The sequence below is a fragment of the Lygodium microphyllum genome, chromosome 24 (assembly GCF_053477565.2).
Source record: "Lygodium microphyllum isolate KBCC chromosome 24, Lygodium_microphyllum_v1.1.10, whole genome shotgun sequence".
Taxonomy (NCBI): domain Eukaryota; kingdom Viridiplantae; phylum Streptophyta; class Polypodiopsida; order Schizaeales; family Lygodiaceae; genus Lygodium; species Lygodium microphyllum.
Window position 1 is genome coordinate 104,027,157 of NC_141158.1, and position 72,089 is coordinate 104,099,245.

Sequence of the window (72,089 nt, forward strand, 5' to 3'; positions counted from 1 at the left end):
TGTATTGAAGGCTGTCTTTGGAATATCTTCTTCCTTGATCCTTATCTGATAATAACTTGACCTGAGATCAATCTTGGAGAAGATCTTTGCACCTTGAAGACGATCAAGAAGCTCATCAATTCTAGGAATAGGATACTTGTTCTTGACTGTTGATTAATTCAACCCTCGGTAATCAATACATAGTCGAAGTGTCCCATCTTTCTTTTTCTGGAATAATACTGGAGCTCCCCATGGTGAGTTGCTAGGTTGGATGTAACCCTGATTTAACAGTTGCTTGAGCTGTTCCTTCAACTCAATTTCTTCTGGTATGGACATTCTATAAGGTCGCTTTGCAATTGGTGCAGCTCCAGGCACTAGCCTAATCTCATGATCTACTTCTCTTGGAGGCGGAAGTTCAATCAATTCCTCAGGGAATACGTCAGCGTATTCCTTTACCCAAGAAGGTCCTTCATGAGACTCTTGCTTTTGATCTAACTTGTTGAGTTTGATCAGGTAAATGGGTAATCCTTTTCTGACTCCTTTTATGATTCGAGATACTTTGGCTAATTGGATTCTTGGCACTCCTGCCTCACCTTGAGTTGTGACAAATTCCCTTTCAGAGATTCAAAAGGAAACTTGACCCTTTCCACAATGAATGTGGGCGTCATTAGGCTTAAGCCAATCCATCCCGAGTAGACACTCATGGATACCTAAATTCATGACTCTGAATTTGACTGAGGTTTTCTTTCCTCCCAGAAAGAATTCCACCTTAGCAATTTGCCTGGTACAAGTTACCTCACGACCGTTTGCCAATTCCACAAGCAGGGTAGGTGCTTCTACTGTGGCTATTCCTAATCTTTTTGCACATGCTGGTGAGATAAAGGAATGTGTACTGCCACAATCAATCAAGGTTTTGAAACCTTTACCTTGATAGTCTGACGGTGTCTGAATCACCGAGAACTGGCGATTCGGCCCTCGTGTAAAGCGGCATGGACTATCGCTCTTTCAAATTCTGCTTCCATAGTCGGATCTTCCTCATCTTCTTCTTCGCATCTTTGCCTATTGGCAATGCAAGTAATTCTTCCTCTTCCACGGGTAACGGCTCCTTGACCGCGGCCTGCACCTTGGAAAGGCGTTTGACGATGTCCTCCGCTGAGCTTGGGGCATTGCCTCTTGAAGTGACCGGGTTCGTTGCAGTGGAAACATCGGAGGTTTCGGCCATTACTTTGAGTAGGAACAAAGTTGTTGACGTTATTTATCCTTGCTTTCTTCCTTTGTCCCTGATTGTGACCTTGAACTCTCTTCACTTGAGGTCTGAATGCTCCTCTGTTTGGGTCACTATAGGACCAAGTTTTGTTACCCCTTGGTCTAGCTTGCACCTTCTGAATTATAGGCGCCGCTCGAATGAGTGCATCCTGAAGATCTGATGGACGCATAGATTCGAGACGGGTATTTACGGGTGGATTTAAGCCCACGCAAAATTTGGACACCTGCTGCATCATGTCCATCTGTGGCGCATACTTTAAAAGTGAGACGAATTTAGAATAGTATGCGTCAAGAGTGAGTCCTATCTGTTTTAGCTCGTAGAACTCATTCATTTTCTGTGTACGATATGCAGGTGGCAAATATCTCCCCTGCACGGCTTTCTTTAACTTCTCCCAGGTAAGGGACCCCTCTGAAGTCCCTTGATCCCTGCACCATTGTTTCCACCAAAGTCTGGCTTCGCCGGTGAATTTTAACTTGGTGAGCATGGCCTGATTGGTAGGTGCAATACCAGCTGCTTCAAAGTAATCCTCCATAGATTCAATCCAAATTTTAGCATCAGGCTGGACGAATCTGCCTCTCCCGTCAAACTCGGGTGGCTTTATCTACTTGAGGAGGAACTTCTTCTCCTGGGTCACAGCAGTACTTGATGTAGGGGGCAAATTTGGAACCTGTACCTAGGGTTGTGCCTGGATAAAAGTTTTCTTAACGTTATTATATGATAATTGACGTTAGCTTATCTTTAGTTCAGCTATCTCGTAAATAATGAAGCTACTTAACTTTTTAACAACTCTGATGCACAGCCAGATATTGATAAAAGAAGTCTTTATTTATATTTACATGGGTGTAGCCTTATACAACATCTCGTGTGATGATAATCCAATCATTACATTCAGTTTGGGGAGAACAATGTTGTATTGCAATTGTCTACAGGAACTGTGTAATAGTAGGGTTTTGGGTCATGGATCTTTAGGAATCGATAATTCATTGGAAGTTCAGGATACCCTTTTCGTTGGAATCCATACTTCTCATGGCGGCCCAACACTTTAATCCTGTCGGCTGGGATTACACAGGTTACTTCCTCATATACATATGAGTTCATTTCAACCCTCCGACCTTGAATATGTAAAGTTGAATTTACGTGAGCTTCCACAAAAATGAACAGCTTCACGACTTTCAAGTCTTCCAACCACTTGATCCTCTTTAGGTTGGTCTGTAGATAAGCAAACCGGTGGGTGGCTATATAGTAGATTCCTGAAGACCCCCTCCATCTTCGTTCTATGTATGAAGGTGATGGATTATAAATCTGCTCCAGGATGTTCATCATCCCAATTCTTTGTCTATAAAGCGGAGAATGCATTGCAGTCATAAACATGACCCGAAACACCAAAAACTTGTTCCACGCTTCATAGTTCTGCAAGACAGCATTGAAGATGAGGAAATGTTTGGACAGCAACAATTTCTTTACTTCATTTTATTGAGATCTCATAAAAACAATTTCGTTGTTGGTCGGCTCTGATACCAATTGTAACGTGTCCCCTAGTATCATCCAAGACACGTCTTAGCAGTCTATCAGAAAGGATGTCTAGAAAGCTCCGCCCGGCACTCCCGTGGAATGTTACGGGTTTTGCGATCTAGGTCTTTCTGCGTCTGCCACGTAGCGGAAGTATCCTGGCCATTCCCACTTAGGATCGACCGGACTTAGGGTTTTCCTGATGGGTCATCAGCTAACAGCAACTAGCGTCAGACCCGAGCGAACTACTTTAAGCAGAAACGCCAGGTCCAAAGCGGATTCACGCTGCACTTGGTTCAAGGAGAATGGGAAACGAGAGGGATGCAAAGCTCAACCTCTCTGCCATAAGGCATAGTCCCATTCCGTTCCCCTAAAACAGCGTAAATCGGGTAAGACGCAACTTTAGGTCATCGTTCTCGTTATTCGTTTTGATGATGATGATCATTCCGCTGTTCTTCGAGATTTTGAGAAAAGTTCCTGGCTAACCGGGACCACCCAACCATAGGACGGACCCATGGCCCATCCTCCGCACTTTCCTCGGTTTGTTTTAGTTATGTAATTATCTAACACATTAATTTGACATATAACAATCAGCTTCTTTAATTAACCTTGTTAAGCACTGGTTCCTTCACGTAATCTTATCACGTGACATAGAAAAACAACATCAAGCAAGTTCTTTTAACATTTCATCATTTTATCTTTGAAATACAAGGAGTTCCGCCCGTAGGCTTGTCCATAATCTACCCGAAAGGTTTTCCAACCTTTAGGTAGTGCTAAGTTAGAATCCAATTCATAGCGTTTTAGGGGATCGGAACGGGACTATGCCCTACGAGCAAAGAGGTTGAGCAGCATATCCCTCTCGTTTCTCATTCTCCTTGAACCAAGTGGGGTATGGATTTGCTTCGGATTGGGTAATTCTGTGTAAAGCAGAATGTCTAGGACCTGATGCTAGAATGGCTGCCAGGAGACCATGATCATTAGGAACTAAAGTTTCACATCGATTCTAGTGGGTTCGGGCCACGAACGTTCCATTGCGGGGCAAACTCGGGAAACCCTAGGTGACAAACCCCATGGCATTCCATGGGAGTGCCAGGCGGGGATGCTTAGATTTGTTTCTCGATGGGCTGTCAAAAAGTGCTTGAACGGCCAATAGGCAGCACGTCACAATTGGTATGAGAGGCGGCCAACGACTAAAACATTTAGGGTAGATCGGGAAGAGTGAAGTGATGTTTTCATTAGAAAATGTTTTTCTTTTTACTCACTTGTGGATTACTGCCACTTCCAGACTTACGAGGCATGGAGCAGGTTCCTCGTATTTCATATCATGTTCAGGACAGCTATGAATTCTTCAAGCTATTGCAAACGGTTCGACATGATGGGGATCCTGGATCGGCTCTACAACCCCTCACCCCTAAATGTGGAAAGGCATTGGACTAGGAGTGCGGGGTACTACTACATAGATGCCAACCGACTTGCCTAACTTCAAAACAACTGGAAGAGGCTAAAGTGGTTGGAGAACTTGAAGATTATCAAGTTATTCATCTTCCATGAGGCTCGTATGAACTCAACCATACACATCAAATGCCGGAAAGTAGATCAGAACCGCTACATCCATTAAGAGGTGGTTAAAATATTACCATAAGACAGAATTAAAGTAATGGGGCAAAATAAATGTAATGGCTATCAAAAATAGTGATTTCCTGAACTTCCCATGACTTATTGCTTCCTAAGAATCCATTCGCCCAATCCATACTACTATTTTGTCCCTGTAACTAAGTCCAATAAGGAATTATTAACCTGGCGTTGATGTAACTCTTGAAAGAAAATCATCTTAGCTAAACTATATCTATTCCTGAATAACTGTACTTGAGGATTACGCTTCCCTATGGTTAAATAAGAATTTTATGTTCATTCGAATTGTTGCATAATAGCGATGGAAAATATGTGCGCATTGATTTCAGTTGTATAGGGATGTGTAAATGCAATCCTAACACAGGAAGTTTAAATTGGTAATGAGATACAACCCCAAGCACAGATCCAGAATCATGTTTTTGCACTAAGCCAGCAGAGGCCCAAGAGAAGAAGTTTCTTCTCAAACAAATTAAACCACCAGAATTTGACAGAAAAGGGATGACTGTTGAAGCTGATGCCAAAATATGGATGATTGAATCCATGGAGGATTATTTCAGTGCGGCCGAAATATCACCTGTGAACCAAGCCATGATTGCCAAGCTCAAGCTCACCGATGAAGCTAGGCTATGGTGGAAGAAATGGTGTAAAGACCAAGCAGTCACGGAAAGCACAATAACTTGGGAAAAACTAAAGGAAGTAGTGTAGGGAAGGCACATGCCCCCTGCATATAGAACTCAGAAGATGAATGAGTTCTTCAAGTTGAAACAGTTGGGCTTGTCTCTAGAGGCGTACTACTCGAAATTTATCTCCTTGTTGAGATACGCCCTGACAATGAGTATCCCCCAACAAGACTTGAAGTTCTATGATGGATTGAATCCACCAAAAAACACTCGGTTGGAATCAATGTGTCCTTTGGATTTGCAAGATGTATTGATAAGAGCATGACCTATTGCCTAAGAAGTCCACAATCAAAGTCCAGACCTTGGGCTTACAGAGACCAGAATCCAGGGATGTCAAAGCTCAAATTAAAAGGGCGCAAGGATAGATTCAAGGCCAATGGAAGAAGCCGAGAGAAAATGAAATTAGTGACTTTGTCCCCACTCAAAGAAGTGATCAAAGCCTGCATTGTTTTCACTGCAATGAACCCGAGCACTTCAAAAGGGAATGTCCCAAACTTGGCAGAGATCGTCATCAAGGAAAATTTGATGGCCAAGTCAGGGCTTCCCGTGGTCGCAGTTGTGTAGCAATGGGAAGGGAAAAAAATTCCAATATTACCACTAAAGGAATCGACAAAGAAGAAGATCCGTCCATGGAAGCTGAGATTGAGAGGGCAACGGCTCATGCCACTCTCTATAAAAAGGGGCCGAAGTGCCAATTCTTGGTGATTCAAACACCATTGAATCACTAGGGTAAGAAATTCAAAATCCTGATTGACTGTGGCAGTACTCATTCTTTCATTTCACCAACCTATGCAAGAAGGTTAGGGATAACCACTATAGTTGCACCCACTTTACTTGTCGAACTAGCAAATGGGTGAGAAATCACTTACACTAGACAAACTGCTAAGGTGGAATTCCTACTCAGAAATGAGCCCACAACTATTAAGTTTAGGGTAATGAATGTAGGAGTCCATGAATGCCTACTCGGGATGGACTGCCTAATCCCCAATGATGCTCACATTCATTGTGGAAAGGGTCAAGTCTCCTTTTGGAATCCTAAGGGTAAGCTAGTTACAACACAAGGTGAAGCAGGTAAACCAAAGATCCAGCTAGCTAAGGCAACATGAATAGCTCAAGATATAAGAAAAGGATTACCCCTATCTGATCAAGCTAAATAAAAAAGATTAGGTAGAGGATGCCAATGAAGAACCATCATGGTTAAAGGAATATGTGGATGTGTTTGTAGAGGAATTGACTGAACTACCTCCATCTAGGGAAGTGGATCATGAGATTAAGCTAATTCCAAGACCTGCACTGTTGGTAAAAGCCCCTACAAGATGTCCATTCTTGAAGCCATTGAGTTAAAGGAAGAACTCAAACAACTACTAGACCAAAGGTACATACGCCTTAGCAGTTCTCCTTGGGGGGCTCTAGACTCTTGTTCCAAAAGAAGAAGGATGGTACACTTTACCTTTGCATCGATTATAGAGGCTTGAACCAAGTAACCATCAAAAATAAATATCCCATTCCAAGGGTAGACGAGTTACTCGATCGATTGCAGGGAGAAAAAATCTTCTCCAAAATTGATTTGAGGTTAGGGTATTATCAGATTCGCATCAAGGATGAGGATATTCCAAAGACAACATTCAATACCAGATATGGTCATTTTGAATTCACTATAATGTCTTTCGGATTGACTAATGCCCTTGCCACCTTTAATATGCTAATGCAAGACATTTTTAGACCATACCTTGATGATTTCATACTCATCTTCTCCGATGTCACCTTGATTTATTCCAAGGAAGAGGGGGATCACGAATCCCAAGTTTGCATCGTCCTTGAGACCATGAGGACTCATAAGCTCTATGCTAAGAAGAAAAAGTGTGCCTTCCTCAAAAGGCAGATTGAATATCTTGGATTCATTATGTCAAATGAAGGAATCTCTGTAGACCCTACCGAGGTTAAGGATGTCCAAGAGTGGTCTCCACCGACTACTATTAAAGAAGTGCGTAGCTTTCTTGGATTAACATTTTGGTACAGGATCTTCATTAAGGACTATGCTTTAATCGCATCACCCCTCACAAATTTGCTGAAAAAGAAAGTTGCCATAATATGGACACCCTCTGAACAAGCAAGTTTTGATCAACTCAAGCATATCTTAACTTAAGCAAGGAATTTTAACTTTTCACAGATGCTAGCTGTTGAGATATCGAGTTCCACTCGTGATATGCCAGGGTGACCCTTGTGCATTTATGTCACTGACTTGTTAGTTTTGCAGATGCGGTTGGTACACCGCCCATGAATAATAGCTAGATGACAGCTATCCTTATCAACTCTAGTTCGTGGTTCAGTTAGTATGCCACCTTAGTTAGTTGAGTTTGGTTTGAGACCCATATATAGGGTTCTTCTATTTCTTTGTATGAGAGTTCTTTTGGCTTACACAACTAAGAAGAGGAAAACTGTTTTCAGCCTCTACCTGTGTGTGTATTCCCCCATTGTGCAAGCAAGAAAGCTACAAGTGAGACTCCTTCCTTCTCTCCCACAATCGTGACATGGTATCAGAGCCTTGTTCGTGGTAAGGAGCTCAAGAAAGCAAACCAAGTTCGCGGTGTTCTGGTAAGAGGACCAGTGTTGCTTTCATTTTTCTGTTTTGGGAGCAAGTCTCTGCAGGTAGCACAGCTGGAAAGTGCAAGAGTGCATTGTCTCAGATTGAGATGCCCTTCGCGGTGTAGCAAGAGGGTAGTATATGCTGCGGGATAGGGCTTTAGCCCTAGGTTGCTCTGTTTTTTTGATTTGAGGCCATTTTGGGGCCTGTTTTGGAGGCGGAAGTTTTCTGCACGCACTCGGGAAAATGCCCTATTTTATGCTATGCGACCACTGTTCAACAGTTTTGCAGATTTGCCCTTGTGAGGTTGAAGCTGTGTTTTTTACAGTGATAGAATTTTTTGCAGTGTTCTGTAATGGCGTCTGATTCTCTTTCATAGATTGTCACTGAAAAGCTTGACAAGAACAACTTCCAAGCATGGAAGTTTAGAATGACGAATTTCCTTATGGGAAAAGGATATTGGGAATTTGTTGCAGGAAATGAAGAAGAACCAGTTCTTCCTGATGTTCCCAATCAACAGCAAATGCAGGCATTTAAAGGATGGCATAAGAGAGGTAGGAAAGTTATGTACTGGCTGTCTATCAGCATTTCAGACTCTATGATTGTACATATTCAGGATGCAAGTACGCCAAAGGAGGCATGGGATACTTTGTCAAAAATGTATAGCACAAATACGCAAGCCAGGAAAATGCAGCTCAAGCAAGAGTTGCACAATGTGCAAAGAGAAAGTATGAGCATCAATGACTACCACATGAAGGTGAAGAAGATTACAGATGCACTTGCTTCCATTGGGTCGCCAGTGGAAGATGATGATTTAGTTTCTGTGACCTTGAATGGTCTAGGAAAGGATTATGCACAGTTCCGAACATCGATTTCCGTCCGTGAAAGATTTCCTGATTTTGAGGAGTTGATTGCTCTTCTAATTTTTGAGGAGCAAAGAAATGGTGGTGCATCTTCTTCAGGAGGAACTTCAAAAGAAGCTGTCTTCTACTCAAATGCTGGAATAGGTAGAGGCAGAGGTAGAGGAGGCCGATCTGGAGGCCATGGTAGAAATCAGAATATGCAGCAAACTCAAGAAAACCAGTCCTATGGAGGAGGACGTGGTAACTCTAGAGGCAGGGGGAGTCAAAGAGGTTGCAGTGGATGGCAAAGAGGGCAAAATGCAAATAGTAATGTTGAATGCTACTACTGTGGTAAAATGGGTCATATGGCTAAAGACTGCTATAAAAAGCAGAATGACATCATGAATGGAAAATTGCAACAAGGGAATTATGCATCTTCTAGTAGACAGGGTGATGAGATAGAAATGAGCATTTATTTATGGTGCAACACATGACCAATTCTGTGACAAGTGTAGAAGAAAGCAACAATGTGTGGTATGTTGACTTAGGTGCATCAAACCACATGACAGGTCATGCAGAATGGATGCAGGATGCAAGAAAAATGGAAAAACCAAGATTTGTGGAGACTGATGATGATACTGCACATCCTATTATGCAAATTGGAAAAATTCATTTGTCTATGCAGGATGGGAAAAGAAATACCTGTCGGATGTATTTCATGTCCCGAATATCACCAAGAACTTGGTTTCTGTTGGTCAAATGGTTGAGCAGGGCTTGCAGGTCAGATTTAATTCTCATGGATGCTTTGTTGAGGATATGAAAAATAAAGATCACTTGATAGCAAAAGGAAATAAGAAAGGCATAATGTTTATGTTGGATGCAGACATGCCTGAATTGAGTGCAGCAATGTTTGCACATGGGACTGGTGTAGTTGCAGATATTCATATCTGGCATAAACGCATTGGTCATGTTAATGTACAACGACTTAAATCAATGCAAGCCCAAAATATTGTTGCAGGATTGCCTAAATTCAAGGTTGCAGAAATGCATAAGGTATGTGAAGCCTGTCAATTTGGAAAACAGGCAAGGAAACCATTTCCTAGACATGTTCAAGAGAGTAAGAAGCCATTGGAATTAATCCACTCTGATGTGTGGACTACTAAAACTACATCTATTGGAGGCTATCATTATTTTGTCACTTTTATTGATGACTATAGCAGAAAATTTTGGGTGTATTTTATGAAAAAGAAAAGTGAAGTCTTTGGGCATTTCAAAACTCTTAAAGCTATGGTTGAAAAAGAAACAGGCCTGCAAATAAAATGCCTAAGGTCAGATGGAGGGGGAGAGTACCTCTCAAATGAGTTTGCAAGGTTCGTGCAGGAGCATGGCATAAAGCAGCAATATTCATGCAGTCATACCCCACAACAAAATGGAATTGTAGAAAGGAAAAATAGGCATATTGGAGAGGTATCTCATGCCATGCTTAAGGAAAAAGACTTGTCAGATAGCAGTCTACATAATGAACAGGACTCCCACAGCAGCAATACATGGGATGACTCCAGAGGAGAGGTATACTGGTAGGAAACCAGATATTTCTCATTTGAAAATTTTTGGTTGCATTGCCTACGTTCATGTGCCAGATGAGTTGAGATCCAAGTTGGATCCAAAAGCTGAGAAGTGCATCTTTATTGGTTACTCTCTGCAGAGCAGAAAGGGTATAGATGCTATAACCCTTCTACTCGTAAGTTTACAGTGAGCAGAGATGTTGTTTTTTATGAGATGAGTAGCTGGTATAAACTAGTAAATGTGATTGATAATGTAGATGCACAAAATGGTAATGCTGCACAGAATTCACAGCAGCAGTCACAAGATATTAGTGGACCTAGAGTGTCCTCTAGCAGTGGTTCACATTCTTCACCATGGACAGGCAGATTGAGATCAGGAGAATCTTCTCAAAGTAATGCAGATAGTGGTATGGAGGTATCACGAAAAGGAAAAGAGAAGGTAGATCAGCCCATGTTTTATGTGAATGCACGTCACTCTTATGTGGATGGTGAATCGAGTGGCTCAGAACAGAGCATTGATGATGAGTTGGGTATTCCTTCTATTGTTACACCTGGAGTAAGGAAGACCAGGGATGTTTTGAGAGCACCTGGGAGTGAACCTACTTTGCACAGGTCTACCAGAGCTAGGTATCCTGTGGATAGGCTGAAATATGATGGATTTACAGCCATTCACTATGCCTATATGGTAAAAGTGATACAGGAACCAGAACCCACTTCTTTTGAGCAAGCCATGGAAAAAGAAAAATGGGAGAAAGCCATGGATGAAGAAATGGATGCCTTGGAAGCAAATGCTACATGGGAATTGGTACCTTTTCCTAAAGATAAGAATACAATTGGTTGTAAGTGGGTTTATAAGGTGAAGCACAATGTAGATGGTTCTGTGAACAGATACAAGGCAAGATTAGTAGTCAAGGGGTATGCACAAACATATGGCATTGATTATGAAGAAACATTCAGTCCGGTTGCAAGGATGGCAACCGTAAGAGCAGTCATTGCTATGGCTGCATCAAAGGGATGGTCTTTACATCAGATGGATGTAAAGAATGCCTTCTTGCATGGTGATTTGCAGGAAGAGGTCTATATGGAGTAGCCACCAGGTTATGTGCATACTGTTCATCCTGAGTTTGTTTGTAGGTTGAAGAAAGCATTGTATGGCTTGAAACAAGCACCTAGAGCATGGTCTGACAAGATAGGACAGTATCTTGTCACTATTGGCTTTCAGATTTCCAAGGCAGATTTCTCACTTTATGTGAGAAAAACAGAGAAAGATATTATGCTGCTTGTCATTTATGTTGATGATTTGATTATCACAGGTGATAGTGATGAAGATATCCTTCATGTGAAAATGCTATTGAAGTAGAAGTTTGAGATGAAGGATTTGGGAGAGCTGCGTTATTTCTTGGGCATTGAGGTGATAAGATCACCAAGTGGGATATGGCTCTTGCAGAGGCAGTATGGATTGGACATGCTATCCAAATATGGGATGACAGACTGTAAGTCTATTTTAGTTCCTTTGGAGCAGAATGTGAAGCTGAGCGCAGATGCAGGTGAGCTTCTGGAAGACCCTACTATGTACAGGCGCATAGTAGGAAGTTTGATTTATATGACTATTACCAGGCCAGATTTGAGCTATGATGTTGGATTGGTAAGTCAGTTTATGCAGGCTCCAAGGAAACCGCATTTGGATGCGGCTAGACGCATACTCAGGTATGTGAAGTCCACATTGCAGTATGGACTATTTTATGAGACTGGGATTCAGATACAATTGCATGGATATACTGATGCTGATTGGGCTGGTAGTATTTCTGATAGACGATCTACCAGTGGATATGTGTTCTCTTTTGAAAGTGCTGCAGTCACTTGGAGCAGCAAGAAACATCCTAGAGTTGCCTTGTCGAGCACAGAGGCTAAGTACAGGGGTGCAGCAATGGCTGCATGTGAGGTAGCTTGGTTGCATAAGCTACTTTATGATATGCATCAGCCTACAGATGGGCCAGTTGTCATTTATTATGACAACATGAGTAGTATACACTTGGCAAATAACCCAGTATATCATGCTAGAACAAAGCACATTGAGGTGCATCATCACTATGTGCGGGAGAGGGTTTTACTAGGTCTTATTGATCTAGTTTATGTCAGCACGATCAAGTAGGTGACATATTCACGAAGGCATTGGGTGCAGAGAAGCTGCGCAAGTTCATAGACCTGCTTGGTGTGCAGGAATTGGGATTGAGCTCGAGGGGGAGTGTTGAGATATCGAGCTCCACTCGTGATATGCCAGGGTGACCGTTGTGTATTTATGTCACCGACTTGTTAGTTGCAGATGCGGTTGGTACACTGCCCATGAATAATAGCTAGATGGCAGCTATCCTTATCCACTCTAGTTTGTGGTTCAGTTAGTATGCCACCTTAGTTAGTTGAGTTTGGTTTAAGACCCATATATAGGGTTCTTCTATTTCTTTGTATGAGAGTTCTTTTGGCTTATATAACTAAGAAGAGGAAAATTGTTTTTAGCCTCCACCTGTGTGTGTATTCCCCCATTGTGCAAGCAAGAAAGCTACAAGTGAGACTCCTTCCTTCTCTCCCACAATCGTAACACTAGCTCACTTGCATTAGGCTGTGTACTAATGCAAGAAGGTCATCCCATAGCCTATTCCTCGAGGAAGCTAAAAAACCATGAAAGGAATTATGCCATCCATGACCTGGAACTACTAGCAGTGATTCATTCCCTCAAACTTTGGTGAAATTACTTGCTTGGTAACATGTTTTCTTTGGTCACAGACCATAAGAGGCTTAAATGGATCTTCACCTAGACCGACCTCAACATAAGGCAATGCCATTGGATAGAAGTTCTACAAGAGTATGATTTTGAGATTAGGTATCGACTCGGCAAAGAGAATGTGGTCATTGACGCCCTAAGTCACAAGGCATTCCTCAACTCTCTTATCATGGAGGAACCCTCAATGGCCAAATCATTGGTAACTATGGTGTCGATACCTAGCAACCCTATCCTTGAACTAGCTAAGAAAGAAGCTATCCGTGACCCAAAATATCTGGAGATGATAAATGAAATTTTAGAACAGGACCAAAACCCTAGACTTAAGTTCAAATATCAAGAATTCTCCATCAATGAGGGACTTGTCTATTTTATGACAAGATTATGCATACCTTGAGCAAGAAACTCAAATAGAAAATACTTTAGCAAGCACATAACTCTCCCTTTTTAGGCCATCCCGGATATGTAAAGACCCTCAACACGGTCACAAAGAGCTATCATTGGGGAAGACTTAAGCAAGACGTGCTCAAATATGTCATAGAATGTTTGTCTTGCCAACACATTAAGGCTAAACATGTCAAGATTCCTGGGAAGTTGCAACCTCTTAACATCCCCCAAATGAAGTGGGAATTTATTAGCATGGACTTTGTTGTTGGGTTACCCTCAGTGTAAGGAGGCTACAACTCAATTATGGTTATAGTAGACATGCTCACCAAGGTTGCACACCTCATTCCAGTCAAGACAAACTACAAGGCTTCAGATATTGCTAGACTGTTCATCAAGGAGATATTCAAATTCCATGGGTTGCCTAGAAAGATCATTAGTGAATGCGACTCCCTCTTCACATCTCACTTCTGGAGAGGCATATTCGGGGCCATTGGGATTCAGCTCTACTTCAATACAGCTTATCACCCTCAATTTGATGGCCAAACAGAGAGGGTCAACCAAGTCATTGAAGATATCCTTAGAGCTTATTGCTATTGTGAACCTAGGAAATGGATCCAATATCTACCATTAGTTGAGTTCACCTATAATGCTTCCTACCAACAAAGCATTCAAATGACACCTTTTCAAGCATTGTATGGTCATGATTGCCGTACTCCATTGAGCTTTTCAGATCCTACTTTAAGGGCAGAAGCTTCTAAGGAAATGCTCGAGGAAATGGATGAGCAGGTTAAGGACATCAAACAAGACATTAGAGCTGCCAAGGATAGGCAGAAAGCCTGTGTAGATCTAAATAGACAAAAGTGACTCTTCAATGAGGGAGACATGGTTTTTATTCGTGTACAGCCCAAGAGGAGTCTATCATTGGGAGGATTTAAAAAATCGAGTCCAAGGTATTGCGGACCCTATAGGATCCTCAAATGCCTAGGGCCCAATGTCTACAAACTCCAACTCCCTGAGAACATAAAAGTTCACAATGTATTTTACATTAGCCTACTGAAGAAATATGTATCCAATCCTAGCCATGTACTCAATGATCAAAAAGTTGTAATGCCAAGCCAAGGAGTCCTTGAGCTCTAGCCAATGAGCTCTGGCCAGATAGAATCCTAGATACTCGAGATAAGAGATTGAGGAGTAGAATCCTCAAGGAGTACCTCATCCAGTGGAAGGCTTTCGAGAAGAAGATTCTACATGGATTGACGAGAGTACTCTCAACCAACAATACCCCCAATTCCTTTCGAGATGAGGACATCTCAATTCCTTAAGGGGGGGAGGATGTAATATTTCCCTCCCTTCCATCGTATGACCCCCCTTAATTAACATTTTTTATAAAAAAAGGAAGAATTAACCCCCCCTTACTCACATCGCCAACTGGTGGATGAGGGGGGGGGCTGTCATGTGTTGACAAAGGGGGAGGGGCTGTCGTGTGGATGATGAGCAAGCGTGGGGGGAGCTCTAGCTAGTGAAGGACAGGACGACATGGGCAGGGGGTAACGATTACGCCACTTCCCCTCCCCCATACTCTGCATGGCAGTAGCCATCCACCTGGCCACCCCGATGGGAATAAGGGGGGGGGCTCCGTACCTTACCAATCCTCCCCCTAATAAACTATAAAATGGTCCTTAGGACTAACAAGGAGAGGGATTATGATCGTGATTCTTCCATGCTGTTTGATTAGAGAGAGAGAGAGAGAGAGAGAAAGAGAGAGTAAGAGAAAAGAGAGAGAGAGAGAGGGGGAAAGAGAAAGTAAGAGAAAAGAGAGAGAGAGAGAGAGAGAGAGCCATAGATTTTTGCCCTTTGAAGGTTTCCAAGTTCTGCAAGGAATCAACTATCTTATAGCCTAGGTTAGTAGCCACGAAGAAAAGGCCGAAATTATACGATGCCTCCCAAGTGAACTAAGGTCCAATCGAGTAGAAATCCCGCTTCAACCGATGGAGTTGCGGATCAAGGAACCGCGATGCTTGGTATCCAGGTGCATCCCATAAATCCTACCTTATGGGAGCTCTTAAAAACATAGATCGACTTCATTGGGAAGGGAGAAGTATTCGAGCAAAAATCTATGATAACTAACCACCATTTTGGTTGCATTATTCAATCATGTTGGAAATTGTGTTTTATTGCACTTTGGTATGTTTGGAATGAATAACTTGCACAAAAACTTTTGCATTCATGCACACTGAAAATCAAGGACTTTATTGATTGTGTTTGTAGTGCTTTAGATTATGCACTAGCATTGGCATGCTTGAAAGGTAAAAGAAATTGAAAAAATGGGTTATTAGGACGATAAAACATAGTCATTATCAAGTGAAAATTGTGCTTTTTGCATCGCAAAATTTGTGAAATTAGAAAGATAGGAGTAAAGGCTTGAATCAAGTCCATGAGGATCATGAGTTGCTACAATAACGGTTAAGTATGTTTAGGTCATTGCAATACTAAGCCGGGTATTAGGCTCTTGTAAACCTTTAAGAGAGGGAAGTAGCTCACACTTGCATTAGAGCTGATGATTTCGTGTTCCTCGCACAAAAGAAAAATACAAGTCTCTATTCAAGTTTTGCATAAGTGCCTTCAAATGAATTCCCAAGAGTAGAACTCTGCATTGCATCATTGTCCTAAGAAGGACTCGCATTTAGATTACATGGTATCACGGACGACTTCAGCTGCACTACTAGCGATTCATCTTAAAGATAGTTATAAGACACGCATGTGAAGCACTAAATGTAAATGCTCAGGGTAGTTCAATGAGATAAATCCTATATACTCAAGGATAGGGCTTACCTCGACTTATTTAGGGATTAAAGGTAAATTAGACAATCTATTGTTACTTCATAAGAGGACCTTGAGACAAGTAAAACTCTCACTAGTGTCTATTCTACATCTGGCCTCAATAAAGCTGAAACAACCTTGAAGATATCACCTTTAACCATGACACAACCGGATGTTAATATAAGAGAGCTCGAGTGTCATTTTTTCCAAGACAAGTACCCTGGACTAAAAGCTAGCAAGCTAGGACAGCTACCATCTGAGAACTTTTGGATATAGACCCAATTTCATAATTGCTCGGGTCGGAAAGAAGGTATTTCCTATCCCTTGAAGGATATTGGAAATTTCAGCCAAGGTAAGAAGGACAAACGCTAAGTGTCAAAGATAGGGATCCCACCTTAGCAGATGTCCTGAGCACTCGCTTGCACCATTGTTTGTGCTTGTACATTTAGGAATACCACTTGTAAAATATTGTATAATCCCAAACTCATAAAAGAAATGGGAATAATGAATTAGGTTGAACTTTTGGAGGGTGCGCCAAACCACCTCTAGTTGGCCACCAACCCTAGCCAAGGGGGTTCTAAATAGTCGTGACGGGAACGTGGACCAAACCCGCCATGAGAGGTCTCTCCGCGGGTTGGTTTGAATGTAGGAGGACGCATGGATGCCAAGGGGGGGCTCTGGGTGACTGTAAATTTTGTGCCTCCGAGTCCTACTCAAACGATCTGCGTGACTCGAGATAGATTCTCGAGGGCCTTTGTTACTAGTGCAAGGGTAGAATCTTGGAGGAAATAAGGTGCATCCTCATGGATTGCAGATATTGCCCCTTTTGAATAAGACTTGTATCTCAATTAAAATGCTAATACTAAGTTTACTTCTAAGGAGCGTGTCTGAAATTGTCTTCGTGTCAATGTCGTAAGATTACCTGGATTACGTGAACGAACCATGTTCCTTAAAAGTTTTAATTAAGGAAGCTGCTTTTAAACATCGCTCATAAATGTGATAGGGCTAATTAGATAACTAAAGTATGCCTATTGAGGGAAGTGGGTGGGCAGAAATCCTGATGGGTCTGTCCTATGGAAGGGTGGTCCCAAAAGACTAGGAGGCTTCTTGCAAGGTTTTTTGACCTTTAGGTAGTGCTAAGTTAGAACCCGATTCATACCATTTTAGGGGACCAATGCCCTACGGGCAGAGAGGTTGAGCGGCACATCCCTCTCATTTCTCATTCTCCTTGAACCAAGTGGGGTATGGATCTGCTTTGAATTGGATAATTCTGCGTAAAGAAAAATGTCTAGGACCCAATGCTAGAATGGCTGCCAAGAGACCATGATCATTAGAAACTCAAGTTTCAGGTCGATCCTAGTGGATTCGACCGTGAACATTCCATTGCAGGGCAGACTCGGGAAACCCTAGGCAACAAACCCCGTGGCATTCCATGGGAGTGCCAAGCGGCAACGCATAGATTTGTTTGTCGATGGGCTATCAAAACGTGCTTGGACAACCAATAGGTGACACGTCACAAATTCACAACACAAAAAATAGGGTAAAGCAATTCCTTATTAATAGTTTCTTTCAGAAAAATAACTTTTTACGAAGAGTTTATTGTTCAAAAGTATTATACTCTGCAAGTTCTGTTCCCTAACTAGTATTGAAACTTCCAGGACACAATCTGAAAATCGAAGGGTAGTTGGCACTTCATAAGAGCCTAAGGAGTTTATGACCAAAGCCCCCTAGTATCCTCACCTCCTCTTGCCGACTAGAATTCCCTATGATAAGACCTTTCACGTCATGATTGGTCTAAACTCACTAATGTGTCATGAATAAAACCCCTTGGAGTAGGTTTTATTCACACTGGTCTTGGAGAGGTCTAGCGCCATCAAGAACATTGTCTCAGTCAGCGTTCTGTGCTCATCGGAATACTGTCTCAATCGGCGGTTTGTACTCAATCATCCATCTTTTAGCTTGATGATTTTAGGAAACATCAATACCTAACTTACAATCATAAACATATTATTTCAAATGCATTATACATAAGAATTTTAACAAGTTTATTTCCTAGATAAATCTTTTTTTCCCAAAAATAATAACATTGAGGCAAATTAGCATAAGTGGCAAAATTAGCGTAAGTGGCAATATCTTCCAATAGTCTTCCTAGATTTTTCCTTTTCCGGGATCTAGTTGGACTAAATCTAAAGAAGAATTTTATTGAGGATAACCCCTTTGAAGTTTCATGGGTCCTTGCTTGCAATAAAAGAAAATCTTGGTTAGTTTAATCATGAACAGTATCCCTTGGCAATTTCATGTCAGGGTCTCTTATATACCAAGGATTACCATCCGTGATTACCCATCAAAGGTCTCATTCAATCAACACAAATCAAAACATTAAATCTTTTAGGGACACAGTACCTTCCTGGTACTCGCTTAGGCTCATCTTATACAAACCCAAGTTATCCCTTGGAATTTGTGGTTACGAATTGTTTTAAAAAGATTATATGCAGAAATTGAATAAAATCTTATTTGATGAATGCAGTTTTATCGCCCATTTATGGGATGATGGCCTGTTAGCTATTTTTATAAAAAAATAGTACATGAAGATCCATGATGGGTGCTTGATTGATGGTAGCTTCATTTGTAATCCCCATACTCGCCATTCCGTTTGTAGTAATTATGTCTATAGCGTTATTGGTAGCTTCTGCCTCCACGACCTTCATAACTTTCTTCTTTGGGGTCATGGTCTTTAATTGCAAGTATTGAAAAGGGAATTTTGGCCAAGAGCCTCGGGGTAATTAGATTGATGGAAATTTGATTTTGATGGGGGAAGGCGATCACCAAGAATTTAGAAAAATTGAGAAGAGTCCTGATTCCACAAAGAAATAGGATAGAAGGGATGGGGGATTTGAATTCAAGAGCTCGCAGAGTATCCTCCTTGTCTTCATGACAAGGGTTCCCATCCTTGCACTTCTCTTGCCCACTTTCTCTCACTCTATACTTCTAAGAAGGGCTTCTCCTCTTTGTTAAGACTACCTCAAGATTCTCATGCCGTGTATTTATAGCTAAATTGAAGGAGAAGGGTTCTAGCCAAGAAGAAGATCTCTTTATGGAGGGTATCTTGGCAAATCAATAAACTAGAAGCTTTCAAGATGCAATTTGATACTGGCGATTTGATCTTTGAGGTCCAAAGAGGTTGCCAAAGATGCCATGACTGATTCATCTAGCTCTTGGATGATCTTGCTTCAATCCAAGCCTCTCATTGAATTGAGAAGAGGGGGAGATTGTTGGAGTTAATTGTTGAATTACTGAACGTGAATTTAAGATTTTTGATTCAGAATTAGAGATGCCAAAATTGGGGGGGTCCATGGTCTCGTTTTTATCATAAAAAAGGGGGGAAGGCTATTCACGATGCCTTGTTCTTATTTATTCATAAGATTTTTAAGCTTTTAAAGCTTAAAGTTTAAAATGTGTTTGGTCAAATTCAACTTATGACTCACAACTCTCATTAATGTGGTAACTTCTGTGAGACGGATGGCTACAGTAGTTGTTAATCTGGGAAAATTCGGATTACAAACCTTGGATAATTTTGCTCGAGATCTTCTCGATTTAATGATTTAGAGTTCTTCAAGTCCATTTTGTAAGAGTTTGGGAATATTTGAAATTAAAGTCGAGATATCACATCCTCTCCCCCTTAGAGGAATCAAGATGTCCTCATCTCGAATGAAACTGGGGGTATTGCTTACATAATGACTTTCTAGTCAATCCAAGTGGCATCCTCTTCAGGGTAGTCTTTCCACTTGACAACATACTCTCTAAGGGTTTTGCTTCTTAGAGTCTTCTCCCACATGTCAAGTATCTTTTCTGGTTGAAGTTCGAGGATGCCTTGATTGGGCATCACAATTTGTTGGTCGTTAAGTACATGGTCTTCAATAGATTGACATGAAATACATTATGTACTTTCAAGTTATTAGGGAGTTGCAGCTTGTAGGCATTTGGTCCTAGACACTTTAGCACCTTATATGGCCCACAATACCTGGGACTTAGCTTCTTAAATTCCCCCAAAGATAAGAAACTTATCTTTGGATGAAATCCTTGGAAAACCATGTCACCTTCTTTGAAAACTCTTTCTTGCCTTTGTTGATCGACATGTGCCTTCTATCGATCCTTAGTGGATTGAATACCTTACCTTATAACTTTCACTTGTTGATCCATTTTTTCCAGCATTTGCCTAGATGCTTCTACCTATAGGGTAGGATCGGAAAAATTTAATGGTGTAAGACAATCTTACCCATAAAGGAGTCATTTGAATGCTTTGATGGTATTATGCATTGTAGGCGAACTCAAGTAAGGGTAGATATTGAATCTACCATTTGGGTTCCTTATAACAATAAGCTCTTAGTATGTCCTCAATAACTTGGTTGATCCACTCTATTTGACCATCGGTTTGAGGATGATAAGTAGTACTGAAGCAGAGCTGGGTTCCTAGATCTTCAAAAAACTCTTCCAAAAGTTTGAGGTGAAGAGAGAATTGCAGTCGCTAATGATTCTTTGGGGTAATCCATGTAACCTGAAATTTTCCTTAATGAAAAGCATGCCGATATTGAAAGCCTTGTAGGAATAAGGTGTGCAATATTGATGACTACCATTATGGAATTATATCCTCCTTGTACCGGAGGTAACCCAACTATGAAGTCCATGCTGATATACTCCCATTTCATTTGGTTTGGCCTTAATTCATTAGCAGTTTAGGCATTCGGTGATATACTTGAGTACATCACCCTTGAGTCTTTCCCAATAGAAGCTTCTTCTGGCTGTATTAAGAGTCTTATCATAACTAGGATGACCCAAAAATGGATAATCGTGAGCTTCCCACAGTATTTTCCTTTTGAGTTCTTGACTTGCAAGAATACATAGTCTTGTCCTGTAATAGGCAAGCTCCTCATTTATGGAAAAATCTTAATACTTAGTCTTGAGTTTTGGATTTGAATCCTTGACAAAAAATTATTTTAACAATCTCTCATAGCTTGGATCCTTCATTGACTCTTCTTTAGCCATTTCTATGAGAGGGTTACTAGGCGTGGAAATCATTGTAGCAAGAGTTCCAGCCCTAGAGGGTTCTTCTAGGATTAGAGCATTAAGGAATGATTTACGGCTTAGGGCATCCACAATCACATTCTCCTTGCTTGGTCTATACTTGATTTCAAATTCAAATTCCTACAATGTCTCAATCCATCGGCTTTGTCTCATATTGAGATCTAGTTAAGTAAAAATACACTTTAAGCTTTTATGATCAGTGACTAGAGAAAACTTATTACCAAGTAGGTAATGTCTCCATAATTTAAAGGCATGAATTACAACAAGTAATTCTAAATCATGTGTGGCATATTTTCTTTTGTGGATCTTTAATTTTCTTGAAGCATAAACTACTGGATGTCCTTCTTGCATAAGCACACAACCCAAAGCAAGAGAGCTTGAGTTAGTTATGACTTTGAATTCTTTGCTCAGATCAGGTAGCCTTAAGATAGGGGCAGTTACCAAACTCTACTTAAGCTCCTCAAAGCTAGATTTTTCGGTAGACATCCATGTAATGGAGACCTGATTTTTGAGAAGGTTGATGAGAGGCACGGTGTAAGGAATAGTCTTTAATGAAGACTCTATACCAACCCGTTAGCTATAGAAAGCTTCACACTTCCTTAACCGTTGTTGGGGGTGGCCAGTCTTGTACATCTTGGACCTTGGCAGGATCCACTAAAGTGCCATCTACTGATACTATGAATCCTAGATATTCAATTTGCTTCTTGAAGAAGACACGTTCTTCTTTTTAGCATATAATTTGTGGGCCCTCATTGTTTCAAGAACTATTTGTAGTTGTGGCCCATGGTCTTCTTCATTCTTGGAATATATTAAGATATCATCAAAGAAGACAAGGACAAAGTCTTCAAGGTAGGGTCGAAAAATGTATTGCATCAACCTGTTGAAGGTGGTAGGAGCATTTGTTAACCCAAATGACATCACAATAAACTCATAATGACCGTACCTTATATTAAAAGAAGTTTTAGGGGTATCTTCCTCCCTATTTCTTATTTGATAATATCTTGATCTGAGATTGATCTTTGAAAAGAAATTTTCTCCCTGGAGTCGGTCAAGCAACTCATCTATCCTAGGAATTGGATATTTGTTTTTCACTGTCACCTAGTTTAATCCATGGTAATCAATACAAAGGCAAAGTTTTTTGTCTTTCTTTTTTTGAAATGGTATCGGGGCTCCCCATGGTGAATTACTTGGCCGGTGTATCCATAATCTAATAGCTACTTGAGTTGTTATTTTAGCTCAATGGATTCAGGAATTGACATTTGGTAGGGCTATTTGGCGACGTGGGCAGCACTTGGAATGAGTTGAATTTCGTTATCTACTTCCCTTGTTGGTGGAAGCTCTATCAGGTCTTCTGGAAAAACATCTGTATATTATTCTAGCCAAGATGATTGATCCTTGGCTTCACTATCTTGCTCAGCCTTGTTGAGTTTAATTAGATAGATGGGTAATCCTTTTTTAAGTCCCTTTACTATTCGAGAGGCTTTAGCCAGCTGAACCTTAGGGTTCCATGCTTCTCCTTGAGTGGTTACTTGTTCTCCCTTTGAGTTTTGGAATGTGATTTGGCCCTTTCCGCAATGGATATGGGCATTATTTGGAATTAACCAATCCATTACTATCAAACATTTATAAGCCTCAATGTTCATAATTCGAACGTTCATTTTGGAAGAATTGGCACACAAGCTAAATTTGACATTGCTAGTTTGTTGTGTTGATAGAACTTCTTTGTCGTTTGCTAACTCCACAAGAAATCTAGGTGCAAGAGTAGTGTTTATGCCTAGCCTTTTCACACATTTTGGTGATATGAAAGAGTGGGTACTGTCACATTCAATTAAAATTCGAAGGTGTTTACCTTAATAATTTGTTGGTGTTTGAATTACTGAGAATTGGAGATTTGGACCCTTCTTATTGAGAGTGGTGTGGGCTCTGGATCTTTCCATGTCGGATTCCATTGTGGAATCTTTATCATTTTACTGACATCCTTTAGGTTTTACTTCAACAATCATTCTCGTAGCATCTTCGCCTTGCCCGCCATGAAACTGGCCTTGGCCAAGCTTCGGGCACTGCCTCTTGAAATGTCTTGGTTCCTTGCAATAGAAGAACTTTGGAGTTTCATTGCTCCTTCTTGTGGGTATAAATCTTTCCACTACATTTGATTTGGCCTTCTTCCTCTTGTTTGGTTAGTACTACCCTTGGGCTCTTTTCGCATAACCTCGAAAGTTGCCCTTACCCTAACTATTTATGTTCCAAATTTTTGCCAATCTCCTGAACTATTGGAGTTGCTCAAATCAATGAATCTTGTATATTTGATGGCCTCACTAATTCAAGATACGTATTCAGGGGCGGATTTAGACCCTTGCAAAATTTGGATATTTGCTATGAAACATCCATCATAGATGCATATTTTAGAAGTGTTACGAATTTGGAATAGTAGGCTTCTAGTCTTAGGCTTAACTACTTTAGATTGAAGAACTCATTTATCTTTTGGGCTTGATATGTGGGCAGAAGATATCTCTCACACACAGCATCCTTAATCTTGTCCCAAGTGATAGCACTTTCGAATATTCTTTGGTCCTTGCACCATTGTTTCCACCAAATACGGGTATCTCCTGTGAGTTTTAGTTTGGCGATCATGGCCTCATTTGACCATGCATTTCATCTAGCACTGAAATAGTCTTCCATAGATTCTATTCATGTTTCTGCTTTAGTTGGAATGTCTCTCTCTTTACCATCAAATTTCGGCGGCTTGTATTTCTTAAGATAAAATTTCTTCTCTTGAGCTTTTGTAATATTAAGATTTGGGGTGATGTCCTGAAGAATTACACAATTTTATAATCAATTTTCTCTCCAACCATATTCAAAAAAGATGTTTACTTACTTAATCTACCTCATTAATTTAGGAAGGAAATTGCATACTACTTGTCCTTTTGATAATAATCACAGTTTATACTTCAAAAGAGAGTTTTAATTTCAATCAGAAAAAAATATCATCAAACAAATAATATATATCCACTATTTTGTATTTATCATATGAATGGATAGAAATAATTATTTATGTCAATAGAAAGTACATTATTTGAGTAGTTTGGGAGCTTATGTTATTTTTGGAAATGGTTATTCTATCACAATCTAAGCATGGCATTGCATATATTCATTGCATAATAATTAGGATTTTGAGAATAGATATCTAAAAATCTGTATTTCAAGGAAAGATAATGTAATCCATCTTTCTTGTAGTTGCAACAACTGGAGTGTCCTACAACCATGACTCGATTAGTCTGTATAATCCTTGTAATCTCCTCATACATGTATTGGTTTAATCATCTTGGCAACCTTAAGGGTTTCCATCCACCTTAACCTCTTTAAATTATTCTAGAGGTAAGTAAGATTGTTTGCATCAATGTAACAATACCCTTCGCTTAATATCCATCTCCTTTCATAATACATGGGTGAAGGATTGTATATTTGATCTAATATTTGCATCATCTAGTTTCTCTAGCTAAAGCAAGAGGAGTGCATTCTTGACATAAACATAACTTGGAAAATCAAGAATTGTTTCCAAGGTTCGTCTTTCTACCACAAATCAAGAACATGTATTAACAAGAGAAGATTTTGCTATTTAAGGAAAAGATATTTTATGATGTAAATATAACTAGTTCTATTTACTTGTGTCATTTCCTACATTAATGTGCGCTCTGATACCAACTGTAACGTGCTTGCCTGAGCTTTCCTTGGTGGTACGTTCTTAGAAGTCCATCAAGAGATGTCCTAGGAAGCGCCGTCTGGGATTTTTATGAAAACCCTCGGAGTTTGCGAACTAGGTTCGCTTGAGTCTACCCCGCAATGGAAGTTTCGACCATTCCCACAAGGATTGACCTGAGTCTTTCTAGTTAAATATATTACTAATGGTTGAATAGTATTAGCACTTTGAGATTCCATATCCCTATAGGAATTTCTGATTCAAGTGGACTTACGTTGTGCTGGGTTCAAGAGAATGGGAGAAGTATGATACTTTAATCCATTTTGGCCAGGGTTCTAGAGTGATGCAAGTCAAGCTTCCTAATATGTAATGGTCTATTAAAAAATGTGATTTTTATTCCTTCTTAGGAAAGCTCTTGGTTAACCCTACCTTGATGCTCTCCTCTATGGTGGCCTGGCTAGCTCCAATGGCTTCGCCGATCCCCATGGCTTGTAGTATCCTTTTTTGCATAGGCATGTACCAAATAGGTGCTTCACCAACTCCTTTTTAACAAGAATGATCTTGTGCATATTGGAGATGATGGTGGTTGCAAATAGTACTTTTTGATAGCGCCTTCAAGATAATGAGTTGAACCCATCCATGTGGTGTGTAGGTGGCATAGATAATGGCTATGTCAGCAATGGGGATCCTACAAATGGAGTGTCCTATAGAGATATCCTTATCGAATGCTCCATGGCCCTTTTGGTGACTTGCAAAATCATTGATGTTGAGCACAGTCTACATTGACATAAAATAAGCTCAAAATTGTATGCATTGTAAAATGGAGCATCTAGATAAATTATTGATACATTTATTTCGTGCTCAACATCGACAGTAACCTCCAAGGGTTTAGTCAACTGCACACTTGACTTGGACTTGTCAATCGGGGAGGACTTGCTGCTCTTCTAAGGGCACTTGTCCTACCCACTAAGCTAGCTTACATTGCCTCAAACTCTTGGGTTCCAACCATCGCATGCTCCACTAAGTCTACAGTATCTCCAAGAGCTATGAGTGCATCATCTATGTCTTCTAGCTTGGGGTTGCTAAACTCCATAGGAAGATCATCAGACACGATGGGAAAGTCATTGGTGATTGTCAACATTGACAATGCCTCATCCTCCCTCACTCGAAAAAATTTCTCACATCATGGACACATACGAATTCTTTGTCATTGATGAAGACTTCACTCATCCTATCCATGCAATAGTCTGCATTGACAGTAGAGGGAACAATTTCCTATTCACTTGAGCCACCTTGTAAGGTATTATCCACAACAATTAGAGCTCTATCTACCATAAGGTCTAGAGCTCTTGCCTCTGTTGCAACCTCTGCTTCCTCTTTAGCATTGTCTATTGGTGGATGCTTTGGATCAGGAGCATCCTTCAATAAGCCTCCCACATTCTCTTTAACATCCACTATGATTGTAGGTGGGTCCTTACTTTCATTGAGTAACAAAAAAAAGATGATATTCCATGAGAGGTAGTTTGTGCCATATTGATCAAAGTCATATTCCCTAGCTTGCCAAGGAGAGGTGCTTGAACTAGGTGGGGGTGAGATTTGCACAAAAATGACCTAGTTGTTTTCGAAATGCCTTTTGTCTCACTAATGTACTTCAAGAGATTACAAGGCACCCATTCCTAGTTAGAATCTTGGAATTTGAAGATATATTATTGTAAGTATGTGTTCATGTAATTGAGAGAGTATTGCAAGCTTGGACCATGCCACAATACCATATCATAGTACTTGATATTGGAATAAAAGATCTTGTAAAGATCCAATCTTCCGGTGAATTCTGTACTCGAAAGAAATTATATGAAGCTATTAAGAGTGTGATCCATCATGGAAGAAGAGGTGGAGGCAAGAGCAAGGATACTTGGGACAGGAGAAGTGGTTGGAGAGTTGGAAAATGAAAAAAGACCCACGGATCTTGAAGATCTCCCAAATCTTAAGGAGCTATAAATGTCATGTATAATCTTCATTTTTATTATCTGAAGTGTCCACTCATCCAAAATGGGCCATTCCAAAGAATTGAGAGGTGGACAAGGAAGTAATTCAAGAGAATCATATGAATCAACTAATGTAGGCACTATATACATGAACTTATATAAAAAATCTTACATTATAAAAGATATTGTGATGATTTTCCAATCATCATTGTCTTACCCACATCCACATGTAGAGCTCTGTATGTCCTAGACAAGCTTGGTCCTCAATAAGATTTGCAAGGAAAATGTCTGACAGAAGAGAAGAAGTAAAAACCTCAAAAGCATATGAGAAGTTAAGTACATAAAAGTAGTGACTTACAATTAGAGGGAAAAGCTTATCGAGTAGTCATCACAGGAGATAGCTTCAAGTCCTTCACACCATATACATGTTGAACTGATGCAAGAAGACCACCATGTTGAGCCTCCCAAAACCCAAGCACTATTCCCTTCCAATGATTTTGTAGTATACCATGACAACGAACTCGACGAGATCCTATTGCTGAAGGTTTCTCCTTTCAATTTTCCATGTTCATCCTTTGTATTGTGTACATAAACAGCACATATGGAATCATAGGGTCACCTTTGTTGACATATAGATGCCATTGGAATAGTAATGAATCTAAGGAGGGCTATATGGCTATGGCTATGTGACTATAAAGAGATGAGAAATTTTGTGAAATGGAAGAAATAAAATTACCATGGAAGAAAGAGAAGAAGTTGGGTGTTGGGTGGCTATGACTAGGAGAATATGGGGGCTTTGTGGATATGGCTATGCTCAAAACAAAGAGAGAGGCTAGGTGCTATGTGGCTATGGCTGGGAGAAGCTAGGGGCTATGTGGCTACTGCTGTGTGAGGATAGAAATATGAGAAGATTTGTGGAATAGAGGTAAGAGAATAACCATGGAAGAAGGAGAGAAGCTGGGTGTTGTGCGGCTATGGTTCAAAGAAGCTTGGATTGTGTGGCCATAGCTGAGAGAAGCTGGGAGCATAGAAAGTTAAGAAGATTTATGGAATGGAGGTAAGATAATTTTTGGGGGGAAAAGAAATTTTTAGAGGGGGAAATTTTTCAAATTTTGGGTTAACTTTTTGGGAATCCAATGGGGCCCACTTAACATGGGGTGGTAAAAGTGGGGGGGATGGGGGAAGGATACATACAGGGATAAGCCTATAAGTGGTAGGGACAAGGGAAAAAAGGGAGTGGATAAAATGTGCATACCATCCCTGTCCTATTGGTCCATCTAAAATCTCTTGTCATTAGAAGAGTCATTAACTCTTAAGCTAAAGGGCCCTTTTTGAGTCCATATTCCCCTTAATGACAAAAATTAAAATAAATGCAGTCCCATTGAAGAAAAACTTGACTTACAAGAGACATAGTACTATCATTTCAAAAGGATGCATACAAAATAAAGAGTACATTTTCTAACATCTAAAGAATTTCAAAAGGATGTCTATCTCCAAATAAAAAAGTAAAATGAGTTACAAGTCATGTTATATGGTACTGATCACATAAAACTATATTTAGATAAAGCTTGGATCCATTTCTTCCAAGTGACACATAACTAATTCGCCATTCCTACCATGGTGCTTACAGATATGCTCACTTATCTCATCAATGAAACCCTTTTTTTTGAATCTATATTCATTATTTTATCTCCAAAAACATCAATTGATGTCTAATCATTATCAAGGATGGAGAGATAACTTTGATTATAACAAAGTAATTGGATGCATCATCATAGAAATAGCAAAGTTCTCACACTACCCATCCAAGAGCATAAACACTAGTCTATGGGATATAACAACCCTTCAATGTGGTATCTTTTAACTTAGGGGCTAACTATTTTCTCCATGTATGGTCTGCTTTGCATTGCCATACACATTGTCATGATCTGCACACTCTCAATGTGGCTTGGAAAGTGACTTTCTTTTCAAAGAGAAATCCAAAGCTATATCTCAATCCATAATTTCCACATGACAAACATCACCAACAAAATTGAGAGAAGATTTTAAAGCCCTCTAAAGTGCAAAAAGAAAGTGGATTAATGCAAATTTTAGGCGGGAATTTAAAGTCGACGGAAGTGAAACCTGAAGATTTGACAATTTTAGAGACCAAGGAAGACAGAAATGCAAAACTTCGGCCATTGTGGTGGTTACAGTTTTTTAGTAATTTTTTCAACTGTCGGATTGAAGAGAGTGTGCTTCTTGGCCATTCAGGATGTCGAGTCGGTCAAGCAGGATTTTTCAGAACTGAATTTGGGCACCGGACAGGAGAGACGAGAGGATGGATAGCGCCAAAGGTCAAAATGGCCAAGATTTTAGAAAGTTTGGGCATGTCCCTTTTGGGGGAGCCAAAGGCCCCCTGAAAATTTTGTGATAGGGGGGTACGTTTTGTCAAATGGCTGCAGGTAGAATGACGCCATTTTCTGTGACGATTTGTTGGAGATGGCCATGGTAGCCCACAAGCAAGCCACGAATCAGGCATTGGCAATGATTTGCAGCAATTTTTTGCTCTCCGATGCCAATTTCAGATTGCACAATGGCTGCTTGATGAGGAAGATGAAAATCTAGTCTTTCTCTCTCCTCCCTCCTCTCTCCTCTTGAGGGTTGTTCACACGTATGAATCTATGGAAGAAAGGGAAGGAGGAGTTCGATGCGAGATGCTGATGGAATAATGGTATAGAAGCAGAGTAGATAATATATCAGAGTTGGAGAGAGCATCAGCCGCCATAAATGAGTGTCAATAGCCTCTCAACCATTAAATACGCGCTTCCAAAACTAGGTTTCTATGCATAAGCACTCATTTCATTTGTTTTGTGAAAGATGTTTAATGAAATTGTTTGTAAATGGATTCCTTTGATTGATAATGCTGAACTTTATCAGAAATCTTGAACAAAACCAAAAAAATTAGTCGTTTAAGAATTTACATCAAAACACACAAAACTTACAATTATGTGGTTTTTATGAAAATGATAAATTTTGGGGGTTTGGTTGTGATTTTGGGGTTTATATAGAGTAGAAATGAATATAAAATGAATGTTCAATAATTGTGATCAGCCTCAACTCATAAATCATAAATATCATAATTTTTATTTAAATAAATGGAGAAAAATAGTGAAAATTTGAGAAAATTAGGTTTTTGCACTAGGAAATTAAGAAAAAGTATGTTCTATGTTTGTAAATGTATGGCATGGCTATAGCATGAGGGATAAGCCTCAGCTCAACTATATTTTATGTTAAATTCTATTTTTACCACTTTTTACAAGAAAAACACATGGAAAAACTGCTTTCTACACCTATCAACGATGCACAACCTAAACGATAGGGGAAAAGAGGGGTTTTGATGCTAATTAGTTGCTAAGAACATTGAAAATTCTGATCTATTTGTTTGTGCATACCATATAGGACATTTATAAATTAAGTTAAAAGGGGTTAAGTAGCATGAGGATGCTCGGGGCTGACCCTTAGCAATGAAGCATGATGCGTAGGTTGAAATCATGGAAAGAAATGTTTATTGCACTTCACAACACTGATTTATAAGTCATCAATTGTTTGAGAACAATGGCATTCATAGTTGCATTGTGCATATCACATGGTAACTCGTGGATGCATTGCAATTGGTTTCTTATGCATACGACCCACACTGAATTGTGAGACACCTAAGTTGTAGGTTTAGGTGTTTGGAATCCTTGGAAAATTGTTAAGTGAGGAAATATTTTATCTCTTAGATCATTCTAAAATAAAAGTGGAGTGAGGAAATATTTACTGGGAGCCGCTAATAAGTGGCAGTTTTCGAATCTCCGTCAATAGGGACCAATTCATTAGTGTATTCTAAAAGGCAGTGAAATAGACTCACAAGACTATCAAGTTGAGCTTTAGAAGCAAGAAAGAGCTGAATGGGCTAGATGGCGGGCCAAAATACATAGAAGATATTATTCACAAAGGAGTAGTCTAGTATCTTTGCAAGGACGGGTCTTAGTGACCCTAGCTCCCCCCTTCCAATCAGTCCATCCACTTCGAGTGGAGTGATAGTTTCGATTTTCCAAACTCCTTTAGCGAATCTGATTGTCACCGGAACGGCAGATTTTACAGCCCTAGGGTTTTCTCTACCCATTTTTAATGGGTTAGTAGAGGAAGACGCGAAACTTCACATCAATGAATTCCAAAAGTTAATGTTTAACTATCAAATTCAAGATGAGGGACACTTAATGATGTTCTTCTAAAAGGATGAGCTATAGTGTGGTATCACAGCCTAGAGACTGGAACCATAACCATGATTGACTTATTTTTTGTGGCCTTTTGAAGAGAGTTTTCCCTTGAAAGGGGAGGTCAATATTGGATATGTATCCTTAATGTTACACGTCAAGAACCTCACGAGAATGTCCTTAAGTATGCCAAGAAACTGAAGGATATATTTTGGAAGTTGCAAACCTATATTCCTATTCGAGTTGCTGCTTAGTTGCAATATTTTTTTAATGGGTTAGACTTTAACATTCAACTGCAGTTGAGCAGTGTTGCTCTTGCCAACATTGATACGGTTATTACATGAGAAGAAGAGGTAGAATCATGACTACAAGCGGCTTCTACCTCTAATTCAAATTGGAATCCAAGTTTAGGGTTTGGAAATACTTTAGGGTTGACGAATGGAGGTCAAGGGATGCCCATGAGTCCTCCTAATGGGAGAGGAAGCATAATTCCAAATGTGCCCATGTTGCTAACTCCTCCTAGTCTTCTTTGACCATGCCTGCGCGACTAGTCAAATGGCTCCACCAACTATTAGAAGCCCAACAATAAATCCTATCGTTGTTCCAAGGAATTAACAACGAATCTCTAATCAAGTGGTTAGGCCAATGGAATGATAGGTAGAGGATTGTGGCTATGAGTCAAGTGCCTCGAATGTCCTTGGCGAAGTTAAGGATATGATGAAGCACTATACTAAATGATTAGCAAACAATATAGACAAATAGGCATTGATGTTAATTTCCTTAAGAAGCAATAGAATTTGATAGGGATTCGATGCCTTGAAGAGGGTAGCCCCTCAAAATTCAGCTGTAAGTGGTGTGGTGGCCAACATTTCCCTAGAAATTATCCAAATGTTAAATGTGAGATAAGTGGGAAGTCCAGCCATTTAGCTTGTACGTGTTGGAGTAAGATTAGCTCTAGCTCCAGCAAGATGAAGGGCCGAAACAAATATTAGAAAGAGGGAAATCCATGGTAGAGGAGCTACCTAGTGGTAGTGGAGTTAGCCTTATAGAAGTTGTTTGCATCAATGGCACTAAAGCTTCTAATCTACGGGTTATTACGAGATGTCAAAAGGGTAAAGAGGTCGACAAAGACAAGGCAAAACCTGTTAAGGAAAACCCAAACAAGATGATAAGGGGATGCAAGTCCTTAATCCCAATATGGAAGGCAGACCTCTTAAGGCCATAGATGCTAAAGCCGACCCCAAGAAGGATAAGGAGTTGCCAAAGAAGAAGGCAAAAGCCAAGAAAGAAGCACCAAAGCTGGTTCAAAGACCAAAAGAGAGAATGGTCTAGTAAGTAAAGTGAGATCTTGCTAGCTATCATGAATTTGATTTAGAAAGTTCTCTTTGCAAAGTAAAGCCAAATATAAATCTTCTACAGTTGATTAATCTATCTTCAAAAGTACGTAAGGAATTTAAGAAGATTCTATGCATGGGGTATATCATTGAACCCTTGGGAATAGCATGAGTAGGAGATGATTGGTTTGAGCTTGCTGAAAAGAATTTTCGAGGGTAGGAGCATATGTTGATGGAATATTAGTGGACCATGCTATTGTGGACAAAAGGTCCTCTGTCTCAACATTATGAGCTCATAATTGATGGAGAGACTCGGATTAGAGATAAAAAAGATGCCTCCACGATTCTCCGAATGGATGATGACAGTTTAAGACAACCCAAAGGTTGCATTACTAAAGTCCATGTGATCGTTGCCAATGTAGAATTCATTCTGGACTTTAGGGTCATTAGGTTTGCATGGTGACCTACCTATCAAGTATTACTAGAGTAGGCAGGCCATGGATCTTGCAAGTAGACTATCAGGTTGATATACCTGCGGTTCGATTAATCTTTGGTCAAGGTGCTAGACATGTAGTAGTAGATGCTTATCCCAAATCTCCTCGAGAGTGAGAGAGTTCCTTTATCTTCGTGAGAGTTTGATAGCTAGATGCTCCATCTGTTAGTGAGAAGTCATCAAGTGACAAATCCAATGAGGGGTCCACTACAAAGGATATCTACCAAGTGACTTTGAATGAGCCAATAGAGGCTCAAGAGAGGATAAGGGATGCGAATATAATTGAGCTCAACCTTGGTATGATGAATGATTCACAGCCAATTAAATTAGGGTCCATGCTCAGTTCGGAAGAAAGCAAGGACTATGTGTCCTTGACTCAAGAATTCCGCGATATTTTTGCTTGGAGTTATGATGAGTTGAGAGACATTCCTCCAAGCTTGGCTATTCATATGATTCCTTTGAAGAAAGATAGCCATCCTGTATGATAGAAAGTGAGGTGTATGCCTTTTGAATTAAGGGACAGGCTATTCAAAAAATTGACAAAGCTACGAAAGGCTAGCCTGCTATTTTTGTTTCAACACATAGAATTTTATTCACTTGTTGTTATCAGGAAAAAGAAGAAAAAACAAATTCGGCTCTGTATAGATTTTAGAGACCTTAATGAGTAGATGGTTAAGGATTAATACTCATTTTCATTCATTGATCAGATTTTGGATCAGTTAGCGGGTAGGAAAATCTATTCATTTATGGATTGCTTTGCTGGATATAACCAGATGGCTATTGCAGAGGAAGACAACATAAAATGACATTTATTACCGTCTTCGGTACCTTTGTGTATCATGTGATGGCCTTAAGTCTATGCAATGCATCTGGGTTTTGGCAACCAATAACTGATAAGATCTTTGGTGATATCTCCCCAGAGGAGTTAAAAGCCTTTATTGATGATCTAGGGACCACCACCACAAGGGAGCGAGAATTGATTATTCTGAGGAAACTTTTTTAGCATTATAAACAATTCTGCATTGTTCTTAACCCTAGAAAGTGCATATTTGGAGTGCCCTATATGGGTTGTTACTCAGCCATGTGGTTAGTACAATTGGTATTGGGATTGACCCTCAAAAGATAAAGGTTATAGTCTCTATGAGCCCGTTGTGTACTCCAAAAGAGGTGCACATCTTTTTATCACATCAGTGGGATATTATCGAAGATTTATCAATGCACTAGCGAAAAGAGCATTACCATTGATGAACCTCCTATCTTTTAACCATCTATTTAAGTGGAATAAAGCTTGTTAGGTATCCTTTGAGGATGTGAAGTAGGAATTAGCAAAAGCACCAATCTTAAAAGCATCCATAAGAGGTGAAGTTTTCTATATATTTTCAAGAGCCACAATGCATAGTATCAGGCTGTTTAGCTCAAAGTTGGGAGGAGAAACAATATCATCTAATTTCCTTTGCTAGTAGAAAATTGGGGATATTTGAAGTTAATTATACGTACATGGAGAAATTGTACCTTGGAATGGTCTTTGTGACGAAGAAATTTAGGCATTATATTCTCTATGAGAAGGTAGTATTCTTTACGAAGGCGGAAGGACTCACATTGTTACTGAATCAATTGAGCCGCCTAATTGGTTAGCAAAGTAGTTAATCACTTTGTAGGAGATCGATTATGAGGTTAGGAGCAAGTCACCAAAGTTGTAGGGTATTGTGGATTTCCAGGAGTTAAAGGAGATTCTAGCTAAGGGAAGTGATATTGAAGGTCTATTTAAAATTGATAGAGCTTTCATTCCTTCCTAGTATGTAGCTATAACACATTATTTATCTACATGAGGATTTGTGGCTTCTTTATCAAATTCTGAAAAGAGAAAGATTAAGCAACAAGTATTACACTTTTCAATTATAGTGGGTGTCTTGTATCATAGAGGAGTAGATGATATCTATCGACATTGTGTAGTACCCGATGAAGTACCATTTATTCTTGAGGAGTGCCATGAATCAACATGTGGGGGACATTTTGTTGGCTGGCTTACCACCCAAAAAGCTCTCTGTGTTGGATATTAGTGGCCATCGATTTTCCAAGATGCTTTTAGTTATGTTAAGCGTTGTGATGTCTGTCAAAGACACGATGTGAGAGAAAATCATAGGCGACCTCTAAATCCCATGTTGGTTATGTTACCCTTTGAAAAATGGGGTATCGATTTTGTCAGACCAATATACCCTTCATCAACTACGCGGAAGTGGTGTATCCTTGTAGCAACAGACTACTTTACAAAGTGGTCTAAAGATCGAGCAACGGTGAAGAATAATGCTAAGGAGACAACCACTTTCATTATGGAGCAAATTGTTTGCTCTTTCGGTCCACCGAAGGAGATTGTGTCTGATCAAGGGACACACTTCTTGAACAAGGTTATAGTGGCTTTGACTAAAGAGCACAACAAGACTACTCCATATAATCCTCAAGCAAACGGTCAGGTTGAGAGTACAAATAAACAAGTTGTACCTGTAGTAACAGCAGTTGCATACTCATTCCCTAATGTTATAAATTTTTTTCCAACACCTATCACATCGTCCTCTTCATCTTCCATTAGCTCCTCTTTATCTTCAACCCTTGCTTGTGAAAGCATGTTAATCATGGTTTTCTCTACCTGGAATATGTTGAAAATCAAGGTTAAGTGACTTTATATATATGCAATCCACCGTAACATGGCATTATCAGGAGTTGAGAAATTTACTATCATGCCCAATAGAGGTAGACAATCAGTATATACCACTACATGAGCTCCCATAAAATACTCCCTATCACACTTAAGGATTGTCACTACACCCCAAAGCTCTCTTTTGACTTGAGAATACCGTCATTGCCATTTAATGAGGACCTTTGCTCCAAACTGAATGGCATACCTATTCCCATTAGCATCATCCTGACCCACTACCCAACCAATGCCGATTGGGCTTGTATCCCATGGTGAGAATAATAGGCTTATGGACGTGTGCATGAAGGAGAATATGACAATGTCTGCTCATTTAAGTTAGCTCCGTGCTATTCTCAAGAACTTGACTTTGCAGGGCATTACCTTCAATGATGAGGTTACTCCATTATTTTTGCTTGGGACTTTGAGTGAGTCATGAGATGTATTCTTGATGCCAAGAGGCATATTTCACGGTGGATTCCGTGAGGTTTTATGGTGGATTCCGTAAACTTTGATGACCGGGGCTCATACACAAAGTGGATTCTTTGTGCGAGAAGTTGATGGGGACGCCTGTCCTTTTCGGGCGTTTCATTAATTTAGTGTGTACATGGGTGATTCCATAGCGGGTGATTTCGCTGGGATATCACTACCATGAAGACATCAATTGGATTGGTTAGGATGTGTACACTTCCACGGGGAGGACTGATTTAATGGTGCATATGATGAATGATATGCATAAAGTTTTGAGGGAGTATATCCCTCAGTTGACCTTACCCATTTTTGAGGATGTGCTGATAAAAGGGTATGATATCCATGAGAAGAATGAAGAGCTAACTAAGTAGGGATGTAGAAGGTTTGTGGCTAATCATATTGTTGATTGTGATAGAATTTTGAGCGATCTTGAAGAAGTGCATTTGACTTTGTCAAGAGAAAAGTTGGTTTTTGGAGTGGATGAAGTATTATTTGTTGGGCACATGTGTGGACCATATGGAAGAAGACCCTCACGAGTAAAGATTGATGCCATAATCAGGATGCAGGAGACATGTTCGAATATGTTTGAGGTAAGAAGATTTTTGGGTGCATGTGTCTTTTACTTGATATGGATTCCGCATTTTGCTCATGTGGCTAAAAGAGTTTATATCAGATCTTGAGAAAAGGGAAAAAGTTGTGTTGGGGTAAAAAACATACGAAAGGAGTTCAGAAGTTAAAGAGCTTATTGATTTCAGCCCCAACACTAAAGAGAGAAAATTATGAGAATGGACAGTATTTTCTAATGCAAGTTGAAACTGATCATATCCTGAATATAAATCTCCCATAGAGTAAATTTCCTTGCCTACAAATGCTCCTACAAATTCATCCACTATGGGGCCTGATCTAATATTCCTTATGGTGACTTTGTTAACTGGTTGTAAATCCTATATAAACCTCAAAAAACCATTCTTCTTTGGAATAGTATACCATCAATGTGAATATGGAGCTGAAGAGGGCTCCAAAATCCACATCCTGATCTCCTGGTTCAAAGCTCCAACAACTTAGGCAAATATGCCTGAGGTGCTGGAATAGGCTTTAAATTCCATGGCACATGAGGTATTGTAAAGATCACCATAGTTGCAACTATGGTTGGATCAACACATCCAATTTCATCTAGCCAAAATGCAAAGGCTTTCCCATGCCTTGCCAACATATGCAAGAAACAAGCTCTTTCTATAGGCAACAAAAGAAAGCTTGTATCACCAATTTTCAGCTTTTGTAGTGGTTTAAACTGTAAATTTATGTCCTGCTCCATGTGGGTCCCGTAAACTAGGCTATTGAAACACTTTTTTAGTAAACCCATCACTTTCAGGCAGTAAAGGCAAAGCCACATGCTTAACCTTCTTTGCAACTATTTTGTACTTTGTATCCACCCTTGCTTGAGCCCTTTTTTGTAGCCCATAACATTCATGCCTAGCAAACTCTTGAATGACTTCATACATCTCTAAAGTCTCAACATAAATAACCTCTTTTTTTTCCATTTTTTAGCATTAATTATTGTATAAATTTCAGCCTGTATCAACATCAACCAGTCTTGAAAATAGGCTTGAAATACGTTCATTTGCAACCATCAAACCATATGTCTTCGGCTCTTTTTCAACCCATCCTGCATATTTCTTTTCAGCCCTATACATGGCTGAAATATTCCTAAAACTGCCAAGACTATATGCTATCCATTCCTACAATCCAGACACAAACACAATTTTCCCCTTTCTTAGAGAGGCATAATTATCTTCCTAGAGGCACTGCCATAGCCTCCACTTACAACAGTGTTGTCTAAAAACCCTTAAACTCTCATGCATTAGGTGGCAAGGATTATCCTATAGCCTATCCCAATTGCTAGAATGATTCATACAAATAGAGAGAAACTATACCGCCTTTGTATTGTCTTTACTCCGAACCCAAGCATATGAAGAACCATCATCCAAGGCTTTTGTTTCCAGCCTTGATTCTGAAATATAGGGCTGCCCCAAAATCATAGGATAACTACATGAATCTTGCACAAAAAAAAGTATATTAATCTCTAACATCTCCAATAGTCACGGGTACATTCAGAGAAGCTGCATAAAGATCCCTTGATGGATTGTTTGCTACCCGCATGAGCCATCCCGAATCTACATCAATTGGCCAACCTCCATTCTCATACAAGTTGCATACCATAACATTGATTTCAAAACCATGATCCAAGAGAGATATGCAAAGTGTCTCTCTTTCTCCCACTTTAACAATTGTCTCTGTTGTAGCACAAGCCCAATGCATTTGTGAATAATGACTACTTGGAATAAAATGAGTATCTTCTTCTTCATATACTTGTTGATGGACATCCCCATCATACATAGCCTTCTCTCTATGCTTATTGTTGCCCATAAGACCAATTTCAGCCCCACAAACTTGTAGTCTACACTTCCATTTAATCCATTTTCAACATTACCCTACTCCAAATTAACATTACATGCATCATCATATTCCCCCTGTAGTTGTTTCTCTATGTCTTTGTCAACCTACATCAATGCTTGCAAAACTTCACTATCAAACTCTCTTTTTCGTTTCAGCATATCAATGATTGCATCATGAAATTCATGCTTCACGATTCCAAGAACTTTGCCCAGTGTGAATTCCACTCTAGTGCTAAGTATGTAATCTTCCAAGATATTTTTAAGGTTTGTAGCAGTCTCAAGATCTAATTATAATATGTAACCGGGCTCCTTGCCCCTTTTCTTCCCTTCTTGTTTCTTCTCTTAAGATGCATCCTCCATAACATGCTCAAGTATGGCTTTTTTAGCCTCTTTCTGTGCTGCTCCATTTTACTTCGTGTTATGTGTTTAGATGGGCCTGAAGCCTGGAAGGACCAGCAGTGTCCTCATCTCTTCTTCTATTTTCTTCCACAAGAGCTTCTTGATTATGAACCTTAGCCAAATAAGCATAGGCTGGAAATGAATCCACTGGTGCACTCCATCTTATTCTCCCTCTTATACTCTGACTTGCATTAGCCAATTTTGACATTGTTGTTTTGCCTTTTTCCATGCAATTTAAGGCCTGCATCCAAATGCGAGATTTTGTTTTAGCCATGCCTCCTTTACGAGCTTCTTTGGTCCTTTAAATTCTCAACCCATATGTGATTGCATCCATGGCAACAAATATTGTCCTTGTAGCCATCTCTCCAAATCTCTTCAACATGCCACCATTTACAAAATTTGGCTCTATTGGAAGACTAGTTTATGTTGCATGTATTTTTCCATCTTTCCAAAAGACTAACCTTTTCACTTTCGCTTCACGATAGGCTGTACATTCTCGCTTTTCATGCTATAAACTGTCACACCAAATGCATCTCCTCTTGTATCCTTCTTTGTACGGTCTTTGGGATGTTGCCCGAGTCTTCTCTTCTACCTTAACATCCAAAATTGTGACATTTGCATAGATTTTTTTCGAATTCAGCCTCAAATCATGCATGCTTTTGATTAATTCATCCACAACATCACCTTAAGAGCTGAACCAATAGGTATAGCCAATTGTTCTACCATAGCCACAGGTGCCTTGGCTAAAATTTTAGCCCCCTTTGAGCAATAACATGTGTGGTGCCTATACCCCATCTTAATTCCATTCGCTCTCTCTTTACCAACATATGCACTATCTCAGTTATATTAGCCCAATCTAATTCTAGTCTCTTTCAGGAGAGCCATCTTCTAAAGGTTCAATCAGCTTCTCTTGTAAGACAGGATTTGCAACCTTCAGAAACAAATCAGTTTTTTGGCTCTCCAATGATTTCTGCTCATCAGCATATCCAGCTACGCATACCGACTATCAAATTCACAGAGTAAAGTTGCTGCCAACCCTTTATTAAGCTTTTCAATCCATTCTGTAAATGTCTTTTTAGTTACCAATCATGCATCTTCTAAGAAAAAATCTTCTCTCAAAGCTTTCTTAAAAGCTGCCCAATCAGCATCTCTTCTATATGTAACTCATCAATCTGATCATGCAATGCATGCATAGCCAAATGGAAGAAATACCAACTCCATGCATACTGTGGTACCCCATGAAACAACATCTTTTCTTCATACAACCGGATGAAGGCCCAAACATTTTGACCCTTAAACTGCTTCAATTCCTATCCCACTGCCTACAATGCATTCACAGCTAATTCTTTCTGCTTTCTTTTGAGTTTACATCTGGTGTTGTAACAACAACTACTGATGTTGTTGTTGCTGCAATAAAGCAATCATCTATTATAAAGCATCACCACCACTTGAACCTACAAATTTTCCCATCTTTACATACTTGATGCCGACTTTCACGTCGGGTTCACCACCATTGTCGGAGCGTTTGGGGTCAAAACTCTACCACCGGGGTAAGAGACTATTGGGTGAAGGGAGATTCAAGAAGAAACACAATATTAGTGAGTTTGGGAATCTCCGAATTTCCATTTTTTGAATACTAAAAAGGAGGCACCCGGATAACATGCCCATAAGTTTCTCAAAACCATATGATCTGACCTATCATTGGAAGGTGCTTGAAAAATGGAATCTATTGAGCTATAGAGTGCTCGATTTGGAGTTATAGTGTTCAAGTTATGACAAATCTAAAGATTTGACCACATGTCCCAAACTTATGGGAAATTCCCATATTCCCCAATATGGTGTTGAGATGAGTAGACAGAAGAGAAGGGATTTTAAGAAATAGAAGATGTAGAAGAATACTCATAGAGGTGAATCCTGTCAATTTATTTTTGCATCTTGAGAAAAAAAACCTCTTATAGACAAAAAACATACATAAAACAATAGCTTCCTCTCTGCTACTCAAATCACCAATTTGATGCTTTTGTTGGCTTTGAAAGGGGGTAAAATAACAGGACACCTGCTAAGAATACTCCCAGATCACTCCTTCTTCTCCCAGTTTGGTGTGTTGTTTGCTACCTGTAAACTGCGATTGCGCGTCATGTGATTTCACCAATCCTTCTTTTTACATAAAATCCCCCAAAAATGGTTGAAAGCCACTTGCTTTCTTTTATATGTCACCCTATTCTAGAAGTTTCCTACAGCTTTTGAATATTTATAGGAAATAACATCTAAAATATCAAAAATAGGATAAACTTATTAAAAAATCTAGTATTTTTGAACCATCCATACTACGAACACTAACATTAATGACTAATATAGCATTGACTCTCTAGATAAATAAAAAAGTGGAATGACGATGCACTCTAGAGTTTTTCACAATGTGTCCGCATAGTGGCATGTCACTGTGAATGTATGGCATGGCTATAGCATGAGGGATAAGCCTCATTTCAGCTATGTCTCTATGTTCATGTCCATTTTTATCACTTTCTACAAGAAAAACACATGGAAAAACTACTTTCTACACCTATCAACGATGCACAATCCAAACAGTAGGGGGAAATAGGGGTTTTGATGTTGATTAGTTGCTGAGAACATTGGAAATTTTGATCTATTTGTTTGTGCATACCATATAGGACATTTATAAATTAAGTTAAAAGGGGTTGAGTAGCATGAGGATACTCGAGGCTGACCCTTAGCAATGAAGCATGACGTTGTCATGCCACTATGCGAACACGGTGTGAAAAACTCTGGGATGCATCATCATCCAACTTCTTATTGATTAAGAGAGTCAATGTGATCTGAGTCATTAGTATTAGTGTGAGTTGCATGGCACTACAAGATATAGGTCTTATACCGACGTTAAAAGCGACGAAAATGCAAATAACAAATTTTTCCCCCGCCGTTGCAAAAAGTGTCGAAATTGGCGACGCCATAGAACAGTTGGTATCAGCATCGGTATTGGCGTCGATATCAGCGTTGCAAATGCGACGCTGATATCGACGCCAAATGCGACACTGATACCGATGCCAATATGATGCTGTGATAGCGATGGTTTGCGACGAAAATAACGATGCCAATAACGATGCGAGTAGTAAAATTTGCGACACTAATAGTGACGATAACAAGGAAAAAAAATTATGTGGTCTGCCCTGCCACATATAGCACTATGTGCTTTATTAGAGCCATACAAAATAGTTTCTGCACTGTGTACAATGTGCTTGCAAACAAAAACAAAGTATACTAAAATCATAACACTGATACATGAAATAAATACATGATCGCATAATAAGTGATTGGTACAATCATGACAAGATATCACTAATACATAGAAAATGTCTACATAGATCAGGCGACCAAAAAATAAAGGTGTGTGAGCTCCAGGGATCTAAGGGCGAGCTACATATCCTCGCCCTTCGAAAGCTCGTCCCGCAGCAAAGGAGCATCGAATGGACTCTGCAAAAAAAGAAACAACAACACATCAATCCACCATACAATAATGCATTCTAATTAAACATGGTAACTACAGACAAGAAAGATGAGTGACTTACAGGGCCGCTGCGTCTATACAATCGGTCGATCAATGAAGTGAGACCGTGCCTCTCTGCATATCGAGTCTCAAGGCCGATCGGATTGCGATTTGTAATGGAGTGCTGCAAAGAAAACAAAATGCTAACTGTTAGAAACATGATTGTCAATACAAAGGATATTGCAAAAAAATCAACAAGAAAAACAAAAGAAAAACTTACAAAGTCCTCCAAATATGTCTTGTGGCCGCCACTCCCAAGATGATGGATCACTCCGGCCTTGAGTCATGCCCTCGCCGCCTCGCACTGCTGACTCCAACGTCCTGGAGAATCTGTAGCCTCCTCCCTCAGTCGGCGCTAGTCGTCTGCATCTAACCACTTGGGCTTTGTAGCCCCACTCTTGATTGCCTTGCGTGCATCGAATCATTTGTGTGACATATATGCACGCATGCAATCCATTATCTAGCCCGTAGAAAACCTATCTACTAAGCCTAGAACTGGACACTCCTCATGCAAGGATGCTACTATGTAGTCCTTGCTCCCCTCCGATATGTTCTTCCAATGGTATGTTCCCTCATCATTCATGATGATGGCTCCTGACCTATCATCGACTAGATATCCATATACCCCTAGGGTCTGCCTAAGATAGGTCCTCTCCCATCTGCTCCTAGGCATATCCAGGAGACCCCTGTGCATCCGGTGTACCGACTGAGGTAATATGTCTCGGAGTGGCACCCATAGGGGTGCCACCTATTGACGGCTGAGCAAAAGCCAGAGTAACTAGAGTAGATATCCCCACAGATGTGACAAATCCTAGAGGTGACACAACTCCAGCTGAACGACAAGACTGAGACACTGCGTCTGTGCCTCCACAACATCCATCTGAGCCTGAGCCACGCTCCCTGGAACCGTCACGAGAGCGAGGAGTTGCACATGTATCCTGTGTCGACCGCAAGCTCACTACATCCGTATCTTTGCAGCATCCCCTTGACCCCGAAGCACTCCCTCCCTCTGGCCCAAGTTTGGAGCGTTGATCTTGTCTGCTCGAAGCTGAAGCATCCGATCGTGCTGAAGTAGATCTAGCAGAGTGCCCTAACAAAGACCGAGACAGCTCTTGGTCTGCCATATCTCTGAATCTCGCGATCTAGACTGGAGACATGCGTGTGAAGATATCCTGTAACTCCTCATCGCTCATCCCTCGACTCATCCTGAAAATGTCACATGCACGGACAAAAATGATGTTAGAATAATCAATTTAAATCATACAAAGCATAGTAATATAAATCCTTAAAAAAAAGATCTCACTTAAAATGCATATCTTATGTACCCTTATAAGCGATTGGTCAACGAATTGAGTAAGTGGATGCTCCAAGTATGAAGTATCATATGGTCCCATGTCAATCTCCTGACACAACTCCGCATACACTGGAAGGTCGATAGACATGTCACTACAAAAGGATGAGTCCACCTCGTTCTCAAAGAATTCTTGGACTCCTGCATTTTCATCATTGTTAGCCGATGTTGGCTCCAAGCTTTCGGTGGCCTCCATCCCTTGCAATATCGACCCTCTATTTGCATATTATCTTCATCTATGCTCAGAACATCGCTTTAATCATATACTCTCTATTGAGTGTTGAAATGACTTGTTTTTTGGCTGATTTTTGTTATTTTTGAGAGCTGAATGGTTGATTTTATGAGATGATTGATTGATTTAGAAGTGGTTTGAGAGTGTTTTGGATGATAATGATTGTGTTTTGGAATTTCATGATGTTTATTGGTGGTTCTGTGATGTTCTGATAGGTTCTGATTGGTTCTGTATACCTTCTGTTTTGTTCTGTTTTGTTCTGTTTTGTTCTGTAAGGAGGGAGGGATTATTGATTGATGAAGATTGAGATATTGTGAAAGTTTATTGAATGGTTTGTGAGATTTTGGAATGGTTTAAGAATGAGTTATGTGGTTTTGATGACCTTCTGTAACCTTCTGTAGGTCTTCTGTAGAGCCTCTGTTTTTGTTCTGTTCTGTTCTGTACTGTAGCTGTTCTGTGACTGTTCTGTATGCTTCTGTATGTGTTCTGATGGATGAGAGTGTAGCTTGGGAAAGTTTTCTAGCCTTGGAAAGAGGTGAATACAAGTGCAAAAGAGCTTAAAGAAGTGAAAGAAATAGTTGCTGAAGACTCAAGTGAAGACTAGAGTAAAGTGACAGTAGTGAGCTATGAAAAGACACTGTAGTGGCTCTGGTGACTCTTCATATCAGACATACCTCTTGGGAGGGGTATCCACAACCTAAGAAGGATTATTGAGAGTGATTTTGGGATATTGTAGTGAGGATATGGTGTATTATTGATGGAGTGAGAGAGAGAGAGTCAGAGATAGCCAATTCTACTGAAACAGAGTGATTGTATATGAGAGATTGAGAGAGAAGACTATGAAGATATTGAAGATGAGTACTATGTGATTTATTTCCATTCAAAGATGGTGTATTCCTTTGCTTTCTTTGTTCTATTGATGGATTCTATGAAGATATTGAAGAATATGGTTGATTCTATCAAAACCGTGGGAGATCTACATGATGCTGTATGAAGATTTGTTGTGCCTGGTGTTCTTTTCTTCATTGTGATCATATGAAACATAATAAACAAGCTTGTTGATGTTACAAGATAGATTTTATTGCAAGATAATTCCCTTTTCCTTGGTGTTCCTCTTGGGGCTCCATGTTTTTGGTGCGCAGTCCGGGAAAACTTGCCATCAACAAGCACCAGAAGAGGCTGAAAATGAAGGAAATGGCATTGCCAAGAAGAGAAGAATTCAATGGATGTTTGTAAAGTTCCTTCTTCCACTGAAGAGTTGTAATTTCTCATAATCAAAGCCACTTTCCACAAGAAGTTCATCCCACAATGGCGGAAACACATCACCATCATGATGCATACTCTATGTGGTGGACAGTTTCCTCTTCCCACAATGGCGGAAACACATCACCATCATGATGCATACTCTATGTGGTGGACAGTTTCCTCTTCCTGTTGAAGCAGCAGAAACTTGCATCTTGCTGGCAAACTGTTTGGGAACAAACTGAAGAGAAGAAATAGAGAGAATAATCATCCATGGAATATTTGGCATTCATTGATAATTTTCCAGACAACATCAAGTGGGAGATTGTGAAGAAGCTTCAGGAGTCTTGGTCTGTAGAGGTTCACAGAGACAAGAAGGAAAAGAGTTGGAATTTGTTCGTGGATGCTCAACAGCAAGATACATGGGATGCTTGGTGTACTAATAATCTTCTGTTTGTTCAATTAGCAACACACTGGAAGTTGGTAGACAGAGTGTTTTTCACAACATACACTGTCGAAACCATCAGAAGCTGGCATTACTATGATGATGGCACCACCACAATGCTCAGACGTATGCATTTTGACACCTTCAGAACCGAATACCTTCCTCTGTGCAGTGGAATGAAAGCAGAATTCAGGGACATTGAAAAGAAAGAAGTAGAAGAAATGTTGGCAAGAGAGTCCTCCAGAGACTGAAGCCTTCTGTTAACCCTCTGTGGAGCACTAACAACATAGTGGAGCCAACCCCTGATGAATGACGCAATAAAGAGGCAAGTGTTAGAACGAGTCCAGAGGTACGTGAGAAGAGAGAAAGCAAAAATCAAGGCTGAGAACGAGCTCGCGACAGAAGCTGCCTTTGACGCCCTTGCGGAACTCTTTACAGAAGTCCCAATGGCACATCAAGCCCTTCCTCCTCCTGCTGGAGGTCCACTTCCAAGCCAGATCCGTCTTGGAAATATTGATGACAGGCAGCGAATGTAGTTCCATTGCCAATTTTTAAGGGAGAGTACAATGAAGACCCCGATCTTCATGTAGCAGAGTTTATGGTAGCACGTGTGGCTAACAATGCCAGAACCCCTAAGCATTGGTTAGCAATATTCCCCGCCACTTTCAAGGGCGCGGCATTTCAGTGGTATGAGAGACAAGCAGCAGGAACTTTTGGCAGATGGGACGACCTGAAGTTGGCCTTCCTCACTAAATTCAGGCGTGAAGGTTTTGAAGAGCGGATGCGAGAGGAATTTATGAACCTAAGTCAGTCTTCTGGAGAAAGAGTGGAAGCTTATGTCTCACGAATGGAATCCATCCTGAAGAGATGGACTAACCATAATCTAGATGATGGCATTCAGAAGGGGGTGTTTCTCAGAGGATTACAACCAGAAGTCCATAAGTTTGTGGAGCTGCAAAGGCCAGCCACCCTGCAAGCTGCAACAGAAGGTGCAAGGCTGTACGATGAAGTGGAAGCTAGATTGGCGATGAATACAGGAAGAGGAGTCCTACCTCCTCTGATGCCAGGAATGATGTATCCACCAAATGCAGTTCCAGGGACTGTTCCCTATCCCTACCAACAGATGCCCCCGGTATCACAGTATAGTGTACCAAATCCACAGTGGCCACCATCCATGCCTCAAATGGTGGTTCAACCACAACAACAATGGTCCCAACCAATTTTCTCAATGCCAAATCAGCAGCAACAGTGGAACCCTACCAACTGGAGCCAACAACCAACAGTTCAAACAAGAGCTCTGAATCAGAACCAGAACAGAGACCCCTCTATACCAGCCCAACCCGTTTATGCAGTGATTACAGAGACTCCTCAAAACCCTCCTGCCAGTGCCTCAGGAGGAGAAAGCTTGAAGGACTACTTATCCAACTCAGTTGCAAACATCAAAAAGGAGTTGATGGATGTGATTACGGAACAACTACAGACGTTGAAAGTAAATACCGCTGGCATATATAACGTTGCAGGAGCAGGAAGAGATGTGATGCGGTCAAATACTTGGTGTGGTAAGTGTCATCAAGCAGGCCATTTAGCCACTGAATGTACACGAAAACCAACCATTCCTGGAGCCTTCTGTTCCTATTGTTTACGGAAGAACCATACACAGGATATTTGCTCTCTGAAGGAGATGCATGATAGGAGAAGGAAGGAAGAAGACGTAATATTTAACTTGCTGGAATCCAAAATGACAACACAGGATATTGGACCCAAGTCTAGAGAGTTTGGTCCTAATTTCGGTCCAAGAAGGTTTCCCTCTCAAAGTTACAGAGAAAGACAGTCTGGCGGTGGTCAGAGATCAGAAGTGGAGTGTTATAGATGTGGAGAAAAGGGACACATCTCACCAAATTGTCCAAATCCTAGAAGATCAGTGGATTAGAAGCCCTTATGCAGTCGATGCAAAGGAGAAGGCCACACTGCAAAAGATTGTCCAAGCCCAGCCCCAGTGAAAAACAGCGCTACTGATAGTCCGGCCAAGGCTCAAGAGCCTACCTCCAATTTAGTGGAATTGGAAGTTGCTGCTATCACACGTGCAAAGAAGACGGAACCACCTATCCAGAAAGAAAATAACCCTCTTGCCAGAACAGTGAAGTTCAATCTTCCCCCAGAAGAATAGAACAGAACAGAGCCTAACAGTGCCGTACAGAGCCCTACAGTGCCACAGAGAGTTACAGAGACAGGACCAGAGGTCCAGGAGACAGAAGAGGAGGAAGTGCCACAAATGACAGAAGAAGTCCTGTAATTCTTCTGTTGGAAGAAAGAGGGAAAATGAAAATGGATGTTGCCCCATTCCCTAACCGATTAGAGAAGCCAATGGATCCTATTAAGGAATACGATCTGGTCAGAGATCTAGATACCTTTAAACCAAACCTCACATTCCGACAATTATTGATGTTGTCTCCCAGTTGCCGGAAAAGGTTCAAAAGTATACTAACAAGAAGATGTGGCTTAAGGATTGCTCCCTCAACAGCAACAAAGTCCAACAAGGCTCCAGAGCCTGTAAAAGAAGTGGATGTGGCTAACGCTTTCCTAGATCCGGTTACTCCAGAGACTGGCGTGTGGATAGAAGACTGCTTCATTGCAAATGCACTGATTGATGGAGGTTCATCAGTGAACATTATGACGGATGTGACAATGAAGGATCTAGGCCTACAAGGTGTGCAACCAACCCAATGGCTCATCAGACTAGCGGATCAGAGTAGAATCAAGCCTTTGGGTATTCTCCCATATGTGAAGACTACAGTGGCTGGAAAAGATTATTGGCTAACCTATTTGGTGGTGAAGCCAAACTCTTATGGTACATCCTACCCTCTGTTACTGGGCAGACCATGGCTTTTTGAAGCCCGAGCAAGGATGGATTGGTTCAAAGGAACTTTGACTTTGGGTAGAGGACCCAACAAAGTGGTGGCATTGAAGTTTTCCTTGATCGCAGGGATGCTATATCAGCAAGGGGTTGATGATATCTATCACCGATGTGTGATGCCTGACGAGGTTCCTTTTATCTTGGAGAAGTGCCATGACTCTGCATGTGGAGAGCACTTTGCGGGATGGTTGATGGCACAGAAAGCTTTAAGAGCCGGATATTGGTGGCCGTCCATCTTCCAAGATTCTTTTGAGTATGTTAAGAAATGTGATACCTATCAAAGGCATGACAGTAGAGAGAATAGAAAATGCCCGCTTACGCTTATCATGGCTATCCTTCCATTTGAGAAGTGGGGCATTGATTTTGTGGGTCCTATTACCCCGTCGTCTACTACCCAAAAGAGGTATATTATAGTAGCCATTGATTATTTCACAAAATGGTTAGAAGCACGGGCGACAAGGCAGGACAATGCAAAAGAGACTGCAAGTTTCCTGTTAGAGCATATTATCTGCCGCTTTGGTCCACCAAAAGAATTAGTGTCGGACCGTGGAACCCATTTCCTGAACAAGGTGATCAAAAGCTTGACTGAAACTTGGCAAATCAAGCATAATAAAACAACTCCTTATAATCCGCAAGCAAACGGGCAGGTGGAAAGTACTAATAAGCAGCTTGTGGGGATCTTGTCTAAGATAGTCTCTGAGAAGAAACGAGACTCGGACAGGAAGTTGTATGTGGCAGTATGGGCGTATAATACCACGTTCAAGTGAGCTACCGGCCATACTCCATTCAAATTGGTTTATGGAGACAAGTGTGTGTTACCCCTTGAAATCGAATTGCCGACCATACGGTTTGCAATTAACCATTCTTTGGGAGATAAGGATTCCCTTTTTGAACGTTTCACGACTATAGCCCACCTGGATGAGCTGAAGTTGCAAAGCTTATTACACCAGGAGGTAGCTAAACATCGAATGAAGCAGTTGCATGACCTTAGAGCGAAGAAATATACCTTTACAAAAGGGCAAGTTTCCAGGGAAACTGGAACCTAAATGGGATGGCCCCTACAAGATTGTCAGGTTAGGAAAAAATAGGTCTACTGCCCTATTAGCTTATCTACAGGGAGTAGAGTTTAAAAATAAGGTTAATCTTAATAAGACTAAACCTTATTATTTCTAAGTATGCTAATATAGAAAAATGCATTGCAGGTCCATGCTAGGGATGATCTGAGACCTGCGGAAAAGAGCTTAAAAGTTGGTTGATGGGTCGGTTAATCCCTTATTTGGAGCACCATATCTGGAGCAAAGTCACCATCAGGGGAAACTCATCTGGTGGAGTAAAGGATACAAGGTGATTGAGCAAGAAGACGGAATCTTTGTGTGGGAGATTAAAGTCTTCTGCCATCACTACTTACGACTGTTGATGAGTATCCCTGTTGAGTTCAATGAAGAAGGTGGGATGGAGCCGTCAGCTCATCCTCTCAACATGCTAAACTTTGATTACCATAATTACGAATAGAGGAGTTCGTGATGGCCGGCTGTGTAAACCCATTGTGGATGTATACATTGTATTTTGACAGAGCATCCAGGGGCCCTAATAAAAGAGGGAGTGTTGGAGTAGTAATCCGAGACCCCCGACGAAGAGTTATGATGAAGTTAGCAGCTTATCTCGGGGTAGGATTCACTAACAACATGGCGGAGTATAAAGCCTTGATTATGGGACTGCATATTGCCAAGCAAGGTGGTGTTCGTCAGTTGTTAGTAAAAGGGGATTCCCAGTTGATCCTGAATCATCTAGATGGGACATACATAGTGCGGAATCCCATTCTTTGTATGTATCATCGGACTACGATGACCCTACTTGAAGAGTTTGAGAGAGTGTCTTTTCAGCTGATTCCACGTTACTGGAATCAGTTTGCAGATTCATTAGCAAATCTTGCTTATGAGGAAGACCTCTTCTTTAATTGTGGTCCTAGTTTGGATATTGTGATCAATGATGAAACAGGACCCGGTCGCTTGTGGGGAATGTTATCAGAGCATGCAATATATGGCAGACGATGGTTGATATGGGTGATGCAAAGGGTAGCCAAGACCAATCTATCGTTATTATCCTGGACGCATAGGTTAATTAGACAACATGTTATGCGTACGCCTCTTGCTATATATGCAGGTGGGATGGGTCATAACCTTATGCATTTAGTTTAGGGTTGCGAGCCTATTTTTCCTCCTTGGAAGGAGCCTATTCCTGTATATTTGGATTCTTCCATAGAGGGATGTGTAGGTGCTATTTTGTTTGATCTCATTAGGCCAAGAGGGCCCGTTTTGCGAGGTGTTATTGTTTGATTTCGTTAGGCCAAGAGGGCCGATTAAGTTTTGTGGTGAAGTGTTTTATTTCATTAGGCCAAGAGGGCCAGTTGTCTGTTTAGTACAGGTGCAGTTAATGGTTTCTTGTTTGAGTTTTGTGCTAGACAGATTCGGAAGAAGAGCTTGGAAGGAGCCTTTTTCTGTGCGGAAGCTTCTTGTGGCCTTATCCAGGTGACATCTACCCTTTATGAGTACTGTGTTTTGTTGCTATATGTGTCTACGTACTTGTGAGGGTTCCTTTTCTTATAGGGGACCCGCGTCCAAGGCATGAAGTCCCAGGTTTAGGTTTAGTATGTTTGAGGGAGGTCTGAGTAGTCGTTGCCTCCTGTAAAGACATTGTCAAGCATCGAAATACCTGTTTTAGATGGAAGTCCTAGTGACCTTGTTCTGCTAGCCTGCTAGGCAGCCGTTCTAGGAGTTCTTGTTAGTTGTGAGGCCGTTAGGGAAGCTTGCAGAAGGAAAATAAAGATGATAAAGGAAAAGAAACCCTAAATATCTTACAGACACTAAATATATACAAAGGTGTGTAAAAAGGGGTTCTAACCCCTAGCAAAGAAAAGAAAAGAAAAAAAATCTTAGAAGCAGTTGATCATCGCCTAGCGAAGGCCTGGTAGGTTCATGGGGATGAATCAGACCCAAGGGCGATGCCTTGTCTTCCTAGGGGTGGCATCTTGTTGGAAAATACGAAAGTCAGAAAGGTTGGAGCGAAAATAAAAGTGAGCGTTATAAAAGTATTAAGTGTCACCTTGCGAGGGCTTGGTAGGTTCTTGGGTACCGAGACAGGACCTGAGGCCGATGCCCTGTTCTCCTTGGGTCACTATGCTCAGCTCCCTCCTTTTTACATGCCCAACTATGGAAAAATAAAAACCCTAAAAGAAGAAATGTGCTACAAGAAAATACTTCTTGATCAGGCTATAGGAGTCCTCACCTAATAGGAGCTCCTGGTTGTGTTGTCCTTAGTTAGGTAGGTAGTTCAGACCACCACTTAGGGCAACCTCTTTGATAGTTCTTTTTAGTTTGGCCGTGTTGGAGCAGTTGGTTAGTGACTAGCCTCGGATCTTCTATCAGATTATGCTAGGCCTACTCCTTGTGGATGTCATGCCTTGGTTCAGTCAGGGGGTAGGGTGAGCACTGTGCTGTCTTTAGTATGTATCTATTTTATATCAGCTTGATGCTTCCTTTGGTTGTTTTGTGTAGATCTGGTGTGGGATTCGACGGGTTGAGTCGCCCTATCCCGTGGTCGCCAATGAGAGCGGAATTTTGATGCCGAGAAGTGCTTAAAAATAGCTAAAAATTACGAATATCAAGGGAAAAATATTCAACGCCAAAGGCGGCGGCTCGATCTAGGATGATTTTAAGCGTCAAAGTGCTCTAAGGACGCCCGTGCAACACTTGCCAATTTTTAGTAATTTTTCCATGTGCATGTGCGAGTCAGGGAAGCTGCCGGCCAGTCCAGGATGCCCAGGATTTTTCAGATCGCAAAACGGACGCCGGATGCGAGAAATATGAAAAAGCCCGGGAGGGTGCCCAAAAAAGGGCCAGAAATGAAAGGGTGTCTAAATTGAGGGACCCCCCACCCCCAAAAAATTAAACAAAAGAAGAGGAGGGCAGCGTGCAGCAGCCGTGCGTAGAAAAATGGCGCCCCCCCCCCCCCACAAAACGATTTTCAGGGCTGCAAAGAAGCCCTAGTAATGACAAGCCAAGGCTGATCCTCTCCTTCTCCGCTCCATATCGCCATCTCTCGTGCGTCAAATGGTGGGCTGTAGAGAGAGAGAGAGAAAAACAATCTTTCTCTCTCCTCCCTCTCTCTCCTCTAAGGGTAGATTCATGCGGTGAAGAAGAAGAAGAAGAATGGATGACGGATGCTTGTCCAATGAAGACCGGATTGCTCCGTGGTTCAAGAGGAATGAAGATTGCTGATTGTGGACCGTCATGAGCATTAATGGCTGCTGGAAATCAGTCCCGAGACATGGCAAATAAAAACTCGCAACCCGCAAAGAACGGTAATTTCATTTTTACAAAGGAAATTGATGTTTTATGCAAGTTGCTTCATGAATATTTGTTCCCATGGGATGATTATGCATCATGTTGTTGTTTGCTATGAGTTTGATCAGTTTATGCTCAGAAAATCAGAAAATCATAAGTGTGACTGAAATTAATGGTGTAAAACCCGTAAAACACGCGAAATATGGGAAAATTGGGTATTTTTGATATATAAACGGAAAATATAATAAGACACACCAACTAAATTTGTGGTTTTGCTGCAAATGAACCTAAGGGCCATAGCCCACAACTCATTTTGTATTTTCAGTTATTTAATATTGCAAAAAATACAAGAAAAATAGGTAAAATGGGTAAAAATAAGAGAAAAATAGATTTTGAGTGTGCGAAAAAATACTAAAAAATAATATTCATGTTTGCGTATGTATGGGGGGTCTGAAGTATGAGGTTTAGCCTCAGTTTAGCCCTACCTTTATGTTTTAGTGAGTTTTTATTGCTTTTCATACAAAAAAAATGGAAATATTACCCTAAACCTATGCATCGTGCACAATCTAAACGGTGAGGGGGTAAAGAGGATGAAAGTGGTGTTTAAGTGCTGAGAGAAAGAAAAGGCTGATTGTTTTTATCTATGCGTATCATATAGATCGGTCGTTAATTTAAAATAAGGATCTAGTAGCACGAGGTCTCCTCAGTGCTAGGTTCGTGCAACGTAGCAATTACGCGTTAGAGAAATTCATTGAAAGAATGCTTTTGCACTAAGCACAATGCTGATTTTTCTTTGTTTAAGCACATGGACATTCACAATTTGCATGAAGCATAAAATGATAAAAGGTATCAGGCAATACCTCTTGGATGCATAGCACCTGTATTCTCTAGATCATGACCAACGTTGAGTGAGTAAGGTTGTCCAAGCTGTAGGTAGACGTGGGTCCTAGGGGAAAGAAAGTGAGGAAAATGGTACATTCCTGGATACGATCAATTGGTACCTGTGGAAATATGTGCAATATTGTGTTTTATGTTGAGCGATGCATCAAAGGGCCAATCCCCAAGATGTAGGAGAGTCGCAGTGAGGTAGCGACAGTCAGCCGTGGGTGGACCTCCTATGTTTGTATTTCTTGCTATTTGGCAATGTGTTGGGACTCCCTCTAAGGAGTGTTAATTGGGTTAGAGTTGGATTACGAGACGTGATACAAACGCAAGATGTTTAGGAAGATGATGTATGTGTCATCAACGCTCCTGGATGCGAGGCCGTGGGGTTGTTGAGCGCATGATAGAGGTCCGGCTAGTGCATGAGCCAGTGCCGGCCCGTTTTAGGTCCCATCAATGATTACTCACATAAGGTCTGGGCATATCCCATGAAGCTCAAATCTGATGTTTTGGCTACTTTTGAGTGTTGGCTTGCATTGGTTGAACTAGTCTAGGTATAGGCTAAAATGCCTACGGTCAAATAATGGGGCTGAGTATGTCTCTAAAACCTTTGAGGAATTTTGTGATGAGAGGGGTATTAAGCATCAATTGATCGCCCCATACACCCCACACTAGAATGGTTGGCTGAGCACATAAACATGATAATATAGGAAAGGGTCCATAGCCAAGTAGGCTTACCACAACAGTTTTGGGCTGAGGCAATGACTAGTGTCCTACACTTTATCAATCGATCTCCTTGTAGTACTATTAACTTTTAGGTTACAGAGGAGGTGTGGCCTAGAAAACTTCCCTCATATGCTCATTTGCGTGTCTTTGGTTGTGAGGCTTTTTGCCATGCACTCAAGGATAAGCGTACAAAGCTTGATCCTAAGTTTTTGGAATGCATCTTTCTTGGTTTTAGGGATGTAGGTGTGATGGGCTATTGCCTATGGGATCCACAGGCAAGCTCAGAAAGTCATCCACAGCCATGATATAGTTTTCCATGAGGAAAAGATCCATAAGCAGCCTGAGCAGATAGTCAAGATATGTATGGTTATACTTTAGGAGGAGCCTCCTACTCTCATACAGCTAGCTAGACAGCCTACAATAGTAGTTAATGCTCCATTGCCCATGACCATGATGTTAGATAAAATCTGTACGCTCCTCAACCTGCTGCCTTGAGATGCTCTGCTAGAGCCAGATGTCCTCTTGAGTGGTTTGAGCCCTCTATTGATTATGTAATGGCAACAGATGTGGGTGAGTCTCTCACTTATGATGAGGCCATGTGCCATGGTGATAGTCACTCTTGGGAGAGGAACATGAAATCAGAGTTTGACTTTTTATAGAAAAATCATATGTGGGAGTTAGTTCCTTTGCCTGGTAAAAAGTGTGCATGGCCATGCAAGTAGGTGTACAAGTTGAAGAGCACCCCTAGATGCCTACCTATAAGGCCAAATTTGTTACTAAGGGTTTTAAACATAAGCATGGTATAGACTTCAAGGAATTCTTTTCCCCTATAGTCAAGATGACCACCCTAGGCCTAGTACTAGCATTGCTTGCTCAATTAGACCTAGATCTTTATCAAATGGATGTTAAGATGGCTTTCTTACATGGGGACTTGCATGAGGAGATTTATATGTGGTAGCCTAAGGGCTTTGAGGAAAATGGCAAGAAACACCTAGTATACAGATTGAGAAAGAGCCTTTATGGCCTTAAGCAGGCACCTAGGGAATGGTACCACAATTTTGATGCTTTTATGCATTCACAGGGCTATTCATATAGTGATATGGATCTGTGTTTATACACGAAGAAGACTCGTAATGGTAGCCTTTTGATTTTGGCACTCCATGTGGATGACATACTGATTGCTGGGAGAGCTCCTGATGAGTTGAATGCTCCAAAAAATTCATCTCAATAAGCTTTGAGATGAAAGACATGGGACAAGCCTCACATATTTAGGATGTGCATTATGTGTGATTGCTCTTAGGGGCTCCTCTACTTATCACAGAAGGAGTATATCCAAAAGGTCCTTGAGGGATTCCATATGCAGAATGTTAAATATATTGGTTGTCCCTTGCCTTATTTTGTGAAGGTGACCTAGGCTGAATGTCTCTAGTCTTGATGAGCATAATGCATGATGGCCAAGATCCCTTATGCATCCATAGTGGGCAGTTTGATGTATGTCATGATAGCCACTCATCTTGACATAGCTTTTGCAGTGGGAGTTGTGGCACGCTATATGGCTACACCTACCATGCAACATTGGGATGCCATCAAGGATATCATAAGGTACCTAAAAGGCATAGAACATATGTGCATATATTATGGTGGTCAGGATACAGGAGTCATGGGGTACACTGACTCTGATTATGTAGAACATGCAGACAATAGGAAATCCACCTTTTCTTGTGTGTTTATCTTTTGTGGGGATGTTGTTTCTTGGTTGTCTAGGGTGCAATAAGCTACAACCCTCTACAGACACCAAGTATGTTGTACCCATTGAGGCTTGTAATAATAAGGCTCTTTGGCTAGGCCGTTTGGTGGCAGACCTTGGTATGAGTGACATGGTCCCTATATTGCTTCCGGATTCTATGAGTGCTATCTAGTTAGCCAAGAATCCAATCTTATATGCAAAGACAAAGCACATTGAGGTGTGGTACCACTTTATAAGAGAGGTCATTGAGGACAAGTTTGTTGACCTTATCAAGATCTCAACTGATCAAAATCCTATATATCTACTCATGAAGAGTCTCTCAACAGAGCATTTTTCCTTCCTTAAGAAGTTGATGGGTGTTGGATGACATGACTTCTATTTCTCATCCTGTTGTACTATATGTATACATTGTACTTTGTCATTTGTTTTCTTGTTCTCTCTTTACTTGAGACACATGCGCCTTTAAGTGGGAGGTTGTTGGGAGTAAAGGCTCTTGTACCTAGCTACTCGTGTATTACTACACTGACAGTACTTGCTCCTATACACTACAGGCGGTGAGTACCCATCATTGTCACTTCATTATTTATTCTTTCAGTGACATTTGAATAAAGGGAAGGTTGATCACACATTGTGACTGTTGGAATTCCCACATCTTGAGTCTTTCTCTCTTGCTCTCTTACTCCATCTTCCATAGCTCACAGCTCTCTTACTTTTGCTTGCTTGTGTTTCCACTTGGCTTCTCCCTTCAATGAGAGGATTTTGTCACGTTTGTTCTTTATTTTTGAGATGATGCATTATGGGGCCAATCCCTAGGGTGTAGAAGAGCTATAGGAGCCACAGCAATCAACTGGGAGATGCTCTATTAATGTCTATGAAGAGATGTTAGTCATATATATGTATGGGATACTCCCTTTGCCTGGACTCGAGATGGAAAATACATTGGACTATTGCTTGAAACTCATGTCTACAAATGTGTTGGTTAGATAGACCATTTTGTAGCATCCAAACTCTCCTCTTGGCTATGAGGCCGTGGGGGTTATTTGGAGAGTATAGGAGCCCCTCGCTAGAGCCTTAGAGCCAGTGTCGCGCCCATTTTATATCTCGATAGGCTTTTAAGGGTAAAACTCCTCATGAGGCCTATTCTGGTAAAAAAACCATCTATCTCACATTTTAGAACTTTTGGATGTAAATGTTATGCACATGTTCCAAAGAATAAGAGAAACAAGTTAAATCCAAAAAGCACAAAATGTATCTTCTTATGTTATAACGATAAGCAAAAGGCTTACAGATTGTATGACAAAGAGGCAAAGGTAGTAAAACATTTTGGTTTCGTTATTGGGACCAAGCACACGTTGACCATGTTATCACTTGCGTATGCATCACAATGTGGAATAAGGGAGCATCATGTTGCTGACCTTGAAATGTTTTGCGAATAGTTACGATTTAACGGTTTTTTATTGGATTATTGAGAGCATCAATGTATGACCATGTTGAAAAAATCATTTTACAAATTTTAGTTAGCATAGGATCGTATTTTTCATTTTTTCTTATTTATTTTAAAAAAATCTGTTGTTTTTATTGGGATAGTTTTACTTGATGGTTGTGATTGCATGGTCTTATCTTCTTTGAACATTGCCAGTCCTCATGGAATTGTGGTTGGCGTACATAGTTTAGATTAATAGAAAAAGAAGAGGAAGAAAAAGAAAAAAATAAAGAAAGAAAAAAGAAGAAGAAGAAGAAGAAAAAGAAGTAAAGAAAGAAGGAAGAAAAGAGAGAAGAAGAAGAAGAAGAAGAAGAAGAAGAAGAAGAAGTAAGAGAAAAAGAAAAAAAACATTTTTAAAAAGAGAGAGAAAAGAAAAAGAAGGACAAGGACAAGAAGAAAAAAAAAGGAAGAAGAAGAACAAAACAAAAGGAAGAAGAAGAAGAATAGGAAAAGAAGAGTAAGAAGAAAAAGAAAAAGAGGAGAAAGGAGAAATAGGAAAAGGGCTGGACAAGGTGCCCATTGTGCCTTGCTTGCTAGACCCAAAAAAAACACTAGTCTTTAACTCCCCTTAGCCCTCTGCATGTTCTCCAATGCCATTAGCCACTGGCTGGTGGGCTGGCCCTCCCCCTCTACAAAGTGTTGTTGTTCTCTGCCTTTGCCTTGTGCTTGTGCTCGCTGTTGTTGGCCATAATAGCCTCTACACTAACCACTATTGCATCCATCCCCAATCAGGATGCTCATTTACCTTTGCTCGCTTTCGCACTAATTCATCTCTACCTGTCATGAGCCAATGGGGACAAAGGTGGACCTTCATGACACAAATTGCACTGCCCTATTGCGTGAGCGACCACTCCCCCCCATGTTCCTCCCATTGCCCACTACATCCTCCTCACCTACTGCAGCAACTGCTCTCACCTCCAACTGCCTTCATTCCTTAACTACTCCATGACGTCCTCTCCTACCATGCTCGTTGCCCTACATGGGCCTCTACCTCTATAGGTCGTCGCCTTCCCACCTCCCTGAGGAATTCACTATATGTGTACCATCAATATCACATGTGTTAAATGCCCATTTATAAATATCCTTATCTATGAATTTTCCCTTAATAAAATATAACCCTTTTCTAGTCAATATGTAAGTAGCCCTTTATATGGGACCTTTCAATATGTAAAAAATGTGTAAAAATAGTATTTTAAAAATTTCTTATGTTGAACCTATGTGATACATATATATATTTATGGTTGACCTCGCCTCTCCTCTCTTTATCATTGCCTCTTTAACCCCCTCCTCTACCTCCTCCTCTATCTCCTCCTCCACCACACTACTCGCTACCTCCTTGGTTGGTAGGCCCACCATAGTGCATTCGCCACCATCTGTACCACCTGTCCCTTCGATTCTCCACCAGGCACGTCTATCACCACTAGAGCTCCTAAGGATTCCACCTGTGAGCCTGCCTTCATGCCATGTCCTACAACACCCAACAACACACACTCATCCATATACACATAAATACACGAGCACCATCAGACACACACACCCCCTCCCACCACATTCAATTGACATACACCTCACACCCACTCATACATATCCCATGTGCACCCACACATGCACCCCGTATACGTGCACATCCATACTTAACCCCCACCTCACATGCACCACACTCTTCATACAAACACACTAATCCCACACATACCACACATGCACTTCATGTGCACAACACATTAAATATATATCACACACCTAAAACACACATACACACACTACATATACCTCACTACACACGTTACCCATATACACACAAGGTGATACGCACATAGACCCACATAGTCATCTACACACGAATGCACACATCACACAAGATATAAGATACACATAAACTCACACATACACCTCACCCAGAAGAAGCACTAGATATGTACACATCACACACAATCCCCTACACATGCTACATCACACTACACCCACGTAAACATGCACAAGACACACTAGAGACTCACACTCACATGCACATAGTAATACACACCTAGATTCACATATCCCCACACGTACTAGACACACATGCACCCCTCCAATTCACATCCTCACACACACACACACATTAAACACATATACATACACACATGCACACCCTTAACGCACATGCATACACACATCATACACAATAACTAGCTACACTAGGTAGGCATACTACAACTTACATGTGTATCACACTCGAGGTTCTTATGGCTACTTTGGCTCCAATCATCCCTAGTGCTACCTTGTTCACATGGGGGGAGTCAATGGGAGGGAGGAGGGAGTAAAATTGACATGTAAAGCCCACACATACCACTAGTACGCACAAGTATCTAGCATAGACACAAAGCACATGTACACACCTCCTAGTCCCAGTGACACACATACACATCGGATGTGTTGTGCATGTGCATATTATCCTCTCAACTTACCCTAGTACCACCCTATTAGAGGGGAGGGCCAAGGGAGGGATTATATTGGAAAGACACACGCTCATACATTGTGCATCGGAAGACCCTTTGACACCCACCCTACATTCATCACCTTAGGATACACCCATACACAATAGTGTATCCATGTTTGCCCTGTGCATTCGTGTGCAACCGTGCATCCACGTGTAGATTCGACTCTACATGTGTGTGCATCTTACTACACACATGTATATCCCCACAACATACATAACTGTACATAGTGCATCCACTTTTAGTGTATAGTGCATCCACATTGTGCATAGTATTCAACATAGTGCATCCATGTAAACAGCGTGTGTCTGAGACTCCATGTGTACATTTGTGTGCACCCAACTGCACATGTGCATCCATGTATATCCAACCACACATGTGCATCTTCCTGCACACATGTGCATATGCTAGCATTGTAGTACACTCATCAACTCTTGCATATTCACTTGTACATTTATCACCCTACATGGTGCATCCTTGCATTCCCTGTATTTGTAGTTTGCGTCACATTTCAGAACATTTGCATGTGTGTCTGATCGCATACGTGCATCTGTGTATGTCCAACCATACATAGTGTGCTTGGGGAGTTCACTATACATATATTGTCTATATCACTTTCAAGGCCTATTTCTAAATATCCTTATCTTTGAATTTTTGAAATAAAACACAACCCTTTTCTATTCAATCTTTATGTAACCTCTTTATATGACATCCTTTTGTATGTAAAAATGTATAAAAATGTGTTTTTAAAACCCCTTATTTTGAACTCACATGATATATACATATATTCATAAGACAAATGGTTTAATCCACAATTGTGTGACACAAAACCTAGTATAGCTTCTGATTTTTCCATAGTGCCATCTACTCCTTTATCAAAGAAGAAAAGGAAAAATGACTCACCCACGACCTTGCCTTACACGGCTAGAATAGAAATGGACAATCATCCTAGAGTTCCATGCCAAGGATCCATACCTCCTTTAAAGGAACTCTTAATGAAGGCTCTAAAGGGGACGAAACACTGCCCTTATAAACACATCCACAAGGAGCTAGAAACACAGAAGAGCCCCTTAATCCCAAGAATCCTTCCGGCCATAACCAAAATCTAAGACTGGAGTTTCCCTCAACTACTACAACTTCCAAACCCACTAACTCATTTCTTATTACTTTCCATCAAAAAGTAAAACCACAACCAGTGCACTTCCTAGTCATGACTAAATCCACCAACTTTGCTAAGGAAAATATACCTATTACCTCATAAAAGAGCACTACTAGGACAAATCCAACAAGCCCAAGATAGCAACTCTCAAGTCAAGTGCAATCTGCCTAAAACCTCAAACTTGGGTGAATCCTAGGCTTTTGGCTGAGAAGATTAAAGGACATTGTAGCAGAAATTGCCCGCAATGAAAATCAATTAGTGACTACCATCCTTTAGGAATTGTGTGATAAAATTGCATTCCTTGCTTATGTTTATGCCTAGTCTATTGTTGGAATCCTCCTTGAAGAATTTGAGGATTACTTAGCATTGCCACTATCTTGCGAAGAGTAGGAACATCTCAATAAGCAATAGAATGATCAATTAGATAACCTTCTATGACTCATTCCAAATGAAGAAGCTGAGAAACACTGTTTGGTCTCCACATTCCACAATCCATTATGCCCCCCAACAATCAATGAAATACTAGCACTAAAAGAGAGGGCAAAAAACAGTTGCCCATTCAAGCAAGTCTGGTACACCATGAGGATCTCAATGGCTAAACTTGAAAGTCAGCTCATGATCATTTCAGAGCAACAACGTGCTATTTAGAAATCCCAAATTGACCCAATAAATGTAGATTCAACTTTTCTTCAAGTACTTGCCATCATATGAGAAGTCACGCTAATTGGACCTCTCTTAGACCTTCCTTTACTCAACAAAATCCTCATAGAAGAAGAGCTCCATGTTGTGACTACATTAAATCAAGGAGGCATAGTGCTTGACGATGTTGCATATCTAACCCAAATGGCAAAATTGCCACATCTATTTAACCAATATGCTACACTCAAATATAATCTTGATTTTTATCAATGGCTCACATCTTGGTAGAGTAACCTTGTTTGATAAAAACTTATATATACATCACAATTTTCTACACAAGAAGTTTGGAAAAATGAAAACAAAAACCACAAAAAAATAAAAAATATAAAAATATCGATGCACACCATGCTATTAGTATCCCTGTAATGCTGCATGAAAGCATTGCAATGTTTTGGTGCAAGGAGGGAGCAAGCAGAAGTAGTTGACCGATTAACAACACAAATATGTAAGTAATATTAACATAAATTTTCAAATTTTCTCTAAGTCTTTATTGAACTCTACTATATATGCTCTCAAGTTTTATCAAGTGAATGTAGACAGACATGTGGGGAATGATATGCTTGAAGTGATAATAAAAAAAGCAGCAAGTCAATGAGCTATGAAAGACCTAAATGATAAGACAAGCTCTATTCTCAACAAGCTCCAAGGGAACACAAGAATAGATCTCACACTAAGAAACTAATTTCATCAAAAAAATCTCACTTGCTACCATTCTAGCATGAAGAGCAATGATTACCCAAGAATTTTTACTGTCTCTCAAACTTCCAACTCTTCATCAATAGGTTATTCACAGCTTCAAATTGAGGCTCAAAGACTAAACAAATCTACTTTCTCAAGGAGTCATCATTCTCAGCCTTCCATACCATTTTTAAAAATGCTATCTCTTTTGTAAGGTTGAAAGTCCCATTGTACAATATTATTGTATTATTTTTAAAAAGGAGAAAAGAAAGAAAAATCAAAATGAAAATGCACGCACGCTCACTACACTACACCTAGGAATCCTCAAATGAGGTACACCTGGTAGCCTTGGTCAGCCAACTTCGCCCCTAATCCCCTAGCCATTTTATTCATTCTACCCACACTCACTCAAGGCACATCAAGGGAAGAACATAGCTAGAAAACATGCCTTGCCTATGGTTACACATGTCATCATAGTGGGTCACTTGCATGTTTCCTTCCTTATACCACATCAATACCCCGATAAAGCAAGGTGAAAAAGGCGTTGGAAGAATATATCATTCTCTTCAACATAGCTTCAAATACTGAAGACCCTTATTCTAAGGTCATTCAACTACAATGCATCTTATCAAGTTAATAATGATGTCTTCAAAAACTTCTTCAAGTATAATTTGAGCCAACCACAACACTTTTTATATCCCTTTATCAACAACACAACTACAAGGAACTAGGAGATAGCTATCTTCTAACTATGAAATGCCTAAGTATTCACGTGCACTCACATAATACCTATCCCATAACCTATGCACAGTTTGGGTCCTCAAGTGTGGGACAACACTTCATGCTTGATACATCTCCCAAACCAACACACTATCTTGTGCACAAAAAATATTAGGGACAAAGGTGCATATGCCTAATTGCTCATGTATTAGTTACACGGATAGTACCCACACCATGTATTAGTTACCCACACACCTGTACGCTATAGTTAGTAGGTACCCATCACTATCACTTCATTATTTTTTCCTTCAGTGACATTTGAATAAAGAGAAGACCAATCACACATTGTGATTGTTGGAGTTCCCACATCTTCTCTCTCTCTCTCTCTCTCTCTCTCTCTCTCTCTCTCTCTCTCTCTCTCTCTCTCTCTCTCTCTCTCTCTCTCTCTCTCTCTCTCTCTCTCTCTCTCTCTCTCCTTCCTCCATAGCTCTTGCTTGTGCTCCGTGCTTCCACTTTAGGGATCACTCCCTTCAACTCGTATTAGAGTCATCTTCCTTGAGAGATCAAGCTTGACCCACTTGTGGAGAATACCTTCAATTCACAGTTTTCAAGGCAGCCATGGTTCAGCTTGAAGTAGTATGTATTGTTGCTCATTTACTTCCCATCTTGTCAAGGCATATTCTGGAGATTCACTCATCTCCCCTTGCTCTCACCTTGAGATCTATTGGCATCAGCCCAACCAACAGAGCTCCCAAGAAAGCAAGTGTAATTTGCATTGACTGGGCTGCTCTCCTTTCTACTCAAAATTGCTTCATCCTACCTTATCTCCAAGTCTTAGCATTGCTTACAACCTTTGGCATCATACTTGGCACCTTTGGCATGAGTTTGGGCATTAGTTGGAGCTCTAGTGTTCAATCATTAGTTCACAATTTATGACAATTTGCTATGTTACAGTTTTGGACAGTCCTTCACTCATTGTCTGGGGGTCACTTATGCTTCCCAGGATGTCTATTTGATGAGGATCATTTGGGGATACTATATCAATGTATTGGAATGCTATTGGATTGATTTGAGCATCATTTTCTTAGTTTTACATAGGTTTTTTACTTTTGTAATAAGTAAGTTTGAATACTATTTTATCAGGGATTTTGTATGACTATTGCCATTAGATGCTTCCCAAGCACTTTGGATGACACACTAGGGTATACCATTGATCTTGCATGCTTGGTTATGCTCTTCACATGCTCTTAACCTGAGATTGATGCTTTGACTTTTGACATTGGGTGTTATTCACTATTATATATGGTCATTGGATGCTATAGTAAGAGCTTTGCAAGCTACTTTGGGTTGGATGCTCTCCCGGATATATGCCACTTGGATCTTGGATGTATGGATACCTTCCACATGATACTTTGAGCTTTGTGTAGCATTCAACTTTTGCTATAGTGGGGGCTACTAGGCTTTATGTATTGAGTCACAGTTGACATTTCAATATTACAATGAGCATTTGGCTACATAGTTGAGCTTCAGGGTCTTTTAGTGAGACCGTGGGACTTGGTGACATGTACATGTGCTCATCATGCTTTATGTACATAGTTGATGCTTAGTGGGCTGATTTGACATTGCTTTGGGCTAGCACCTATCTCTGTCACACTATCTCAGTGATGTATGCATCTTGGTTGGCCATGTATTGGTAGGTTGCTCTCACATGTATGCATCTTGGTTGGCTATGTATTGCTCAGCTAGTTGTGCCTTTGATTGGTTTCTTTTGCTACCTATGAGACCTACTCTATGCATGATGGTTATGCCTATGGGATGTATCTTAGTCTAACACATTGATCCTTTGACAAATCTCAGTGCTAGTCACATATTCACTCACTGCAAGTTGCACTTATTCCTTGGCAATTGTAGTTTTCCTTGTATTAGTGATTGCCCCTCTTTGACATTGATTTCTTACTCTGTTGTACTTTATTTTTAGCATGTTGTAATTGTAGTTTACTACACTTTTTATGCGAGCATACACCTCCATTTGACAATCCTTTTCATTGAATTTGTGAACAGCCCATTATTTTGGTAGTATCCCTTATTTTCAACTTGATTTGGTAGTGGTTTTGGGATTGATTTGCAAGTTATTACAATAGCCTAATTTCCCGTTCTGTGCACTTGCTTGGTCCCATTATGGCTGATGGTTCTAATGATAATTCTTTCATATTGACAAGTTATATGGCACCAACTATAGCATTTGGAAGGCCCAAATCTGTCAAGTTTTAGTGCAAAAAATATAGGTCACAAGCCTTTGAAATAGGAGGATACCAAGCCCAAACATATTGATGCAAATGATTGGGTTGAATTGGAGGAGCTATGTAAGTCCACCATCATTTTTCCCCTCTTTAAGCAGGTTTTCTATAATGTTGTCTCTAATGGCCAATTCACATGTTGTCTCTAATGGCCAATTCACATGGGACTTATTGGATAATATTTGTAATGTGTATGACAAGTAGAGCCCCACTTCACATGGGACTTATCAGATAAGATTTGTAATGTGTATGACAAGTAGAGCCCCACTTCTCAAATATATTGGCTGAAGCAACTCATGGACCTTTGCATGGAGGGCACTTCCATGTCAGCCCATTGAAATGAGTTTCATTCCATTCTCAGCCATTTATCTTCATAGGGGATTGAATTCAAGGGTAATCTTTCCCCTTTGTTCCTCTTGGTTACACTACTTGAATCATGGGATACATTTTGTACTACTATGTATGTAAACATGCGTATAGATGGGCTAAAGTTACAAGATATAGATGACGCACTCTTGAATGAAGAGGTTAATAGAAATAATATCGATGCTTCTAGCACCTCTCATGCTTTTGACAGTTAGAGGCCATAATGATAGGATAAATAATGACTACCATGGAAGAGACTCTTAGTAGCCTCATTCTCAACCACATGGATAGTCTCATAGTAAGTCGTATGACCATAAGTCCTCATTGGCTTGTCATTAATATGGGAAATCAAGACATATTCAACCATAGTGCCATAAAATGTGTGAGGACAAGCGAAAGTAAAAGGGCAAGGGTAAAGTATAGGACAAAAATGATCATCGCATCATTGTCCCTACAAGTCTAGCATTAAGCTTGAAGAGATTAATGACATGCAGATTTATTCTAATTATGATTTCATACTTGAAGCTTCTTCTCTTGATACTTCACAATTGATTGATGCTTTGTCAAGCTATACTCAGTGTTAGTTGATAGATTCAAGGGGCTTCTTGTCATGTGACCCCTCATAGAGAGTGGTTCCACTCCTATTGTAGTTTGACTGGATCTATCCATTTGGGTAATGATCTAGCATTCGAGATCATTGGTATCAGTGATGTCCAGCTACAATTTGATTTGGTAGCATATTCACTCTTCATGATGTACATCATGTACCAGCTCTCATGAAGAGCCTTATCTCTACTGCCACTTTAGATTATACAAGTTATATTGTTTCTTTTGGTAATTCATCATGGAAGATTACCCATGGAAATCTTATTCTTGCACATGGTGCTAAGTGCAATACTCTCTACCCCTTGCTTATATTTGGGTCAGTTGACCATGTTTTGGAAGTGGATACAATTCCACATGTATCTCTTTGGCATCATCACCTTAGGCACATATCTCTGAAATGAATAAAAATGCTTACCTATTTGTAGTATCTTCCGCCCCTTGACTCTAAGTGTTTTGAGTCTTGTGATCATTGCTTATATGGTAGGTAGACACGTAATATACATAAAAAGTCTGCTATAACATGCATGGGTAAGCCTTTGGCTCTCATTCATTTGGATGTGTGTGGTCCCATGCACTACAAGTCATTAGGTGGCATAAAATATTTTGTTACCTTCATTGATGACTATATATATGAGATCTAGGCATACCTATTAAGTAGAAATCGAAAGTCTTGGCTACATTTCAGCATTGGCTTGCTTTGGTTGAACCAGTCTATGTATAGGCTAAAACGCCTAAGGTTAGATAATCGGGGTGAGTGTGTATCTAAATCCTTTAAGTAGTTTTATGACAAGAGGAATATGAAGCATCGGTTGACTGCCCCATACACCCGACCCTAGAATGGTATGGTTAAGCGCATGAATATGAAAATTCATGAGCGAGTCTATAACATGCTTAACCAGGCAGGCTTACCACACTAATTTTGTATTGAGGCAGTTACTATTGATGTACACTTGATTAATCAGTCTCGTGTATTGCTCTTCACTATCAAGTTGTAGAGGAGGTATGGTCTAGAAACCCTCCATCATATGCTCATTTGTGTATCTTTCATTATGACACTCTCTGCCATGTTCCCAAGGACAAGTATAATAAGTTGGATCCTAAGTTTGTGAAATACATCTTGCTTGGTTATGGGGATGCACACGAGATGGGTTATCATCTATGGGATCCGCAAGTTCGAAATGTCATCTGTAGCCATGATGTTGTTTTCCATGAGGAGAAAATGCATAAGAAGCATAAGCATGTCATTGAGGTACGCAGGATAATATTTTAGGAGGAGCCTCCTACCACTATACAACTAGTTAGATAGCCTACAGTAGCAATTGATTCTCCAGTGGCCTAGGTCCCTAATGCTCCACAAGATGTACAGGTCCCACAACCTGTTTTGAGATAGTCTACTAGAGGTACATGATAGTTTGAGTGTTTTGTGCCCTCTGTGGATTATGTTATAGTAACATATGCTTGTGATTCTCTTACTTATGATGAGGCCATATATGCAGAGGTAATATTTACTCTTGGGAGAGGGCCATGTAGTCAAAGTATGACTCACAACAAAAAAATCATATGTGGGATTTCATTCCTTTGCCTAATGGAAAGCATGCTTTGCCATGCAAGCGGGTATACAAGTTGAAAAGTACCCTTGGATGCCCCAAGCCAGCATACAAGGCTAGATTGGTTACAAAGGGTTTTAAGCAGAAATATAGTGTGGACTTTGATGAAGTCTTTTCTCATATTCTGAAGATGACTATCCTACACTCGGTACTAGCTTTGGTTGTTCATCTTCACTTAGATCTTTACCTGATGGATGTCAAGACATCCTTTTTCCATGGGGACTTGCATGATGAGATTTATATGGAGCAGCCTAAGGGCTTTTGCAAAACTTGGCAGGGACTACCTAGTGTGCAAATTGAGAAAGAGCCTTCATGGACTTAAGGAGGCACCAAGGGATTGGTACCACGTTTGATGCTTTTATGCATTCATAGGGATTTTCTCATAGAGCCTTATGATTTTGATACTCTATGTGGATAATATGATGTTTATGCTATGAGTGCTTATGATGAGCTGCTTTGAGACAAAGGACATGGAATAGACGTCACATATTCTTGGGTTGTGTATTATGTGTGATCATTCTATAAGGCTCCTTTACTTAACACAGAAGGAGTATATCCAAAAAGCCCTTAAGCAGTTTCATTTGTAGGATATTAAGCCTATTGGTTATCCTTTACCTTCTCATGTGAAGGTTAGTGTGTTGAGATGACAAGCTCAACACATGCGGACATTGATGATGGCCCGCCTGGTTAGATGGGTCCACATGTCTACAGTTAGCATGTCAGTTGTCATTATGACTCTCACATGGCCACTCACTCATTACTTATTATATTCAGGTTGTTACACCTATTTACAGCTGGCATAGTTATAGCGCTAGTCAACTAGTGTAGTCAGTTATGCATTGTTTGACTTAGTAGGCCACTTTTCTTTATGTTGTATCTTATCTATAATTTGTGTACATTGTAAAGTGTGTGGAAGAAGAAGAAGAAACCAACAAGAAAACATTTTGGCCTCCATCTCTCTTCTTGTCTCTTGAGTGAGCTTCTTCTTGTGCATTCTGTGTGTGTTCGGCGCAGCATCTTGAGCAAGTCCCCCCCACCACGCGATTCTTGACATGGTATCAGAGCCGCACCACTGAGAGAGGTTGATTTTGAAGGCTGAAGTGAAGGAGAAGAAGCAAGGTTTGAGCAAGCAAGCAACGGGTAAGAAGCTCTCCCATTCTTCCACTCTCTCTCTTAAATAGTACCTATGGAGGCACCAGAAGCAGGGCAGAGCAAAAATCTCAGACTGCAGTGAGATTTGGTGTGTGCAAAGAGTGCTGTGTATTCTGCGGATCAACCCTATCCGCAGTTATTTTGGGCATCTGAGGCAGTTTCATGCCCCATTTTAGAGCCGCAAGGTTGTGAACATCAGTTTCAGGGTACACTGTGACTTCGGCTGTATTGATTGAAAGTGGATGCACAAGTTACAGATTTTAGATCTGTAAGTTCAAAGGTGTTTACCAGCAAATAAACACAAGGTTTATCTACAAATGGGTTGCAGATTGCATATATTCTTGAGTAGACAGTGAAAAAGGTTGTCTGATGTATTGTTGTGCACTACAGGTCGAGGGTTGCAGCAGATTTGCTTGCTATTTGGTATTAGTTTTGTGATAATGGCAGAGAATAGTGGAAACCCCATCATTGAGAAGCTCAACAAGAATAACTACCTTTCATGGAAGTTCCGTGTCACGAACTTCCTTATTGGAAAAGGCCTCTACGAGTTTGTTTTAGGTGAAGAAAAGAAGCCGAATGTGAGTGATCCTCCAACTACAGAAGAGACAAAGGCACGAAAGGAATGGAATACAAAAGACAAAAAGGTCATGTATTGGCTGTCTGTAGTAATTGACAATAATATGATGGGACATATTAGAAATGCAGAGAATTCATATGCAGCTTGGACCATACTTGAAAGTATGTTTTCCATAAATACAAAGGCACGAAAGATTCAACTCAAGCAAGAGTTGAATACATTGAAGAAAGGGAAGATGTCTATCAATGAGTATGCACTGAAGGTAAGGAGCATTGCAAATGCCTTGGCAACGATTGATGCAATGCCCAATTATGATAATTTGGTGATGCCCGATGATGATGATTTAGTGTCCTCTACCTTGGGTGGACTTAACAATGAAAAGGCTTGGAAGTCTTTTATAACTTTCGTATATGTTAGAAAGCCATTTCCTGATTTCGATGAGCTGGTCTCCCTTATGATCACTGAAGAGATCAACATGCAGAGTGAGACATCTGAAAAAAGTGGTGAACGTGTCCAAGCTTTCTACTCCAGTTCAGGAAGGGGATGTGGAAAGTTCTCTTCAAGAGGCCGTGGTACAGGACGTGGTAGTGACAACCAGCAAAACAGATTGAATCAACAATTTGGCGATATGCAGGTTTGAGGAGGTCATAGTAACTTTAGAGGTAGGGGGAGCTTTAGAGGAAGAGGTGGATGGCAGAATAGAGGTTCTAACAACTCTAGTATTGTGTATCACTACTGTGGCAAAATAGGTCATATTGCAACCCAATATTATGCTAAGAAAGATGATATTCGCAGTGGTAAGTTGCAGCAAGGAAACTATGCATCGTCTTCATGACATAATGAAGACAAAAATGAATGTCTATTTGTTATGCAGCATATGCTGAATGCTGTTACAGGAAAGGGAACACATGATGATGTTTGGTATGTTGATTCAGGTACATCCAATCATATGACCAGCCATGCAGAATGGTTTGGAGAGATGTAGGATTTGCAAAATGCAGGTTATGTGCAGATGGGTGATGATTCATGCCACCTAATTTCACACATTGGAAAAGTTTCCTTGTCCTTGCATGATGGTAAGACAAAGAGTCTTTTAGATGTATTACATGTGCCATCTATTACAAAGAACTTGGTGTCAGTCGGTCAGATGGTAGAGCAAGGGTTGCAAGTCAGATTTAATGCAAAGGGCTGCTTTGTAGAAGACTTCAATGACAAGTGCAGGTTAGTTGCAAAGGAAAGTAGAGTTGGACGTATGCTTACTCTGGATGCTGGAATTCCTACTATGAATGCTGCTATGTATGCTAAAGAAAAAGATGTTGTTGCAGATATTGAAATTTGGCACAAATGCAATTGGACTTGCAAATGTACAAAGGTTAAAATTAATGCAGTCCAAAGGATTTTTGCTTACATTTAGAGTTGCAGAATTTCATAAGGTATGCGAAGCATGTCAGTTTAGTAAGCAGGCAAGACAACCCTTTTCACATGACAGAGATGTAAGCAGAAACATCCTTGATGTTGTGCATACAGACATTTGGGGGCCTACACAAAATGTATCTCTTGAAGCCAGTTCATACTTTGTCACATTCATTGATGATTGTTCTAGAAAGCTGTGGGTATACTTTATGAAGGAAAAGAGTGAAGCATTTGAGTACATTAGAACTTTCAAGGCTGCAGTTGAAAGAGAAACAAGCTTGAAAGTAAAGTGCTTGAGGTCAGATGGAGGGGGAGAGTACCTCTCTCGAATGAGTTCAGTGATTTTCTGAGGTCTCATGGGATAAAGAGACAGTTCACATGCAAGTATAACCCACAGCAAAATGGTGTTGTAGAAAGGAAAAATAGGCATATTGCAAAAGTTGCATGCGCCTTGATGGTGGCTGAAAAGAATATGCCTAAGAATTTTTTGTCTGAGGTTGTTCATACTGCTATTTATATTATG